The sequence below is a fragment of the Phytophthora infestans genome, genomic scaffold (assembly GCF_000142945.1).
Source record: "Phytophthora infestans T30-4 supercont1.17 genomic scaffold, whole genome shotgun sequence".
Classification (NCBI taxonomy): domain Eukaryota; phylum Oomycota; class Peronosporomycetes; order Peronosporales; family Peronosporaceae; genus Phytophthora; species Phytophthora infestans.
In genome coordinates, this window is record NW_003303742.1 from 1,019,332 (window position 1) to 1,089,790 (window position 70,459).

The following is a 70,459-nucleotide window of genomic DNA, read 5'->3' on the forward strand; positions in this document are numbered from 1 at the left end:
GTCACCTGGGTTTGCCAAGACCAACAACCCTGTTGAGCAATTCAACAAGGTGATTAAGCGCGACTATACTTTGAGGGTCCGGATGAAGTTTTGCGCATTGCTCCAGAAGGTCATCAGCATGGTTCGCCACCGCTCGATTGCAAGCCTCACTTTTTCCCTTGAGCTACGACCAGCTAATTTCTCGAACGAAGCATCTCCTGAATGCAAACAAGCTATTGGTGAAACAGTCTCGCCACCGTGTTCAGTTTATTCTGGGCAGTGGATCTACGGACGCGTACATCGTGAAGAGTTGGGTTGATCCCTTGGACAATGCAAAGAATGCGCAGCTAGGCGAGCGGAACAACCGGCGGATGGAGCGCTTAGGGTAGCCCCATGGAGGATGGACTGTGAGTGTGAATGCCAAGTCGTGTCCTTGCAGATCGTGGCTCAAGTACGGCACCAGTGTTTACCTGTTGGCAGGCCTTCGAGCCGCGAATCAACCTATACACGGCTGGGCAGGGGTCAAACATCGATTTGTTAACCGCCGAGTAAAACGAGGTAATACCGAGCATAACGCTTAATGAGGGCGATCAGCGGTAGTTTCTCATGCTCTTTGCGTAGATTAGTAGAGACCCACGCACGTGCTACAACAGCGGATAAAACTAATGAGATCACAGCTGAATGAAGTAAATATGTTCTGGCTAATGCGTGCACTAGTCCAGCAGCTTACATCCTCGCTCGGTAATTGAACGGATATGATTGAGCTTGACCAGCGGCTGCGTAGTAAGTACAGAGCGTCAAAACGGCAGATCTTCACTAGATTCGACATAGGTCACATCTGACAAAACTTGCTCTTAACAATGTGTCAAGTACATGCCAACCGGATAATCTACTGTCTGACAGGATCATAGCTCGTAAAAATAGAGCGTCTGCTGCGTAGATAATTTTTTGTTTTGAATGCACTTCTGCCGTTTTTTGATACGCAAAAAGCAATGGGAATAACTATGCTTTGATATGAATACCGCCTTATTACGTCTGACAGAACTGAACAACGTGCTGAAATTAACATATCCACAGCTTATACAACGTGTGTAGTACAAATGAAGAGCCGCGGCTGCTTATGATACAAATAAAATTAGAAAGGGATACACAACATATTTCACGCGTCAATAACTTCAACAATAAAAAGGTATTAGCTGGATGTGCTCTGGCAAGCTTGTCGAGCGAGCGGTAAAACACTTAATATGAATTGAATTTGGGCCAACGTGGACGAGTTAGAGGTGCGGCTGCGCCAGAAGCAAAAATTCTATTTTGATAGTTTAGTTTTGCTGCTTCATAACACGTGACACGGTTCTGGCCATATTGGTTGCAAAGGTTTAACAAATACAACACCACCTCAAGAGATTTCATCTACTTATTAGAACGGCAGCTGCATAAAGCTCAAAATGACATTTTTTTTTATTTTTTGGTTACGCTGCCGGATTTAGCTTTCTTCTTCTCCCGTTAAGCGCGCATCTTCTCGTCCATACTGCGCTTTTTGTTCCGCTTCGCGTTGGCTCAAAGTTGAGCCTTGGTTGTTTTGTCCGTCTTGGGTAGCTTCTCCATATAGATCTTCGTTTCTTCTTCGTAGTTTTAGTCTTTCCAAACACACCCTTCCATTACACAAAACGCGCTGAGTAGTGCACGCCAAGCTCGAACCGACTCTCGCTCTGACCCGGATGCCAGTTGTGTCGCGTACTTAAGCAACTCCTCGAGATCTTGGACAAGGAGGATAACGTCTCCAAAAATCCCTCCCCACCTTTTGGAGCGGTGTTTCCGGCAGAAGCCCCAACAGCACGGAATGGTACACCAAGCTGTATAGGTAGACGACATCACCTGGACGTTGGACAGCCACAGCGGATCCACTTGCTTTCAACATTCGGCTGAAGGAGTTGACCTTATTACCCCACTTGAACGGCGGCTGGACGTTAGGTGGAAAGAAGACCCAGACCTTGAAGCACCTTGTTGCGCACGGAAGAATGTAACTGGCGATAAGCGCATGGTCGACGTGGATCGGCGATTCGCGATTGCCCGCTTGGAACCAGTACTCACGGGGAACATGTACGCTTGATCCGTAGAAAACTTAAGCTTGCAATAGTAACCGGGTAGATGGAGGGCAAGCTGGTCCGGTAGGCACTCGCGTTGAGCCTCTGTGCTGGGTTACGTAACGAACGAAGCCAGGAACACGGATCTTGGCGAAACAGAGCACCAGGCACAAGCAGCTATACTTCCCGCCGGCAATCCGGCGACAGGAGACTTGTTACAAAGGAAATTATCCAGAAAAAAAGCTCCATCATTTTCTGGATATTTTTCTCGGCCGTTTCTTCCTTAAAAAGCAAGTTTTTCTTTGAATTCAAGAATTCATTCTTATAAGAAAAGTATGGTCCATATCAGGGATGCCGAAAAATAAATTGGCGCTGCAATTATTGCAATAAGAAAGCACCAATTATTTATTGGAGGCTTTGTAAAGAGGAATTCCAATTATTAATTTTCGCTTCGTTGTAGCACCAATAATCTATTGGGCGGTGTTCAATCAGCCATACATTCTTTAGTACTTATGCCCTCGCTGTGTACCAATATTGCTGCACCAATAATCTACTTTCTGAGTTGAGGAAGCTCAATAATCTATTTCGGTCTTGCCAGCTCTCTTACCCAATTATTTATTTTCTGCTTTGATTAGCAATAGATAAAAATGCAATATTCGGCATCCCTGGTCCATATATATATATGGCACTGGTAGTGGGATAGGTTCTTTACACGGAAGAAAATAGCGACTTGCTGCGCCACGAGTAATGGCGAGAAGATTTGATGAAGCTTATGCCCTAATGTGTCTAGGGCGATCCAAGCCAGATGTAGTAATTTCGTGAGATGAGTTTAAAGGTTTTGGTAAATCAGGTTCTATTCTACAGGGGTTCCTCCTTTCCAATGGCTGCGGAAATCGCTGCATTGTTGCGGATTGACAACGTCAAACCTTTTTGACGAACGCTGTGACTTTCCGGGCTAAGCGCTCCATTCTGTGGTTCTCCCAGTACTCTTCCTCTTCGGCAATGGCCTCCTCCGCTCGTATCTGAGAAATAAACTCGGAAAGCTCCACGCGCTGGTCTTCGGCCGCCATTCTACCAAGACGACCGCGGTATGCGCGCTGTAACATGGCGGCTGCCGCATGATCCAAAGCACGTTGAGCGTCGATCTCTCGTCGACGCAGCATCCACTTTTTGCCTGCAATTTTGCCCAAGTGGCCACGATACACGCGCTGGATGTTGGTGGCAGCCATCCGCTCTCTCGTGGCCTTGCGGTTCTCGTCCACCATACGCTTCCTATAGGCTGCCAGCTTTTGCTCGTGGAATTTCTGCTTGCGTGCTTGACCCACCTGAGCTTTCTCATCGTAGAGTGCTGCCTTACGAGCTCGCAGTGTCACATTCCTCTTCTCTCTGTCCATACGAAGACGCTCTGCACTTTTCGTGTGTTCAGCACTACGCTTTGCAGTCGAGACGGACCAGACAGTCTTCTGCTTTTTGAGCAACGACAAGCCTCGGAAGTACATAAGTGTCATGCAGAAGAGTCCGAACTCTAACGCGTTCTCCGTCTCGGTGAGTGATTTATCCAGTTCCGAGCCCTTCTGCACTGCCTTCTTGGTAAGATTGACTTGGAAAGCTTCCACCTCAATGGGTCTCCACTTATCGGAGGGTACTCCCTGAGCATTCTGTAGCTGTTCGTCACGAATATCCTGACGAACTTGAAGGATGCGACGATCTTGTTCAAAGCGTCGAAGATCCTGCATCGTTAACGGTCCTTCGCGCTTCAAACTGGGGACGTAGCCAAGTACTTGTCGCTCGGACTCGCGCTCGCCGAGGATCCATCCTTCTAGCAAGGATTCAAGCACGTCTTCGACCACTTCGTACGCTGTAAGATGCGCAACCAACACATTGTGCTCGCGTTGAAGAGCTATCTGCACTTTGTTCTTGTGCTGGATCTGTCGAAAGCCGTGCAGTGCTTGCGTCTCGAAGAAGTCGTTTTTGGAGCGGAAAGTCTCGTGGAATTCCTCGTCGACAGCTTTCAAGCGCAAGTTCTTCTCCCAGATCTTCACCTCCGACGTCAGCTCGTCAAACAAGTCGCTCTTACGCAACGTAATGGCTCGGTTCCCGGACTTAACTGCAGTCAGACAGACGTTCGATGTGATCGTGAGATCAGGACAGTGTTTTACACGCTCCAACTCCTCGTGGATGACGTCAATACGCTCCTGGATTGTCACGTACGACTCCTCTAGGAAAGGTTTCCACTGACAAGGATTCGTCCAGCAAGCGGTACATCCGCCAGGACCAAGTTCTTGCTCGCGAAGGACCATACGCTGCTCCTCGAGACTGCGTCCTTGAAGTGCGTTCTTGATCTCCCGACGTTGCCTCTGTAGAGACTTGTGCTTGAGTGCTTTACCTCGAACTTTCGGTCCTTGTTTGGCGTCTTCCGTGGCCTTGCGTCTGGCTTCCATTTCGCGAGCAATCACGGCTTCCTCGTCACTGTCAGAGTCAGACACGGCATCTCCGTTGGTGGCAGTAGTTTCTTTCTTGGAGAGGAAGTTGGCGAGCTCGAAGTCTTCTTTTTCCTTAATCTGCGAGATCAACAGGCGGTCCAAGTCTTTCTCTAGCTCAAGTCGCAGCACTTTTGTGGGGAATCGCTGTAGTGTGGAGTGCAGTACATTCGAGTCCATGAACTCGTTCCTCGTGTTAGCGATTGCACGCTGAAGTTCCTGAAACACAAGACGACACCGTGCATCCACGTCAAGGTTGACGCCATCCGTCCTCGTTTGAGAGTCCTGACTCTGCTGCTGGGTCCGCGCAGCAGTGATGAGGTTCACGCTGAGTTGAGGATCGTACTTGAGCAGCAACGTACGTCCTCGCAGCAAGTCACTAGGCAGTTTATACAGCTCTTCCTCTCGCGTGTTGATAGCGGTGAGGAGATCTTGTCTCGTTATCTTGGTCGAGATCGTCACCTCCTCTAGACCACCTGGTGTAGCAGTAGCTTCTGCGAGTTCCTTCGCCATTCGTTTGAAGTTGACAGGAAAGTACATGGGGTTCAGAAGTTGGTCGTACAAGCGCCACTCACGCTCCTCTCGAGTCAATTCTGTGGGTTTCTGGGCTCGTAACAGCGTCACCATCGTCGAATGATTGGGAGCAGTTCTATGCTTGGCGTTGCTCCCATGATCGTCTCGGAATCGCGTGAGTATCTTACGAATCAAGATCTCTTTCCGCTCTAGCAGATTCCACGGAGCTTTTAGGATACGCTCAACTTCCAGTTGAGAGAAAGCTGCGAGCTGTTCCTCGTCTTTCGACAGCTTCGGGTATGCTCCGTGTAGCCGAAGGTTCACGCCGGGGGCTTTCGTGTATCCTCCGTCTGCTGCACCTCCGTGTTTGTCTTGCTCCCATCGATACATTCTCGGATAAAGGATACGATCCAGGATCACCCACTCGCGCTCTTTCTTGTCTAGCGTGTCTCGCCCTCTCTTGTATTTTCGTCGCAGTCGCTCAGCTGGAGTCATCATGGAGGGAAGCTTGGCTTTCATGGCAGACAGCTCCGCCCAGCGCACTTTGGACGACTTTGTACCGCTCTTATTAACGTACTCGACGTTGAGTTCTCTAGCGAGTTTGGCTGCTACGGCGTCTCCACTGTCGACATCTCGGTCTCCTACTACATGTAGTAGAGCTGCGATCGGAGGCAGATAAGTGCGGTACTCAGCCAGCACCTGCTCCATCTTCTCACAGTCTTCGAGTACATCTACGTGGATCCTGCTGAGTTCTCGCAGACTCTGTTCGATGTCGCGTACTTCTTCCTCACGCTTAGAGAACAAGAAGCAGCAGTTCGTGAACATCTCGTTGGCTCTTCGTATCGCGTTGTGGAGATCTCGACGCCCTTCGTGGCTCAGTAGAGGCTCTGCGTTGTCGCGTTCCAGCTTCAGATTATTCCCCAACAGCTCCAGTTCTGCAGCACGCGCTTGGTCTTTGGCTTCGGTGGCAAGTCGACGTGCTAATCGCTTCTTACGTTCGCTCAGCTGGATAGTTAAGAAGACATTCTGCAGTTCGTCTTGCTTGCGAGGCAACAAGTCTTGCTTCTTTAGGGCATCGACACGTTTCCTTCGTAACACTTCATCAGCGAACAAGGCCGTGCGTGCGTGTACTTGCAGAGAGTACGCTGTGAAGACTGGTGCTCCCACTACAACTTGATACGTGGCTGCAGCACTAAGCGGGATGACTTGAGGCTCGTGTCGGAGAACAAGTCTACCCATGCTATGCGGGAAACACAGTGCAAGATCCTCGACGTAGAAGCATTTGCCAATGGGAATTGGGGCTTGGAACGTTCGCTGCAATGAATCCGGGTCGGTCACTGGTGGCAACATGTACATCATGGCAGCTAGACGTCCATTTTGATAGCCGACCGACTTGAAATGTCCCTGGAAGACGATGGAGACACTGAGTGATAACACAGCCACACCCTCGCCGTCCTTGGGCAGTTGGAAGCTGTGTGTGGTGCTTTTATGCGGGAAAATTTGGCTTTGGGGCACGTGGAGAAGCGTAAGAAGCGGCATCTTGTCATCTAACAACGCAGCTCGAGCTCTTGGACACCGATAGGCACGCTGAGACGAAGCGTCTGCGATCGTCTGAAGAGCAGATAGCATTTCAGCAAGACTAGACGTGAGACTCGCGCGTGCAGCTGCTACACCCCTAGGCGCTTCGAAGTCGTGATCTAGTTGAGCGAAGTACTCTTCGCCATCGCCAACCGTGTACTTGCGCAGCAGATAGTGAGCTTCCATTTCCTCCTGCGACTTGAAGAACGCCAAGGCGAGGCAATTGCGTGCTGGAAGTTGCATCAAACGCTGGAGTTGATCCACAGTCAGCTTAGCTTTGCTCTGTTGCTGATACTCCGCGCTCTTTTGGATGATCTCAACCTCTTCTGCTGTCACGTGCTTGTAGTAGTACGCGAAGTTGAGCAAGAAGTCCAGCGCCACCCACATTTTCTCCTCGGGCGATCGATCGACATGCTTCTTCAGTCGCACACTCTCAGCGACACCCTCCTGTGGCTTAGTCCCGCCGGATGCCTTCGTCTTGCCAGCCAGTGAAGCTCCTTGTTGGTCTGTCCCGAGGTCTTTGGCTTCAGTCGTGGCTGTCAATGTCCGTTGACTTTCTTCCAACATGAAGGTGCAGGTGGCTACTTCTTCTAGCGTGGCTCTACCCTTTTCCAACGCGATATGTGCTGCTTCGTCCTGCTGGTCGAGCGCTTTTATTCGCTCAGACAAAGCGTCATTCTCCACCTCAAGCTCTTTGATAACAACTGTCCGCTGTACGCGTTGGAGAGCGCCTACGACTCTCAACTTGGTATCAAAAAAGGCCGTCGTCGCAGCTCGCGCACGCTCGCATTCACCTCGCACGGCATCTTGCCGCAGCTTCAGCTTATCACGCAGTTCAATGAGTGCGTCACACTTGCATTCCAGCGCATCGTTATCCTCTCGAAGCGATAGCACTCTCTCGTTGCCCATATCAGCGCAAAGCGAGAGCTTCGCTAGCACTTCTTCTCGGAAACGTTCATTGCGCTGGATAATAACGCTCACCCGCTGGAGAAGCTGGTCTTTCCATGCCAGATCCTTACGACGCAGAGCTGCATCGCTCTGTAATCGCTCCAGCTCATCGCGCGCAACGTCAAGATCTCGTCCAAGTGTCTGTATCTCCACTGGAGTGATAGGCACAATGCGAACAGTGCCCATACCTGCTTTGGCGATCGTCCCAGTGCTTTGTGCTTTGGCTTGAACACGCTCCAAGTTCCGGACCTCCAGTTCCTTCGCAGCCAGAGGACCGCGTTGCAGTGTCTCCAACTCGAGGCGTTTGTCGGCTGACTCGCGCATTTGAAGCGCTTTGATCTCGTTAAAGTGCACTAAGTCTGTAGCCAGCACACGTGCGCCACTGGAGATGTCGTCAAAGCGCTCGTAGACCGCTGGAGCGTCCAGCCAATAAGCCTCCACAGGACTGGACACGAGCTGATTCTGCTCGAACTCGCGTTGGATGGTTTTGAGCGCTTCTCGATGCGCTTTCTGCTCCTCAAGTCGACGTGCTTGGAGCTCCACTTGCGCCTCGCGACGGACGTGTTCTTGACGCTCAGCTTCTAGCTCACCCATTTGAATAACCACAGCGCGATTCCGATCACTACGTTCGAGATCACTAGCGATTAGTTGCTCTACTTTCCGCGACCGAGCGTCTTCTAGCGTCGTGTTCTCGTTTTCCTGTAATCTCCTCGCGTTCTCGAGTTTCTTGGCTTCCATTTGCTTAAAAAACGCTTGCTGGGACTCTCGTTCACGTCTCTGGATTGCTCGTCGGGCGTCAAGAGCTCGCTGTTCACGCTCGTTCGCTTCTTCTTGCTTTGCGCGACGTTGAGCTTCGATCTCGTCATGCTTTGCGTGCATATACTGCTTATCGCGTTCCTGTTGACGAGCGCGTTCTTCTTCTTGACTAAGTACACGCTCGTAGCGCTCGAGGATGATTTCAGTCGGACCAGCGCCTTCAATCCCTCGGTCGTACAGCTCTTGCTGAATCCACGCAAGGCCTCGCGTAGATAGCTCCTCACAGACTCGCTGACGGAGTATTGATGGCGGTTCTGAACTCTGCGTCGAGGATAGAGGTGTGCTGGCATCAGCTTGATCAGTTGGCAGAGTCTCGTCTTGAATCGAAATGTTGTCTTGGCAACGCGATGGTTGGTGTGAGATGACGCTACTTTTACGACGTTGACTGGTACTACGACGGCCTTCACTAGTGGGTAATTTGCGTTGGTCGGTTGTGATATCTGGCTGCTGGGGTGACGTTTCTGCGGTGGCAAGCTGACGGAACAACTCGTAAAAGAAGGAGCTTCGTTCTTGCAGCAGTTCGTGACCACCTTTTAGCCATGCCACATGTAAGTGTCGAGTATCATTGTTAGATGTGTCTTCTGCGTCGTTATCGAGAGCTAACGCTTCGGACACGTTGTTCACTTGTGAGAACCCAACCGACGATGTCACGTTGTTTCCTGTCATCAATTCAACTTGATGAGGTGTGAAAAGTGCGTTTTGGGACCCATGAACAACGATCAGTGCGAATGGCGCAGGGACGACAGCTGCCAGATTAGTGATAGCCGCAGTGCCGTCTCGGTTCTTGGCAGCACCACGCAGTAAAACCCTAAGCAGATGACCAGCTTTGGCTTTATCGTCAACTCCACAACTATTCGCTGCCGTCCTCTCGGTCGTTTGGAGAAAGCCACGTCGAGTTCGGAAGAAGTTTTCAAGAGCTGTTGATCGACTTTGCACAACTTGCGAGAGATAGTGATCACTAAATAGCGCAGATGCGAGCGCCTCGTGTAGCTCCACAGCATCTCCCGTGTTTGTGGCTCTTTTGTCCAATAATTTCTGTAGTGAACGTAGTGTTCTCCTTTCAACATCAGTGACGCTTGCAGCTGCATTAACCAGCACAAGGCCACGTAAAGACCGAGCAAACAGTCCAAGAGCTCCACCGCCGTCGCCTTTACTCTGCCGCATAGGCAACTCCATTCCTAGCAGTTGTAGAGCTGTGCTGCCACCAGTACCAAAACCAACGAGATACTGTGGAACAGCCCCAATACCCAGTTTCGGCTGCACAAGCCACTCGCGAGACCGAGTCATGACGTACTCGAGTAATCTAGAGTAGACACTCGCGAAACGAGCGTTGTGCCAAGTAGTGATGCGTTTTGAGCGCGTCGGGAAGCCACAAAGTAGTATTTTTCCTCTTGGAAAGTGAACGAGCAGTGGATGGAAGAAAGCTTCCAGTGTCTCTAACCGCTGGAAAGCGTCGAGGAAGACAGTTAGTCGAAATGCGGTCGTGTTCGGAAGTCCTGACGCTTCCTCTTCAGCTGAACTTTCGGCCGATAGACGCGATCGTGGGGGCCAAGCTGCTGGATTACTATCCGCATCAGATGATGATTCCATAGTGTCATGTGAGAGGATGCCGTAAGAGATCGTAGTATCTGCGTCTACCTGGAATGTCTTCCATCTATCCGATAGCGGGAATACGAGTACATCGTCAGGGCTTTCTCCTGTCTTTGCTGAGTGAGGTTTATTCTTTAAATCAAGCTGTGGAAGAGTAGCTGGGGCTTGTACATCAGACTCGTTATTCTCGTCATCGTTAAACACGTCGCTGTATTGGATGAAGCTGTCTGGGGTTGGTTCGGACAACGAGCTGTCCGAGTTGAAGTTCGGTGTGGAGCTCAAAGTTAATGGTGGCTGAGGTTTCGACTTGGACCGACGTCTTGCTTCCAGCCCCTTTAGTGCACGTTTGCTCCGAGCATGAGCCCACTCCGGTAGCGTCACACGCACCTGTTTCTTCTGTTTAGGAAAGCTGGCCAAGGTATGCGAAGCAGCAGTGGCGTGTTCTTGACAGTGTTGAAGGTGGTCAGGCTTCGTTGGAGATGTCTTATGGAAGCGTACGCGGCGTTTGTGACCGTATATTTCTTTGTCTTGAGAGTCGTCTCGTGCAAAGTAGCGCACAAAATCTTCCTTCGTGAAATAGACTCTCGATTTGCCGCGTGAGATCACAGCCACGCACTCTTCAGCGTCTTGCTCACTCCATAGATCATAGCTTGGGTACAGACGCAGCTCTACAACAGCTTGTATCAAGTCGTCCACACTCACGACCCCTTCATCTCGCTGGTCAAAGTGCGCGTAGGCTTCTGAGAGAGGAAGACCTCGCTTTTTCGCTTCTAACACGACTTCAGAGAGAGCTTGCAATACCTCACGGACCCTCTCTGCTTGCTGGTCAGCAGCTTTGGGGCTAAATTCCGCCGGTGGCAATGGCATAACGAAGACTTGGATGGGGACAAAATGGCTACATGCGTCGCTTTGCTTTGTACCGACTATGTGGTACGTTAAGTTGAAGTCAGCAACCAATCAGCAAATCGTATTTAGAACGTTCACGTCGATCACCGAAAAGCAACAAGTTCTACAATGAGGAAAAAGGGACACCCGCGGACTACACGTCGAGCAGTTAGTCGAAGAGCTACACAACGTACCATATTCCAAATTGCAAGCTTCAGCTCATACCTTTAATAGCTCCGACACGTCCTCAGTCATGGGCAACACCACATCGATCACGCGTTCAGAGAGCTCTCACTGGGATTTCACCGCCTCCGACATGCTACTCGATCAGATGGAGAAGCAGAGCTACGTTGTCGCAGCACCCACTTGGATCGAGGCCATCACAACCTATTTCGCACTTGTGCTATCGACGATGGTGGCTCTGCTCACGGGTAGTTTTTCTAAGCCGAAGAGAGCTTCGATCCTCGTCGACACCGCGTGCCAGACGGAAGATGAATACTTCTTCGCAGAGTTAATTGTCAACCGTGATTGGATGCCCTGTCATGTTGACTGCAAGGAGGTCAATGACGACGATACCCACTCCTGCACTTCAGAGGAGACTGAGCTGTTCACCGATGCGGAGAATGAGGAAGACGAACTGAATTTTAGTGACTCTGAATGGGAAAACGAGGACTCCGCAAGTGAAGACATGCTTCACGCTATCTGTGATGCGTGCGAGAACTGTGCTGATTGCGACTGCGAGACCCAGGCTGAGCAGCTATTGCATTTATCTGCTATCGTGTGTCAAGACAACAACGACTTCAGTCCAATCTATCTCGAAGATTATCTTTGCAAGTGCGGTGAGTGTCCACAGTACAAGGAGATCGCGGATGATGTCGCAGCGGCAGCAAAAACATCACGACTACAAACTCAAAGTATCACACGTCTTTTACAGGCTTTCTCGACCTACAACGAAGCTATCGGCTACCGCGCCGACATGATCCCCGCTGCTTGTGAGTGTTTGCGAGTCTGGAATGGAGATGAAGATAAGGCAGTCAAGTCATTCGTCACGTTGTACGATGAAGTGCCTCGACTGTGTGACCCAACCAACGCTTAAACCAACAACGAACCTTAAGATTCGAGCTTGTGGTGCTTTCCCTCATTACGGAAGGCGCCAAATACCGACATCCTTGCTGACTGCCCCTTTGCTCCTATGTTGCCCTCATGACGGCTTCAGATGGTTCAAATGCAGTTAAAGAATGCTGGTAGCTCGTGCGGGGGTCACGTCTTGGGGATTATTGCCTTCATGTACCTACCCATTTGTGCGCTTCCCTCATTACGGACGCGCATGTGTTGGGGGACAGACTTCGTGCTCCAAGTGATACCTTCATGTCGGTGGACTTGATGCAAACAATGTGCATGTGTAGTGTTGTTAGTATTTATTCAAAGTGATATTGCATAGCTTACGTTGCCTTCGATGAAGGAACAAAATTTACACTACCGGTAGCTTGCGGTCCATCTTTCCACTGGATGGTTGATAGATATCGTCGTGGCTGCTACCGCGCTCTAGACCCACTCAGAGCTCGTTTGGCGTCGCATCGATATCACACGCGAACGAATGGTCTCAACCTCCAGCACTTGCCGATAGACGATACTCTCGGCAAGATATCGTGGCATAAGTCCCTTGAAATCTGCTCTTACGATGCAAGTAAGTCTCGTACCCGGATTTGGACCTTCCTCGTCTCCTACAAATGGCTCAATCAGAAAGCCGCCAGTAGCATAAGCCATCCGCACAATACCCTTGCGCTCAGGTACATCGGGACGTGGAATCGACTCCTGCAGCACCGCATACGTATCCGGTCGCCCTGTCTTCTCAACGAAGCTGTGGAGATCGCAGGAATCACGAGGCTTTACCAGCCACGCAGGCCACAGTGACAGTCTAGAATGCTCACGGTATAGCACTGCCTTCGAGTCATCCAGTGGCTCCACTCTCCTGATCGTCATCTTGTCGTCGTCGGTGCTGCTTCCTAAAGCTGCACTGCGTTCATTCACAAGTGATCGCAGATATTCAAATACGCGCTGGGGTGTTGACTGGATGGTGACATATCCCTTCATCTCCACCAGTCGGTCTTTCTCCGAGGCAAAGCCCCCTGACGGACACACAAAATGTCCTGGCGTTTTGCGGAGCACCTCAACATCTCCTCTACTCTTATAGACAGTCCACTCTGCTCCATCAACGTCGTTCACGTGCAGTAGCCGCTGCAGACCATTCTGCGAGAGCTTCGCGTAGTACACCTTCATCAACTGGCTGTCACGGTGACTTGTGTGGCCCATGATCTTGTCCAGTTCATCCAGTGAAACAGGCATCGCGACATCATGTCGTTGTGACGACTTAGATGAGGTATCATTCGTCTTCTCTTCTTCATCTTCTTCCTGGATTTCTACCGGATATGTCGAGCTCTTGGACGTCTTCAGCTTCCTCTTTGGTCGAGCCTTCAGCGGTGAGTTTGACAGCGCTGACGTGGCCGATGTAGGCGGCGTGGAGCTCCCGCTACTACTGCATCCGTTACTGACGACAATATTTTGTTGGCGACGGAACTTGTTGTTATCTGCGACCTCCATCGCCAAGTAGTCAAGATTCGAGCTCATCCAGTTGCGTAAGACAGCGCACGAAGCCTCCGGCGATTCCATAAAGCGCGCTCCCGTGAGGTTCACAATCGCCGGATCTATCCCCAGACTACTGCTACTCCGACTTGCCCAAAGCTGCGATATCCGCGGGACTGTATTGCTACGTGCCACCAAACTCTCTCGACGCGAGTCATTCTGGGCTTGTTGACACAGTTGGTCGTAAAATCGCGTGAGCTTGGGTCGATTTCGAACAAGGAACGCGTTGAACGGCACCATGAACGATTCAGTCGACGCAGAGTACTCGACGTTGTTGGCCAGAGACTGCATCAGCTTTGCCAGTAGCACAAGTGTACGCTGCATCTGCTTGTTGGGTGCAGCACTCCCTGGCGTCAAATTCATCTTGTGGGGGACCACTAGCGCCGGACACAGGAACCGCAGGAAGACCAGACCTCCCAGATGCATGTAGAACTCCTCCTTCGCTGCAGAGACGGTGGAAGACGTGCCATTTGAGCTGTTTGACTGTGCCAGGACTTCGTCAAGAAGACTCTCTTCAACAGAGCTGAGTCGAGGCAGTGCTCCCAGTCCTACGCTTTCAAAGGAGGTACGCTCCATGAAGCTGTTGTTGTTGTTGTTGCCTGCGTCCGAGAAGATGAGACTGTTGCTGCTGCCTCCCATGGCGCTGAGTCTGGGTAGTGACACGTTGCTGCGTCGATCTCGTTCAACAAGTCGCATCATCTCCAGCTCCAACACGCGATAGATTTTGGCAACTTGGTAGGGAAACAGCGACGCTGCACTGAAGATCCGGTCGAGTGTGCGCTCAGCCAGCGCCTCTAGTCGTCGTTGATTGGCATGGAGATCGTCGTGTGGCTGTAGATAGCGTGGGTTCACCTCGTGGCCGTCCGAACTGACCCAGAGCTCGTTGACGACGTCTGCTAGCGCGTGGCTCAGGAAGTCGCCACCCAGTTCGCATGTGTATTCGCGCAGCAGCTGTATTAAGAAAGGAAAAAGATGTCAATTCTCTGTGTTGCCACGTCAATGACTCCATGCAGTTGAAGACGTACAGCTGTCGTGGCCGAGTTGGCTCGGAAGAGCTCGTTCCAGTTCTGTGTGTGCACCATCTCGCGGAACATGAGCAGCCCCAGCAGTTTACGCAGCTGGTCCTCGTGGTTTTCAAATACAAACAACAGCGCGCGGATCACGTTCACGTCGGCACCTGACGGAGTCTGGTAGAACGAGAATGATGGTCAGTCAGTTATAATTTCATTATCTGAGCTACTGTAGTTGTCGCTATCTTACCGTCGCCAGCGCTGAAGCCAAGCGGAACTCTGGGTCGTGGACGAGCGCGTAGATGAGCGCGCTCTCGCCGTCTTCCTGCGCCAGAAACGCTACTGCATTGCGTACAGTCTCGTCCGGTCCGACAGAAGTCATAAAGGTGGATCTCGCGGCGCGAATGTTTGGATTTGTCTTGTGTTCTGTAGTTGATGAGCGTGGCACTCGCGAGTCGCGATCGCTGCCCTCATGACGGCGGCTGCGTAGCAGCTCCATCACGGCGCGCAGCATACGCATCGAAGTAAGCCCAGGCTCAGCAAGATGGAGACTGAGAGATGCGGAGCTTGCGGCGGTTGTCGGTCGACAGAGTACTGAAAGCATTGGATTAAGCCTCATCTTGAAATTTTTCCAGTCAGCGTGAAAAGCTTTTCGCTTTTCTAAGTACGAAATAAATAACATGAACCAGTGGGTGAGGTGTTGTTTGTAACGGTATTATGCGATGGATTCTCCTTTTTGCATGACTTTCAGCCAGCAGCGCCACCACGCAAGACTTGCAGAGCGCGAAACGCCTTCTGTCAGGAACAAGTTTGTATTACGTGGTCCCACATGAGGAAACGGCTTGTCAATGGTGGTCCTGGACTTCATTCACAGTGTGGGCGATGCTGGTCGACGATCAGAATGAACAGTAGACGGGGGTCTCTCACACGTCGCATGCATCGACAACACTTCCTTTTTTTTTAAAAAAGAGTTAAAGTTGAAGTGCCAAAGTATCAATGACTACGAGGCAATTTTTGCGTTGATTGGGTTCGACATGCGCCATTACAATCCATGCAAGGCGGGATTATTAACCGCTGAAGTTGCCGCACAGCGTACAATACGACACGGACAGTCGAAGCTCAGTAGACCAGAAGCTCCCGGGTGCTTCAAACGGCTCGATCGCCGCTTTGCGTTCGGATGGCGCTGGCGACTCGACGGAGCAGTCACGCAGGAGGCACGCGAGCTCGTGCATTGTAACAATGTGAAAAGCTTCCTGTCTGTACATGTACAAAGCCTTGCCCGGACTAAACTTTAGTCCGGCACAATAATCCACACAAAGCTTTGGTAGTAGCCCTGCTGGGTGCGATAAGCTCATGAATGCAGTGCTGTCGGTGTATCGTACGCTCTGGGAAATGCCTCCTTAAAGGAGGCATTTCAAACGGAGTTCTTTGGCTTACATATCGCCGTTCCGCCATTTAACCTGGCATTTTTACATACCAGAGCTACAGTACCACTCCGCACGAGTACTCATCAACGCAGCGACCTCCTCCGGCCTTCATGCTGGACAGTATTCCTGCTTGTTGAGACCTTCCATACAGGCTAAAGAAGCCTCGATGGACAATGTAACAGGGAGATGTGACTCAATAGAAGACGGCCAGCAAATTTTGCTGCCAATAGCAGTGCACGAAGATGCTGGAGACTTGCTGCAGACCAGCGTTGTGAGTCCGTGTATTATGTACTACAACGTTACTGCTGTTATGCTAATTGCTCCAGGAGTTGCTGCATTCGTCGCAAAAGCAGCTCGTTGGCGCACTCCACTGTGCGAAATGGCGCACGCACCGTCGCGGCGCCTCCGAAAACGCGGACACTGCCATCTGCTGCCTCTTCAAACGAAACAAAGTTCTGCCAATATTCAGTAAACTGTGTGTTAATAACGCTCCATTCCCATGCAGCAAAACCATCGCCTACCTTCGTCAAGATTTTACCAAGCTGCTCTCGTCGGCGTTGGATACTCGCCGTGTCTATCTGTTTGTAGTGTCTATCTTTTTCCAGCTCCTGCTGTAAAAGAATTAATGTGGGTATATCTGTGCTCTCTTGCAGCCCCATTGCGATGTCTCGAACATGATGCGCAAGTACGATCTTCACGTTGTAGCCTGAGCCTCCAGGACACAACAGCGCTACGTGATCCGTTTCAGGGTCGATGCAGTACAACACACCGTTAGTGTGCGTGCCATCTTGCAAATGCACGCGCACGGGTTGCCCGATGAGCGAGGAGAACTGGTCGAATAGAGAGTTCTCGCAGCCCATGCTCTGCGCTCCAGTAGTTCCCAAAATTCTTCTCTAAAATGGCAGAAGAGTTTCCATATACCCATATTTCATTAGCCGAGATATGGCATAAAAAGCAAACTAATGGAAGATGAAAAAGCAGTGACGCCAAGTGTCATCGGCGCTACTATACAGCTGGCTCAACCTAGATACACCTCCTCTAGCCGGACGCGGGCTCCTCGACGTGCACCCAGAGCGCAATGAACATGAGACCCACAGCAATGGAGATAGAGCCCATAAAGTTACCCTGGTCCATCAAACTCTGGTAGCTCCAGCCGAAATACTCCTGAATGCTCATACGCACGCTCGGTCCCAGGTTGTAGGCGATGTAAAAACCCATGAGCATGGCGGCTAACAGCATGGAGTCACCGTGCGAGAACACGCGGTTGTAGTACGCCACAATGTAGCGCACCATAGCCCAGATGATACCGAACACAGCGCCAGAGAACACCAGCACATTCGGCAGCTCCGCTAGCGATCCACGCGTGGCATCGCGCTTGTTGAGCCACCTAGACTTACGGCCAGTGAACTTCCACACGATAGCGCCGAGCATGGCCGTAAAGTTGGTAAAGGCGTACACGAATCTCGTCTCCTGTGAGCGCACCACATCGCTGTTCTCCACACCACGAGTGCTCATAGCCGACAACAGACCCTGCACGATAAGCTTCGGCACGAGTGCAACAAGTACGCGGAGGCCGTTGACGAAGATCGGAGCGTAGCCAGTGTACAGGAAGTACAGCGTGATGTAGTACAGAAGGATCACAGGGATGGAATCGATCGGGTACAGAGTCGAGTTGAGGTAGAACACACGACGCATGAAGTTGTTGGGCTTGCGGTACTTTGGAATATCTACGTGAGGACGCTTCCATTCCGGGTCAGCCACGTTCTTGTTCTTCTTCATCAATGCCGTCTGGAAGTTACCCTTGGCCCAACGTTTTCGCTGTGCCATGGCTCCAGCCACCGAGTCGGGGATCAGTCCTTCAGCCAGACGGATACGCTCCTCAGCCTCACCTTCAAAATCCTTACGGAAGTACAGTGCCTTCCAGCCCATCGACACAAGACGTTCGCCAGTGTAGCAGTCCTCGGTCAAAGTACCGTACTGAATGCCACCAATCGAGTCCAGAGCCTCACGACGAATCAAAGCGTTGGTACCCGCAAACGAGGCGCAGTCGTAGCCATCCTGGCCAGTCTGAATCGCATCGTAGAACGTGGAGTTACGGTGACCAAGTGGGTCACCAATCTGCAGCTGCACGCAGTCACGGAAGTACTGTGGTGTCTGCACAAAGCCGACCGCGTTGTCACGTACGTCGTCCGAGTACGTGTGCAGGATCGACATGTCTGCATCTCCGTTGTTGTTGTTCGTGTTGCACTTGCGACACACTCCACTCTTACCAAGTTTGGAGTCGCAGTTCATGCACCGAAGCTCCTTCTTTGTGGCACGCACGTCGCTCAAGGTTCCATTAACCTGGCGACGGTGCAAGTCGCTCTGCACGTGCATGGCGTTCTCAAAGCACTCCTTCGAGCAGTAGCTGATACGTTCCTCCGGTACACCTGCAATCTTACACGAGGCACAGCACATCTTGGCCACGTTCTGGCAACCCATGCACGAGCACGAGTACTTGTTCTTATACTGACGATCTTCATCGTCGAAAAAGAACGGGAGCGTAGCGAGAACGAACTTCGGGTGCGGCTGCATGTCCGAGTCCAGTAGGAGCATGTAACGTCCATTGGCTCCTTCATTATACAGGCAGTTGTTGATGTTACCAGCCTTTGAGTAGTGCGTCTCGGGCTTCACACGGCCAACATATGTCACGTGCGGCAGACCGGGGTAGCGGTAGTCGTCACGGAACGATCCCACGGCACAATCTGCGCGGTTCACAACCTTCGGGCGGGATGGAGACGGCAGATTGGCAGACGAGTGTAGTTTACGCCACGCGTACACCTCCATGTCCTCGTTGGGGTCACACACACGGTCGTACATGAACTGCGCCACTTCTTGCCGTAGATCACCAGACTTTTCGAGCACCACCTTGTTGAGTTCAATTGCAGGGACAGGGTTACCCTTGGTCCACTTAGAGCCGCAGTAGCCGTCGTCCAGCACGTAAATTTGCACGAGGTGAGGCGGGTACTGAAGGTTCATACAAGCCATCAACGTGTCAATTGTCTCCTCAGCCGGCTCCGAGTAGTGGCACAGAAGAACGTCAATCTTTGGCCACAAGTCATCGGGCACCTTGGGGTCGAACTCATCGAAGTAGTGGGCGCCACGACGCACAGGCTTCCACATGCCGAGGTAGTACAGTGCACCGAGCACAATAGACACCAATTCTGCGGCAATGAGAGCGAAGAACGCCACCCACTGAGCAATGGGCGGGTCGTGGAAACAGACCACGTCGTCGACGCCGGCCAGTGTCAGATACCAGTCGGGTGGCGTGAACCAGCCGCTCATGGGGTCGGCGCGACAGTTGAGATCGTCGGGAGTGTTGTCGTACACGTCTTCACAGGCCAATGTCCGGTTGCCGGAGTCACAGGGTTGAACACCCACGACGAACCAGAAGACGAAGCCAAAGATCTCGACGATGCTGAGGATCAGGAAGAGGAAGTACAGCGTGCGGTACGTGGTGATGCCCTTCATGTAGTACTTGCGGACGTTGGGCAGTTTTCGCTCGATGATGTTACCCGAACCACAAGCCACGATGGCTTCCTCCACGCCTTCGAACCAGAGTCGGTACTCCTCGTCCGTCTCGGGGCACAACACCCACACACGGCGCTTGGTCATGATCTCAAAACCTCGGTGAGGCAAGTCCAGACGTGCACACGGACGCAGCTGCAGCGCATCCTTCAGCTCGATGGCACCTACCACTAGGTCCGTGTTACGTGTAGTGAAGTACTGACGGCACTCCAGATGCGAGTGGAAGTAGTAGATCTTGGCTTTTTCAAGCGCAAAGTAGCGTCGCTTCCAGCTCTTGTGCATGGGTCCCTTCATCATTCGCTTGCCCTGTTTGTGCATGTAGCCGTGCACCGTGATGACGTTGTCCTGGAAGCTCCCGCCTTCGTCCGAGCTAACAGGTGGTCGGACGGGAGGATCCGGGGACCCGCGTCGCACGATCTCGGCCTCGCCGGGCTCGTGCACGTCCATAGCCGAGGGCGTCGCGTACATCTCGTAGTCGTCCGTTGGCGGGACGGCCGTAGCCGTCTGGTCCTTGTTGAACATGTTCGCTTTGGAACTGTCAGGTACGAATGAGGCTGGAGCAAAAAGAGAGAAATTAGCTTATTTCGTCCAGGCGAGGGAGAAGACCGGCGAACGCGGACGTACCGCTCAGAACAGACCGAGGCAGTCGAGTATCCTATCGATCACCCGCTCCGTTTCTCGCTCACTCGTGTTTCTCTCGAATGGCCGTGTGCCTCGCAAGAGTCCGCGTTCGTTACTTCTCTCTCGAAACTCCGAGTGTAATCTCTATCGCAAAAGCAGCCAGTGCGGTCCGGAAACGGAAATCGGACATAAGAGGAAACGTGAAGCCTGCGTCTTGCCAAAGCGGGTAGGGCAAGCGGACGGGGGGCGGACGGAAGAGGATATTTGGGTCCGTTACCCATTCATTTTATTCACTGAAACAACTCGAAAACGCAAACAGCATGAATCTTTTGTACTGTTGCATTAACACTACTGGCTTATTATAATAGCAACCTCCATCTGGACCTTAGCTCACCGGTATCTCAGTTTTGTTTGCAAGAAATCAAGCTCTCAATGTTTTAAGTAAAGACGGACGAGCTTGATTCGAGCTTACAGCTTACACAAGCGCTTTTGTTTTTCAACAACAAAGTTTTAGCCATGACTTTTTTCGTCAGGCAAATAAACTCGCTATTACATGTACGAGGTATGAATGCCATCATCATCTATAAAATCCGTGCATGTCAGCTTTGAAACGAAATAGCGTATATGCACATACAAAGAGTAATGCTGCTTGCGTTTCAAGGGCAATCCCAATGAATACACACAGTCAAGCGTTTATTGCAGCTCGTAATTTATAATGAGATCCATCGCTACATGCCTACAGGATGCTAGATTCTGTGAGAGATGGAAGCCAATATATGTCTTCGCCTGAAGCTGTCGGGCGTGATGTCATAATACCGGTGTCGCTGGCTCGTTTGTGGAGGTCGAGCAGCTCGTCGCGTCCACGGACATACTGATGCCTTAACTCGATGTTTTGATAAATAACGCTAGCTCAGATTGAATACATTCTTGTGCGTTTTTCACAAGTACACACTATCATGGATTCGTCTCAGAAGCCATCCTTTCAGAGGATGGAATACCCATTTCGTCCGCTCTGTCCACTCCTGTCTGCTTAAGTGCGACATCTCGATTAATGTGATATGATGCCGAAATTTTCAGAAAGGATGCATGTAATTAAAATGTTATTACACACTTATGGCCGGTAGCGTGTGCGATATCAGGCAGGAATCAAGGCCCTCATATGCCACACCTCATACACCATGCTTGGTTAAGTAACTATTTGCGCCTAGCTTCGAGGCGCTGGGTGCACATCAGCAACGACAGCATGGAATCTATCAGGACGAGGCTGGTGACTGGCTCACAGACCCGCGACGGGTTGGCCAAACTGTACGCAGCGTACTGGCCAAAGCGTAATACGCTGGCTACGAATGAAACCACCGAGGCTTAACGCATCGGCTCATGGGTGGGCTGTCCCCTCGATCTTCACGAAGAGATAACGCGGGGGTTTTCCTGGTTTTGGAATTGTCACGTAGACACGTAGATCAATTGGTTGCTCTTTTGTAGGCTTTAGGGCTAACCCGTGCGACTCGAGTGTAGGTACATGACATGCACGATGATCTTGCGGATGCATCTTGCACGCGCAAAGCATAGCACAGCAACCAAGCTAGAAGCGAAAAATATATTGAAAATCAAGCACGTAAGCATGAATATCGGCGTAGACTACAGTACTGCCTTCGATGCGACATCCTAGGTCCTGGATGGCCTAAGGCCATGCGCTGCTGCTTCCTCCCTTTTTAGAAGGGGTTCGACGTCGGCTGCTCAATCCAGACCCACAGCGTGATGAAGATGAGTCCAAAGGCAATCGAGATCGAGCCCACAACGTTACCCTGGTCCATCAGACTCTCGTAGCTCCAGCCAAAATATTCCTGGATGCTCATACGCACGCTCGGCGCAAGCTTTACGGCGATGAATAGACCCATCATGAGACTTGCGAAGAGCAGTGACGCGCCGTGCGACGTCTGGATGCTGTTGTACCCAGCCAGGAAGCGCACAACCGACCACAGTACACCCACGACGGTTCCGAAGAAGATGATGACGTTCGGTAGCTCTGCGGTAGAGCCACGGCTGGCACCGCCCGTGTTGAACCACTTGGGCTCCTTGCCCGTGATCTTCCACCAGAACGCCTCCAGCACGGCCGTGCAGTTGGTGAACGCGTAGGCGAACCACACCTCCTGCGATCGAATGACATCGCTGTTGTCCACGGTACGGTTGCTCAGCGCCGACAACACGCCCTGTATGAGCAGCTTTGGCACCAATGCGTACACAAGACGCGCACCAGCCATGTAAATAGGAGCGTAGCCCGAGAATAGGAAGTAAAGCGTGATGTAGTAGAACAGGATAGCCGTGATCGAGCCAAGCGGGTAGAGCGTCGAGTTAAAGTAGAACACGCGACGCATGAACTTGTTCGACTTGTGGTACGACGGGATTTGCGCCTCCGGCATCTTCCACTCCGGGTCAAAGTACTGAGTCTTCTTGTTCATCAATGCGATCTGGAAGTTACCCTTCGCCCAGCGTTTACGTTGAGCCAACGAGCCAGCCACAGAGTCAGGGATCAGTCCTTCAGCCAGACGGATACGCTCTGACGGCTCGCCCTCGAAATCCTTACGGAAGTACTGAGCCTTCCAGCCCATGGAGCACAGCACCTGACCAGTGTAGCAATCTTCCGTCAGACTACCGTACTGGATTCCACCAATCGAGTCCAAAGCTTCACGACGGAACATAGCGTTCGTGCCGGCAAAAGACGCACAGTCGTAGCCATCTTGACCAGTCTGAATAGCATCGTAGAACGTGGCGTTACGGTGACCCATCGGGTCTCCAATCTGCAGCTGAATGCAATCGCGGAAGTACTGAGGCGTTTGAACAAAGGCCACCGCGTTGTCGCGCACGTCATCGGAGTAGTTGTGGAGCGATGAAACATCCTCCCCATCCGCCCCGTGGTTGCCACACTTGCGGCACACACCGTTCTTGGGCAGTTTGGCATCACAGTTCATGCAACGCATGTCGATCTTGCTGGCGCGAGTATCGCTCATAGTGCCGTTCACCTGGCGACGGTGGACGGCGCTCTGCACGTGCATGGCATTCTCGAAGCAGTCCTTGGAGCAGTAGCTGATCTGCTCCTCTGGCACGCCGGCAATCTGGCACGAGGCACAGCAAAGCTTGGCGACAGCGTTGCAGCCGATACCACAGCAAATGTACTTAGCCTTATCCTGGCGATCCTCGTCGTCAAAGAAGAAAGGAAGCGTAGCCAAAATGAACTTCGGGTGAGGCTGCATGTCCGTATCCAGGATGATAAGGTAGCGGCCATTGGCTCCTTCATTGTACAGGCAGTTGTTGATGTTACCGGCCTTCGAGTAATGCGTTTCTGGTTTCACACGACCAATGAAGGTCACGTGTGGCAGACCGGGGTAGCGGTAGTCGTCACGGAACGAGCCCACGGCACAATCAGCACGGTTAACCACCTTCACACGGGATGGAGACGGCAGGTTGGCGGACGAGTGCAGCTTACGCCACGCATACACCTCCATATCCTCGTTGGGGTCGCACACACGGTCGTACATGAACTGAGCCACTTCTTGACGGAGGTCACCCGCAGTTTCCAAGATGCCCTTGTTCAGCTCCACGGTCGGGACCGGGTTGCCCTTGGTCCACTTGGTCTTGCAGTAACCGTCATCACAGACCCAGATCTGCAACAGGTGCGGAGGGTACTGCAGGTTCATACAGGCCATCAACGTGTCGATCGTCTCTTCAGCCGGCTCAGAGTAGTGACACAACAGCACATCGACCTTGGGCCACAGATCATCCGGGACGGGCGGCTCGAACTCGTCGAAGTAGTGGGCGCCACGACGCACGGGCTTCCACATACCAAGATAGTAGAGAACACCCAGAGCGAACGTCAGCACCTCAGCGAACAGCATGGCGAAGTACGAGGCCCATTGAGGAATAGGCGGATCGCGGAAGCAGATCACGTTATCGACGTCAGCCACCTCCAGATACCAATCGGGTGGGGTGAACCAGCCACTAAACGGCTCGTTTGAGCAACGGAGCGTCTCCAATGACGTGCTTGTAATTGTGGCACAGTCAACTTCCAGACGTGAGGCATCGCAAGGCTCCAAGCCGATCACGAACCAAAACACGATAGCAAGAAGCTCTACAATGCCGGCGATCAGGAACAGGAAGTAGAAGAACCGGTATGTCTGGTTGCCCTTCATCAGGTACTTGCGGACATTAGGCAGCTTGCGCTCGATAATGTTGCCGGCACCGTTGGCCACAATGGCGCGTTCGACGCCCTGGAACCACATGCGGTACTCCTCGTCCGTCTCAGGACATAGCACCCACACACGACGCTTAGTGTGCACCTCGAAACCCTTGTGAGGTAGATCGAGACGCGCACACGGACGCAGCTGCAGCGCGTCTTTCAGCTCGATGGCGCCCACAACCAGATCGGCGTTACGCGTGGTGAAATACTGGCGGCACTCCAGGTGCGAGTAGAAGTAGTAGATCTTAGCCTTCTCTAGCGCAAAGTAGCGGCGTTTCCAACTCTTGTGGATCGGTCCCTTGATCGTGCGCTTACCCTGTTTGTGCATGTAGCCGTGCACCGAAATGATGTTGTCACGCTGACCGCCGAGACCCACGGCGTCCGAGACATTCATGGGAGGTAGTGCTGGACCGCGCGGATCCACATAACCCTGCTGGGGGGTCGGACGACCCTCCTGCGCGTAGAAGCCGGCGCCGCCGTCATTAGCTCCCGTGGCTGGCGTGCCGTGCAGCTCGTAGTCTTCGTGCTTCATAAGCGACTGCTTGTCGTTGCCGTACATGGTCGACACGCGTATTAGTACTACACAGCAGCCTCTCGATCTCTCGATCCACCTCGCTTAGAGTCAAGGCAGTGAGAAGGAGTGACTTCGCCTGTGTGTATGTGCTTTGGTCTCTCGTGAAGAAGCGCAACTGGCACTCGGCCCGATTCCAGCCGGACGAAACCCCTACCAGGTCGTTACATAGTGAGCGCAAGTTATTTGCGCCGTCAAGTCCCTCTCTATGCCGACCTGTGAAAACGCATTCGCACGTGTTTGCACAGAGTCACAGGGACAGTACGGTCCACTCATGGGCGGACGCAAAAGTACCCAATTGTGTGGCTCACATAAAATCATGATGACTTTGCTTTTCAGTGATGCAGTGATAAGATGTATTCGCTGTTGCGACTCTATGAAGCAGTGCTCGGCCTTTCCCGGAATAAGATCTATGGATTGTTTGATATCCCAGCAGAAACAAGCCTGTGAACCCATTTGCGAGAGATCCTTGCGCAGGATTCTTGGCACCCGGTTTCACTGGCTTCAGCTTAGCTGAATCAGCTAGCGCATCGTTGGTGCGACTTCTTCTGTCAGCAGCTCAGAGCGAATCTCCGCTGACCGTCGAGCTGCGTGGCGCAATACGATTCGCGATTCACAAAGTATAACTTGTCCGTCCTTCTACCCGTTACGATGCTGTTACACTGCACTTACAGGAGTTGCAAACGCCTTCTTTCGTCAGTAGCGACTCGTTTCGGTTGGCAAGCACTGTCTGCTCTGGGTTCAAGTCGCGGCGTTGAGTTCGAACGTGGCGGACAAATCGTAAGGCTCGAACAGGTCAAACTTTGACCTGTCCGCCTTTGACTCAAAGGCTTCAAGAAGAAGAAGAAGAAGCCCAAATTGATGTTGAAGTCACAATCTAAGCACGAAGCTGACATCATATATGTAGTTAAGTAATGGAGATCGCTCGCAAACTGTATCTTCAGTTAAACAACAACTTGACTCAAGTCTTGAGTGAAGTAGTTTGTCGCAGTGGTGAGCAATCCTGTGGCGAAAGTTACAACTACTATTAGTAGTTGTTACAGCACTCAGCAGCGTGACTAAATGTGTATCGCGTGGATCTCAAGGCTTAGTAGACTACTAAGCCTAAGGCTTAAGTAGGCTACTAAGCCACGCGATACACAGTTACTCACGCCGCTGAGTGCTGTAGCAACGATTGGAGGAGCAGAGCTCACTGTACTTCATTGCATTCGCAGCAGAACGCGGATCCAGACTGAATCATCCAGTTCATGTAATTACGATTAGGAGCGTCAAATTGTTTGTCCATTGGACAAGCCAGCACTTCAACTCCAGGCTAGCGGTCACCAACACGTATTACTGCCTGTTCTTATCGAAGATATCCTAGCGCGTTATCCATTGCAAATCGGTAGATATATCATAAATTCCAAGCCATGACATGCGTCAATCATTCATTTACGTGTGTGTATCTGTTCGCCACCTACCGAATCATGATCCTGGTCTTCTCTACGATTTAACAGCCAGGTTCATCAAGTGTTCCATGAACACCTTCAGACTCACGTCGTCCGTGAAGATGACCTCACCCTGGCCATCCATGCTGTTATGCGTGACGCTCGGGTTGAGTTTCGCCATCAGGAAACGCGACTGCGACTTGTGCTGGTCGCACACCACGTACCGAGGAACCGGGAAGCGAGAATCCATGATAAGCTGTGCGTCAGCCTGCGGAGCCTCCAGCAAGTTCTTAAAATTCTCGTGTGCGGGGTCTTCGTGGAACTTCTGGTCACGCCACGCGGCGATGGTGTCACCGTGGAAGACTACAACGTAGAAGAACGAGTCTAGCAGCAGGATCGTGTCGGACCGAACGCTTGCAGCGTCCAGCAGCGCCGGCACGGGCGGGCCATTGAACGAATACGAGAGCAGCGACGGTTGAATCATCACCAGTGAGTTCGTCGTGCTCTCACGCAGCAGACAGTGACGGTAGTACGCACTCTCATCGGGCGAGTAACCAAACACAGTCAAGAACTGCGAACGACGCAAGTGGAACATGAACTGCGGGAAGATAGCGAACTCAGGCGAAAGACGGAACGAGGAAGGATCATCCTTGCGGTAGTCAGCAAAGCGGGCGGCCAGACGGATGAGTGACCGATCGATCCAGCGCATGATGTCAAGCTGCTCCTCACCCTGATCCGAGCGATGCACGGCAATACGCGCTAGCAACACAGCGGCGGCCTCTTGATCAAAGCCACGGCCCAGTGTAGCGGTGTCGTTCGGGTCTACAGTCCAAGGACCGCAAATTGTGGTCACGCGCGTACGGTAACGCCCGCTAGCGTGCTGATAGCGCGTGATCAGCTGGATGTAGCGCGCCTTGCCCGGCGCCAGCGGAGTCTGGTTGGCAATATCAAAGTAAATGGCTACAGTGGTGTTGGGATCAATGCCGCCCATCGACCAGGCGTTGGTGCCACCGACGCCAATCTCAACCTCGGACACGTTCTTGGGGGCTGCTCCTTGGCGCTTCAGAGGCGCGCAAGGACCAATAGCACCGGCCACCTTGAACTCGCGGCTCGTCAACACTTCCACCGAGGCTGCAAAGGCCATCGTGAGCTGGTCCTTATCACAATCCGCTGCTTCGTCCGAGAACTTGCTGAACATGCGTCGGAATGACTCACGGAAGACAGACTGGCCGAAAGAATCAGCAAGCACGATCACACCGCCAGTCTTCTGCACGCATGCTGCCATCTCCATCACGCCACTCTGATCGAGAGCACATGCAAAGATATCCACCACGTGACTCGAAGCCACACAGCGGGCAGCCAGGTCGTTGTAATGTACCAGAGCTTTCTTGGTCAGAGGAGCTTTGTCCTTCTGCAGATCAGTGTGCGAGCGGATATCCTCCTTGCGGTCGCGGCTGACGATAGCACCCGGGCCTACCGTAGGGGGGCCACCGACAAACATCATGATGCGAGCACCCTGGCCACGGAACGTCGCCTCCAACAGTCCGACACACACCGACATGGCTACACCCGTGCATCGCTGCGGGCGCTGGTCAGCAGCCACAGGCCACGGATCACGCTGGAGATCTTCCAGGATGGACTCGAGCGTGAAGCCACACTCGAACACCGGAAGTAGGAAACGAGCCGAGTTGCTCGTCTGCTGCTGAGGTTGCTGGGGTTGGCCCGGCATCTGCTGTTGCTGTTGCTTGCGTGTCGCAGCCAGACCCAACATGTCGTACACTTGCTGCGCTGTGAAGTCCTTGTTGCCACGGAAGACGTGCGACTTGGGCACCTCCGGGAAGTCTAGCTCGTGCACGTGCACCATGGTGCCGAAGGTAACGAGACCGATGAGCGCGTCAGGCGGAAGTTGATTGAGTGTCTGCTGGATGGAGTCCTTGAGCTCCTCGAGTTCCTCCTCGGGGACGCACGTGTCGATGCAGAAGACGAAGACGGGGGGTCCAGCCTGGCGGTTCTGCAGCTCATACTCGAGCGTCGTGTACTGCGGAATGAGCTCAGCTGGCAGATTCTCCTGCGTGATGTTCTCCGCGTAGTGCGGCGGGAAATGGTTGCGCGTCACGCAGAACGGGCACACCCACAGCTTCGAGACAAAGTCCACCTGGCAGAAGGGGTTGAGCACAGCGGCGCAGGCCTTGCAGTGGATAGGATCGTACTCTACAGCGGGGGGCATGCCGTCAATAGGCTTCAGTGGCTGGTACAGACAGCCTGTGGGCATAACGCATCGCGTCTGCTCCAGCTTGGTGCAGGGCCACGAGTTCCACGAGAAGCGCACGCCGTCCTTGGCCTCCATGGCGTGGAAATCCCATTCCTGGGGCTGCATTCCGGTCTGGTAGCCACCCTGCTGGCCATACTGATCGTATCCTCCTTGTTGCTGCTGGCCAGGCTGGTCGTAGCCGCTCTGTTGACCATACTGCTGCTGATCATACCCTCCTTGTTGCTGGTTATAGCCTTCCTGCTGAGCGTATTGTTGCTGGTCGTACTGTTGCTGGCCGTAGCCGCCTTGCTGTTGGTCGTAGCCGCCGTAGCCTCCCTGCTGCATCGTCACGCCAAGAAATAAGGGAACGTGCTAGATGGGATCTACGAGCCGACGCCACGTTTCAAGCAAAGTGTAGTGTGCACCACACTTTGTAAGTAGTATAATTAATACTTCGAGGTACTCTAGATATTACTTTTTTATGTTTGAAAAGTTAAACGTGCATTAAAGTCTAAAACCAGCTGTAATTGTTATTAAAGAGCTGGAATGTCTCAACCAGCTTTATTCCGCTAAGAAACACAAAAAATGACATCCAGCAGGATAGCTCCAAACGACTGGTTTCAAAATTCAGCTCTGGGTTTAATTTTGAATCGTCCTCCTTTGCCCCTTAAAACAGTGACAGTAGCTCTAAAACCAACGGATGGAGCAGCAGACGAAGAAACAAAGGGCTAAGAGTGTTTGGAAGTTCCGCCTGTGGAGACTCTTCAGGATTTGAAAAAATGGACGCTCGACGAACGCTCTTATCTCTAATCGCTCCGGACCTCCCAGCTATCCGAACGACGTATACGTGTATGCATACGTGTATGCGGACCACTCATTACGCATTCCCGCCCCCCGTTCGACGGAAGCAAATGAACCCGGCGGAGCGAATGCGACGGTCGGCGCGGAAACGTGTGCCCCCTGAATCGGACAGTGACAGCGATTACAACGTAGATGACGAGAACAGCGTTAGTGACAGAAGCGAGCTCGCGCTAGGCACGACGTCGAGTTCGACGAAGCATTCAGGCAAATCAAGCCGCTCGGAAGACCTTCTTCCTCAGCATTCGACTCCTCCCCTTCCTGGCCGCACCGTCTTCGAGTCGTGGGATGCGTTCGACACGTACATCCGCACATACCAAGCAGAAACGTACCAGGTAAGGTGTATTTGGTCTGCTTAGTATATGACCTTCTCTAACAAGCCTATTGATATCCAGGTGCTCAGACTTCGAACAAACAAGAAGGTTGGCGAAAGAAACGCCGTTATCCAGCGTGCAGGCTCCAAATCTACACCTTTTCCGGAGACATGGGTATGGTACGCCAAGACGCTGATGTGCACCCACGCCGGAAAGTCCAAGCCGCGTGGGAAGGGCAAGAGAGCACGTCAAGAGTCTCGCTCGAACGAGTGTCCTACACAGGTAAGCCTTCCACTGGCGGGTGCTGGCGGGTGCTGGCGGGTGCTGGCGGGTGCTGGCGGATACTACTAGCACACTAACGTTGTAATGTCTTTTAGATTAATGCCTGCGTTCGAGAAGTGGATAAATCAGTTCACAAGTTTGTTGTATGTATTACGAAGATGAAAACGACCCATAATCACTTGGTTGATTCGACAACGTATCAAAACTACCCAATTAACCGAACAGCAGTTGAGGAGAGTGTTCTGCAAACCGTGGGGGTTCTACAAAAGGCCGGTGCAGGAAAGAAGAGCATTCACCAGTTTATTACTGAGAATTACGACTGTCCACCGACGATAAGGGATGTACACAATCTGGTACGAAAGCTGAAGAATCAATCAACCCAATCAACAACTAGTGCTCAACGTTTGAAAGCGTGGATGATGGATTTCTGTGGAGAAAACGGCAACGCGGGCAGAATTTTTGTAGAGGCACAACAAAGCAAGGTAAACGATGATCGAGCAGATATTTACTCATAACACCGCTTATTATCCTTTTGTTGTTTCAGAAAATTGCTACGTGCATAACAATGCAGACAAAACACATGCGGTATCTGAACGATCGTTTTCAGGAGGTCTTACTTATCGATGCTACACACGGAACAAACGTACCGAAGTACAAGGATATTTTCCTTCATGATTCATGACACCTTTGGTAAAGGGCAGTACGTGCAGCACGCCTTAGTCCAGAATGAGCGGAAGGAAACCCTGGAAGCAGCCATCGAAGAATTAAAATTAAACAATCCTGCTACGAAGCGGCTGCAGTGTGTCATCATAGACAAGGACTTTACCGAAACGAGTGTGCTGGAGGCGGCTTTCCCTGGGGCTAAGATTCTACTCTGCCAGTTCCACGTAATTAAGTACCTATCCGAGGAGATCGCCAAGGCCGACGAGTACGGGTTTACTCCGTGGCAGAAAGAACAGTTGAGAGGTATCGTCCCCCTGTTGGTGTATGCAAAAGCGAGAGAGAGTACAACAAGCACCGACGTTACATGCACCAATTCATCACTGTGGGAGGCGTTGAGCGAGATACTGCTCCAGTCGGGCACACTACCGACTCAGTCAGGCACACTGCAGACGCAGTCGGGCATCGTGTAGAGCCTGTCGGTTGCGACTCCGGTGTGGTTGAACGCGAAGACGAAGAGGAGGAGGATCACCTAGACGCGAGACTGCATCCCTTCGAATCGTATTTCAAACGAAATTGGGATAATTGCAGAAGCAAATGGTGCTCCTACAAACGCCAAAACGCTGTCACGCTGGGAAACAACACGAACAATCGTCTAGAGGCCTCGTGGAAGCAAATTAAAGACATCGTGAACTCTTTCATACAGCTGAACGAATGTATAGAGTCCTTGATGTACTACCAATCGCTCGCAGAAAAAGATTTCGTAAATCGAATGTTCAAGATTGGCGTTATCCACCACGCCCATACGACAAAGAATTGCAGTACGTATCAAATCTAGTCAGCGAGCACGCTTGCAATTTAATTTTTGAACAGTACGCATATGCAGTTGGGCGTGCTACATACAGTTTCTACGAAGGAATTCCTGGTGTGATGTTTATCAAGAACACGACTCACGACGACGATGCGTTGGACGAACTCAATCAAGAGTACAATGTGGACACGGGGAATTGGCGATGTTCGTGTATGTTCATGAGTACACGGTTACTTCCTTGTAGACACGTGTTATACTTGCGCAAAGCATTGCAAAAGGAGACTATAATCCCGGCTCAGCTACATCCGAGATGGTTGCTGTCAACATTACGAGCATCATTTACAGCTCCCACCATACCCGATAAGTCTTTTCGCATACGACGGATTGTTAGACCCGAGCTAAATACTTGGGATGCTAATCGCAAGTTCCGCGAAGCTAACCAAGTCGCAAACGCTATCACGAGTACAATGAGCAGTCTTGGAATGCGTGAGTACCGAGATGCTCTTCGACTGTTGAATACTGTCGCTGAACTTTTCAAGCACCGACAGTTTCATGAAATTGATCGCCTAGTTTCAGACACTCAATGTGTTCAGACTCAGCTACAATCTGATGCTCCCCCGCCCGAGGCTGAAGAGATTCCGCCGGAGCCCGAGCAGCCCCCGCCTGAGTCTGACGAGCTCTCGACTGAGTCTGACGAGTTCCCGATTGAGTTCGAGCCACCGGAGCTCGAGGAATTCTCAGCTCCGTTGCCAGAGCCGATGACTGTGACAGATGAACCGCCGGGGAATCCAATACTTCCCTCGACTGAGTTAAATCAGCCCCCGACTGTGCCCCACCTATGCCCGACTACGGACGAGCTGCAACCGACTGAGTCTGGAACATCGAGCGCAGTTGTACAGCTGTTAAATACTCACAGCGCTACAGAGCCAGTCGAAACTACGGATGATTTTGAAATTGCAAGTCCAGTCCGACCGCGTGGTAGGCCAAAGCAGAAAGCATCCGCAAAGAAAGCCAAGAAGAATCGCGAAATCTCCAAAGTTCACCACGATTCAAACATGCATCACATGAAGCTGGATTTGTCGGTGCTCTCCGCTCTATTACATGAAGACCACACATTCAATTCTGCAGAGACAACATCGCTGTTTTATTTTGGAGAAAGAGAAAAAAACCAAGCAGCCTATTGTCCACCAAAAAAGCAAACTATCACGGAAGAAGACGGTACTAAGAGACGAAGATATATCGCGAATTCTTACTAAAGATGCTGCGTAAGTGCAGCAAGAAGTTATCGGCCTTCCAAGGGAAGAATTACGGTCTCCGAGAGGTGGATATACTTCTTGAAGTGCCAAGTATTGGTGTGTTTACAGCTGGAGCACTGACTACAATGAGGAACTATCACAGAGCGATGGATGCTATTGCTCAGATTGACAAAACTACTGTCTGGGCTACGACTTTTGATTTTGGGACTGAGATCGACCCGTGCTTCATCGTGGAAGAAGATAAACGACTGCTGGCAGGCCTAAAAAACACGCGTATATACGCTGTCACGTAAAAAGGGTGGACAAACTGGCTTTTGACTACCTAGTCGGGTACCCGTCGGTGCAGTCGGGCGTTGGTCGGGTACTTTTGTCCCGTCTTACGGCTTCCAGGCGGTTGCAGCAACACGTGCCCTAAAGTAAAGGGTTAGTATTTCTGTTTTCTTTAAAGTTTAATTTTATAATTTCTATTTGAAGCATATTTTAAAATAATTTAAGAAAAACCCTTTAGTTCCCAGGCTTTATTACGAGGGTATATTTTTACTCCGTCCCATAAACAGTAATATGAGAATTTGTAAGAGTTCCCTTCTAATTTCGAATTTTGACGTGCGGGTTGGGGCGGTGTATAAAATATACATGAGGGTATAGTGCCGGCATCTCCAACTTAAAGGGAGCTTATGTAAGCGATTGAGATCTGCTTACCAGCTTATGCTTGACAAAAAAACATAAGCAGTGACCTTTTTATCTATATCCCGTTTTTTGTGGCATTGCACACGGCCAGCAGCAGTGATTTCATTTATTATAGCCAATGAAACAAATATAAAAATGTGGTATCAATTGATTGCATTGGACATAGCCACCCTCCTGGCCACAACCCATTGCTTACACCTCCATGCACCTCTGATCACCTGGACACGCTGCCAGCCTCGATTTCGGCGACGTCGCCTTCACTCCCAGCAGTACTCTCGCCAACACCGCTGCCGCCGCCATCTCCCCCGCTGTCGTCGTCGTCACCACCAGCGTTGGCAGTAGTAGAGCCTTGCGCTCGTCGCCTAGGCTTCTTTCCCGGTCGTGTTGCCGGCGGGCGCTCTCGTGTTTTGTGTCCCTCGAGCAGTGTCCTCGGGATGTTGCTCCCATTATTCCACTCTAGGTGCCATATACGAAAGCAGGTATCTCTGCCCTCGCGGCCCACATTGCACAGATATTTACTACAGCCACCACAAGTTGCATTAGCGTAGCAATCCATACCACAAGCAATATCACCCACCTTTTGTTCCCGTTTGAACATTCCGGGCAGAAATACTTGGTGAATTTGCGCGGCTTGACCTTGTACACAGCGCACACCTTACAGGAGCGCTGGCGGCGTTTCACCCCCTGTTCACACTGAACTGTATCCGGATTCTCTTCCAGCCTGTGGTCGCCTTCCACTGAATCCGTAGTATTCTCAGTGCGCGGACGCGACCCCTGTTCCCCTCTGGCTGGAGACGCTGCTGTGCGTTCCTGAGCGGTTGCTGCTCTCTAAAGTTGCGGCATCATAAAATAAGTTAGCTTTATGCTGGATAACCAGAACCTTGCTCACCCTTGTGTTGGATGCGATTCGACATAAACTTACCTCGATCACCTCGAACGTTTCGGTCGAGTCGATAGCGAGCAGCTGCTCCATCAACGTTTCCATAAACGCAAAGTGTCGTGGAGGACGTTGGTCGTTTATCTTCCGGAAGTGTCGATACAAGATGAAGGCGTTTACGACCGCCATGTCGAACAGCCCGAGAAAGAGTGTTTTATAGTACTTTCGCGTCTTGTAGGAGAGCTGGACGCTATATCGCTGCATCAGCTGGTCATGGACGTCTACACCGCCCATCCAGCGGTGATAGTCCCGCACCAATTCTGGAGCTGGGACGGGCTTGATTTCACCGTTGACACGACGCACTACAGTACATAAGCATTAGTATGGATGTTAGAGCCTTCAAAATACTTAGAAACATACTCACTACCCCAGGCCGTCGGCTGCCACCAGAGGACAGCATGTGCACTGGGGTTCGGTCCATCCACATGACGGCTGTCAGCTGCGGAAAGCGCTTGTTTTCGGCCAACTTGGTGGTACCCTGTGCTGGGATGGTAACCTTTTTCTTATTGACGGTCTTCGTTTTCATCTTCGTGACCACGTCTTTCGCAAATCCAGAGCGATCCACAGAGATCGTTCCGGTCAGGTACATTCGCCGGTGTAGGAGCTCCAGTGCCAGCTTTACAGAGGTATAGAAGCGGTCGGTAATGACCAGTCTCCAAGGCGAAGTAGTGGACGGATGATAGAGGGCGTTCATGTTTCGGAGCACCGCCGCTTCGCCTGTGTTGTTGTCCTTAGGCACTGGGGTTTGTAGATGTGCCTTGGCACCGCAATATACTTCAATTCTAGTGAAAACCAGGAAAAAAACGGTATGCTAGCTAAATGATGGATGGCCAGCGAGATTTGATGCCTTATGTTTGACATCAGACAACATAAGGACTTAAACCAAAAAAAAATGATGGCGAGTTCAAACTCGCCATCATTTTTTGACGCACCTCATGCAGTACGCGGTTTTGGCACAGGCTGCAACGAACACCTTCGTCCCCCATTTGTGGGGTTTATCCTTGTTGAACTGGCGAGTTGGATTGTACCGGGAACGGGACGGCAACGTAGCTTCGTCGAAGCTTATAACAGGGGGCGCTTGGTATCCTCGGGCGAAAGTTCGTTGTAGCACGTCAACAACAGGCCGTATTTTCCATGCTCGGTCGAGCCGTGCCTGGGGTGACTTGTTATTCGAGAAGTGAAGGTAGCACATTATGTGAAAGAATCGGTTCTTGGTCATGAACTGTCCAAATCGATTCGCTGGCAGTGCGCCAACCCTTTTTAGAGACCAATGAGCCGCAATGCCCTTCCGGATAGGTGCCAGCATCCGTGCAATCAACAGGGCCATCACTCGTAGCACCTCCCAGGCTTCAATGTCCGCTACGCCAGCTATACGCCGCTTGATATCACCAAGCTCTTCTATTTCTCCTCCAGCCCGCCGTTGTTGGGACCGAATCGCCCGTGCACGTTGTGGAATGGATTGGGAATGATATTGATTGCTTTCAATCGCAATCTGACGCCAGAGCTTGGGCGGCATAAAGTAAAACAGCAAAGCCAACGGGTCTTCTGCAACTGCAAGAACACTCGTTGATGGTCCATACGGTCCATCGTACAGGTCCTTGTACGTGGATTCTGCACCAAACTTAGCAGGATCTGACATCAACAGAGCCATCGTTATGTTAGTCCTTCTGTTGGATGTCCCGGTCCGCACACACATTTATGTTGGATATGTTTGGCCACCATAGCGTACCGTACTCCCACCCGGTACTTTTCATTGCCTTGATAGCTTCACTGTCCTTTGCTACTGACGACCACGCAGACGCAGGAAGCTCATCTTGTTCTTCATCGGTATCCTCGTCGGTCAGCTCTCCAATTTCCCAGTCCGCAACCCAGGTGCAGTCATCATCTTCCGCATCGTCTTCATCTTCACCTCTTCATGCAGATCTTCATCCTCATCTGAGTTGAGGCCGGTGCACGTTTGAGCTCCCGAGTCCATCATGTTGGGGTCTCCGTCGACAAAGCACGTTGGTATCGCCGTTGTCGCCTCTGGGTTATCGTCTTCGGGACCACTGGATTGAGCCTGCATTTAAAACCAGTGACGTCTTATGTTAGTCTTGTGTTGAATACCCTTCGTCAGCACAATCGTTATGATGGATACATAAACATAACGTACCGAATCGTCTTCTCCTTCCTCGCTCTCATCGGGAAGGATACGTCGGCGGCGCTTCCTTGATGATCTGGTACTAGCGCGCTTTCTCTTCGCGATGGTGGACGATTGGAGTTCTGGGCTTGTCCGGATAGAAGGGGCTGCCTCACTGGTCTCCTCAACCTCGACTTGGGATATAATCCCGGCAACTGCTGCTTCTACGTCCGCAGCTACATGGTCTTGGGACTGTGGGCTGGAAGCTGATGCAGCATGTGTCGGTGTATCTCCCCCGGGTGTCGGAAGGGCACTATTCCACATGGCCGGAACCTGCACCGGGGCTCTCTTCTTACCTGATGGCGCCTTCTTCTTGCCCACAACCTTCTCGTCCGCTCGCGGCGCTAAGTTTGTCGATGGTGTCTCCTCTCCGTCCGCAGGCACGGGTATGGCTTCAACTGGGACTTCGATATCTTCTGCCGATGCTTCGGCTCTTTTGGCCTCATCATCCTTCTCCTCCGCCGCATCAACTCCGCTGCCGTAATCGACGCAGGCTTTCGGTTTCGGGGCGTTTAGTGATTTCGCTGCGGCCTTCTTTTGGGGAGCGTGCTGATTGTCAGCTGCTCGTCGAACGCGTCGCTCCCGCCGGAAAGCGTATGCGGATTGCATGCTCCTCGCTTCATCCGTTTGCTACGGGGTTTCTTGCCAGTGGAAGCCGCCATTGTTCGTGCCAGCTCCTTTTCTCGAATGAGCGAATTCAGTGGCTGTCGGCCAACAATATTTGGTGGGTGACGACACCCTTTTTCTGGTGCTCTGCAGGAATTCCAAACCCTACACCTGTGCATTCGTTCGTTTTACACACACGAAATAAACTTAATCTTTGTATTCAGACAGGCCGATACAAACTATAAGTAAAAAACCTCCTTATGTTGTACGGTCCAACATAACATAGATGCTGCGACAAAAGTGAATTAGGGTATACACCCCTTATGTTGTAGGGTCCAACATAATGGGAACTAAGGGGTTAAGAAACAACTACTTCTTTTATTTTAAGAAGTAGTTGTTTTTAAAATAATTTAAGAAACAACTACATCTTTTTTTTAAGAAGTGGTTGTTTTTTAAATTATTTTAAAATATGCTACTTCTTTTATTTTTAAGAAGTAGTTGTTTTTTAAATGGCACTCGTTATTCAGCCAGACTGGGTAACAAGAGACAGTACAATTACACCAGAATACACCCGATTAGCATGCCCGAATATGCCAGACTCGTGAAGAGCCGGACACGTCATCAGTTGATGTGTCTTCGGGAGTATACGTATAACCGGAAGCTCGATGTCGGTCGGTTTCGAAACTTATATCTGCAAGACATTCAGCAGACTGCGCTGGGGATATCTAACTCTCAAGACAAAGTGCAGGGTGAATAACCCGGAGGTAGTCATGCAATCGACACACACAAACAAAAGACCAAATCATTTAAAACTTGTTCAGCTAAATGCACATGCAGAGATACCGATAGCGTAGATACTGCAACTCCTTCCTACTTAGCGCACGCATAGTAGTAGCACCGGCAAATATCTCGAATGCCAACAGCATGTACATGCCACAATTGTAGCTATCGACCTGCACTCCAAGATCACTTTCGTACATTCGGACTCGGTACTTTCTTGGGGCGAAGTCTGGTAGCATCGTCACCAATTCGTCAGCAAGGGGGCGAACCTTCACTCCGTAGCTGGAATTCATCGGTTCGTAGACTGTTACGTCTTTACATGTCAGGTCAATCATGACAGAGCATCAGTGATTCTTGCCGCAGATGATCGGAATCAAAATCTTCTCACCCGTAACACCTACAAACACGCCCTTCATCGTATAGATCGATAAATAACCATTCATAACGCTTCCCGCGATGGACGTGTCGACTCCAATCGTGTCTACTCTTTCTGCGAACAGCTTCAGCACTAAAGTGTTGACGGCGCAATCACCCAAGGGCGACTTGCCAACGAGCTCCAGCGCTTCCACCTATATTCAAGAAGATGTTATCAACGCTAGTAAGTCCATTGTATCAATAAATGTACGTTAGCTGTACCTGCACGGACAGAAGTGGGATGGCCTTCAGCTTAGCAAGTATATCTGGGTCTGGATCAACTTGGAAATGCTCGGGCATCTGTAGAGTGAAATCAATAGTCTCGATCCAGTTTATAGCTTTGTCCACGTGTTGTATGCTTTTCATCGCCCTGTGCCACTTTATCATTACACCCAACGTCTCGGTAGTGTATGTTCCAACACCGATTACTTCCACCGCAATTTCTTGCTCGCCTAGATTTACACCCGATGAATCTTTATGTTTCTTCTGCAGGGCTGAGACTTTGGCGCTACACTTCTCAATGAAGTCTTTGCGAAATACACGGGTTATGGATTCCACAGGATATATTTTCTTCGCCGGTGGTAAGCTCGCTCTCTCGTGGGCTACATGAGCCCTGGGAGTTTTACTGAACTCATACTGCAGTCAACAATGTTCTCCACTGCTCGTTGTGGAGTAGGGCATGCTGCACAAACTGGCCTTTTCTAAAAGTGTCGTGTGCCATGAAAGAGAAGCCTTGTACCTCGATCGATTGGTTCCATGCGTTGCGTCAATTAGAAGTACATCCGGGGAGTGAAGATCGATCGCATGTGTTTGGTTTGAAGCGTAATACAGGTTGCCAATTTCTAACATTATGAAACGGTTAGATAGGCAATAATGAAATTAAATTTAAAACATAAACGTCGTATATCATACCTTTTCTCCCACATCGTCCACGAAGATGCGCCCCACGTTGCCAGGAGCATCATTAAATTCGGACATCCACTTCTTTAACCGCTTTGAACTAGACGTTGGGGTCGATCCTTGCTCGCGAGCCTTCAATTTGCGAACCAAATTATGAACATCCTGCGGCTTCGGATTGCTATCGGAATTGTCCTTGATAAACTTGAGAATGCTTGTCTTTTTTGCGCCAGCCTTGCGGAGCTCGTCCACTGTCTCTAAAGCCCTCTCATCGAGGGACACACGGTTGGACGAGTGGCTTTTGAAAGCGTACTCGTTCAATGTGTGGTTGTGCTCAAGGTGGCACTTCGTAATCGTTAGAGTAAATGTATGGGTAGCTTTGTTGATCTATTGAGCGCACACATTGATCTGAAATCAACAAAATATTGCAAGCAGATATTAGCAAATTTGTCCGATCAAACCAGTCAATACTCAATCATACCAGACCATGCCAGATTGAACCATACCATGTCCGATTGAATCTGACTTCGCCTAGTTGATCATGTATCTTGCACAGCACACCCGACATTCTAATTTGCAGCAGCAACATACCTGGGCAGAGCATCCAGAAGCTCGACTCTCCTGACAAGGCCTCTTACTTGTGGCTTGCGATCGGAATTCGCCGTAATGCGTACACACGTATGTTTTTGCGTACTGGTCCCACTCGTCGGGAATCTTACACGCCTTAGATCCCTGGGCATCTATCCGAGCATTCCGTACTGGAACTGAGGTGTTCGTTCTGGTACGGTAGATCTAATATTGTATCGATAACATACCAACCAATTAGCTTAGATAACACTGAATATAATTAAAAAAAAACTTATCAACTGTACCTGGAACGACCGAGCTTGATACTGTGCAAAGTATGCCTCGAATTCTTCCCACGACCTGAACTGCGTCTCCCCCGGAGGCGGAGCGATGACACCGACTGGTCCGGCTTCCTCGCTAGCGCTGCTCGTCCCCGTCGTTTCCACACGAGGTGGTCTTAGTGACGGCTCCCACTCACTCAAAGAGCCGCCGGATGCGGCGCCGTCACTGGTATCGTCGCTGTCGTCTGCCAGCAGGGGGCGCTTTGGAGCGCTGCGTGGGCGCGGCGGCATTTGGGTCCGTTGGCGCCACGAATTTGCTTGAGGGGGAGGATTTTTTGTGTGGGAGGGGTATACGCAGAGTATACGCTGTACCGAGTTCGGATATGGACGATATCAGCAAATCCTAGCAAATCCGAAGATAACACAAGATTTGCTACGAGTGGGATGCTCCCAGTCTGGCAAATACTCACTCTCTTTTTAAATTATTGAACACTCTTAAAATAAAAGTGTAGCCGTCGCTCTTCTTCTCAGAAACAGGATACGAAGTATCCTGTCCTGTCCCGGTGGAGAAGTCTGATCATGGCTCAAGGGGGGAAAATGATCTTAGTCAACAGTTTTTATTTTATGTGTTGGCGGCGACTTGGCGCTCGATTCCCTTATATATACTGCTCAATTAAGCCGCTTTACTACTGCTACAAATAGATCGCTTTCTACTTCACGACGGTTGATCTGCTCAATTCACGGGCATGTACTGCTTGCTCTCGATGCGGCGCTCCTCCCGCCGCCGGCGCAGGAACGTCGCCACCCGAGTGATGCTCACGTACATTCCGACGGCAAAGAATGGTAGCACGAAAGCCCATGTGACCGGGTGCGCAAGCACCCCGGCAAGGTTAAACGAGGGTCCTCCTGTCTGGATGTGGTTGGCAGCTAGAGCACCACCAGAGCGTAGCGCGTGCCCTGCGCCGTTGTGGTGCCTTGAGTAGTAGATATTAATTTCCATGGACGAGTCGTCGTCCACGCCCTCGTTTTCCAGCGCCGCAACGCTTTTTGCCGGCACGGATGTGGCCATCGTTTTGGACGCGCCCACAACATCGGCCGACAGCGTGTTCACACAGTCGGTGGAGAGCACCTCGGCGTGCGTGATCATGCACAAGCGCACCTTGCGTACGGCTTCGACAATCTTGCGAGGCTCCACCAAATTTGGCGCCTCGTGTAGCAGCGCCACTATGTTGGCCTCCTTCTGACAGTACGCAGCCACGTCCTGAGCGCAAGCGGGGCCCGTCGCGACGTCGCTCGAGATCGCCTGTTGTTCGGCCGCCTCTGGAATTCGGCTCAGCTCCTGCGGCGCATCGTCCGCCGGCAGCGGGAGCTGGTCGGGTGGCTCTTCCTTCTGCCTTAGCTTCATCTTATTCTCCTGCGCGCTCAAACCCTGCTGCATCCTGCTAATAGTATATCTGTTGCCAGTGTCGCTCTGCAAACAGTCTCTAAGAGTGGAAATAAGGCGAATGACCGAAGCGGGGAATGACGCTTCGAAATGTCCTCATGATGCACATCGTCTGTCTTTCCCACCCTTACATTCTAGGGCTAGCGCAATAGCACAGAAAATGGTACAAGCGTAAAGCCGATATTATTCTCTTTATCAAATAAAAAGGGTCCCTGTTAGAATTTACCAGTCTCACCAATTGAAGCACCGTGTAATATTATGCATACGAAAATTGCATTGATTTTTTCAAACAAACGATGGCAGTATAAACTGAAATCATGCTGTCGAATTCAATTTGCTTGTCGGATCGCACTCGGATAGCCTACAGACGGCTGTGCCATTTTCGTGAGAAGCCTGTTTCCAAGCCTGCTGCTGAGCAGTTTTCTTCTTCAGACACTAAATGTGAACCTGTGTCAGGTATTGATATAAAACGGCAACTTCAGCCTGCCTGCTGTTCTTGTACATATCTCACAATATTTCCGGACTCCACTCATACGTACTTGTCCGAATACATGTGCAAAAGCTTTAAAATAGAGCAGTGCGATGCTGCCTACCTCAGCACCTCTGAACTGAGGTCAAGCTGGGCCTTCTTCAACTCCGATGGCACGATCGCATTGCCGCACCGACATGTGTGACGTGTGTAAAACGTGTGTAACACATAATACATGTTGAAAAGGATTTTTTTCCTGAATTAAGCGTTTTCATTGAAAACGCTTAATTCAGAAAAAAAAATCCTTTCATTGAAAACGCTTAATTCAGAAAAAAAATCCTGGATCGCTTCAATCAGCGGAATTATGGTCTCCTTATTGACAGCGACGGAGGTAGAGGGTCTGCTTCGCTTGCTGTGGCCGGCGGTGTCGACAGGCGATGACACTTCCGACGATTCCCAGCGCTGGTACCAACAAGGATTTGAATTCCAGACGCTGCAGGGCTTCCCGATCGGGCTCGTGCAGGGTCACGGTGGCCCGTGTGGTGTACTGGCAGCAGTGCAAGCTGAAATGCTTCGACTCTTCCTGTTCGTGCGCCACCGTGATACGTTGATCAACAGTGGCACCAATCTACAGCAGCTAATGGAGCGCGAGAGTCTAGTGGGGGATGAGGCGGCAAAACGTCATCTCCTGGCTGAGGCCATGGCCTCGCTATTAATGCAGTGCCTCGGTGACGACCGAACAGTGCATGTGGTGGTACAGGAAGATGCAGACAACGGGACACCAGTGAAGTACAGAGAGAGCACCGTGTTGGTGCCTCCAGTACAGACAGATAGGCCTCCCCATGACTTGGTGACGCTCTTGCACCACGAAATGTCAGCGTTCTGCAGCCCACATGGAGTCATCAACTTCACGTTCAGCGTGCTACGCACTAAGAGCGTTGCTGCTGTGCGTGAGGAGATGGACGACCCTTCTAACACTCTTACGGGGGCGTTTGGGCACTGTACACAAGAGCTGGTGAACTTGCTTCTCACTGGTAAGGCCGTGTCCAACGTATTTGATGGGAGCGTCCCAATGGGCGACACAGGGCTGTACTTGCACGGCGTTCCATATCGAGCGCGAATCGGCTACTTGACACAATTGGAGGCGTTGCGATACTGCCAAGTGGGTAGCTACTACAAATCGCCCCAGTTTCCCGTGTGGGTGCTCGGCAGCTCGTCACACTTTAGCGTTGGGTTTGCTTTGGATGCCCGTGTTTGCGAGGAATCGGCATCCGCACAGCTTTTTCAACGAGTGCAGCGAGTCTTCAAGACCTTTGACCCAATGGAGACCGGCTTCATGGAGATGGCATCCCTTGCGGACTCGCTGAAGCAGCTTGGGGTGTCCTCCGAGATTCTCTCAAACGAGTATGTTATGGCTCGACTATTAGCCAGGCTGGAAATCTCAAGCGGTGCTGGCATCGTACTCTGGGACGAGTACTGGAAAGCTATCTCAGTGTTGCTACACACCAACGACTTTGAGTTGGCGCTGTCTGGGGAGTACGATCCGAATTCCGCGGCGCAGTCTCGACCTCTCCTCCAGCGCTCCGATTCTGATCTCGCTCGGGAGCTGCAAGCACAGTTTGACGCGGAGGAGAGAGGCGGCTCTACTGACCCTGCTCCAGGGACCTCGCAAACAAGTCGATCTCCTCCCAGTGAGCCAACGCGGGATCCACTGCTTTCATTCGATTGGTTTTACTATAATGGACTGGGAAGAAACAGTAATTCTAGCAATGGGCAGCGGTGTCCTCAACTTACAAAATGCCGCGTGACACTCGAGAAATCGACGGAGTTCATTGGCCAATCTGTTCCTATCGAAAACGCTGGTGTGAGTGGTGGCCATGGGTCGCCTCCTCTTGAAGAAATTATGAAAACAAAGTGGGCTGGTGCGCGAATCGACTGGTTAGGCTCGCCTGCTCCAAGTATCGACTAGGTGTCACTGTTGGGTGCCGCTCACCCTAGGCAAGTAGCATGCAATAGGAAAATCTTGAGTTCTGGGTATAGTTCAGCAAGTGCACGAGCGAAGTGACAACTGAAAAGTGACTGTGTTATCCATTGGTGATCGCAGTATCTGGAGTTTCGTTTGCTGTGACTCGGCTGTGGTTGATTATCATTTTTTGAAGCAAAGTAAAGTTTACCGAATGCTGGAAAGGACAATTCTACTAGTAGTATTGTTTACTGTCCGTTTCACCAATTGATGGCACCATTTTGGTGCACAAAGGAGCCGCCGACGCATGAGAGCTTTACAGTTAATCTACCTGCAAAAAGGTCAGCAGAGACGTCGGCAGACCTACACGCGAATACTTCGGTGGATGCTGGCACACCAGTGGATGTAGCCGATCTTGTGCTCAGAACGGAAAGGTTACTGTAATTGAAAATGCGCATCCTGATGTGAGTGTGCACTCGCCAAGGAAATCTGTGCTTCCATCTTTGCCAAGAAGGTCTGCTACGGGGGCGTTGATTGAGCCCCAATCTTCCGTGACTGAGCTTGTCTTCGCCGAGGTGGCAGCGTTCCATGCAGTTTTGGGGTCCTGGGTGGCCTCTTGGAGACTGGCCTTGATGTATTCAAAGGCATCCTGGTGCTTTTGCTCCCAGCGTTAGTCGACGTCCGTCTGAACGAGGTCCGACAAGGGCTTAGCGAAGCCCGCGTACTGACTGTACTTGTGAAGGTAGATGGCCGAGCCCAACCACTTTCGCATATCCTACTGGGATCGGGGCGTTGACCATGCTGTTATGGCCTTGACCTTGTCTGAGCCAGCCCGAACACTCACGTTGCTTTCGAAGAAACCGATAACTTTAATCTCTGGTGACGCGAAGGCGCACTTGTCGATGTTGGCGTAGAGCTTGTTCGCTCGCATCACACTCAACACTCGACGGAGGTCACCTCCATGGCCGTCTTGCCTCCCTCGTCACGGCTATGGACGAAGATGTCGTCGAAGTACGTCTGTACGAAGGCGCACAGTGGTCTAAATAATTGCGCCACCAGGTGGCTGAATGTCGCCGGGGCGTTAGACAAGCTCTGCGGCATGACGAGCCACTCCCGAAGCATGCCGCTTGGAGTGCTCACCGCGGTGAGCGGGATGTCGCTCTCGCGCATCCGGATCTGGTAGTATCCGTCTATCAAATCTAGCACACTGTACAGTACGCTTCCGGCCATGTTGTTCAACAACACATACTTTCGTGGGATTGGTGTTTGGGCCGGCACCGTCGCGTTGTTCAGCTTGTTATGAGCATGAACTAGACGCCACTTTCCGTTCGGCTTCCGAACGCAGAAAGTCGGCGTCGAGTGCGGGGATTTCGACTCCCGCACCAAGCCTTCTTTCGCTTTCGCAGCGAAGAAGGCATCGATGACCTTGCACTGTTCGCGCGGAAGAAGCCATTTTCTCGTGGCACAAAAATTGATGCCAGGCACGAGATCGATCTCATGCCGTACGCCTCGATCTGGTTGGAGTTGGGTCGGTGGGTTTTGCTCACCACGTCCGCATACTCCATCACTAAAGGATACACCGGATCCTTGGGGTTCTTAAGGATCTTAGAACCCAAGCGCGTCTTACGCTGCTTGTTCATCTCTTCCAAGACGTCTTCGTCCAAGACAGAGGAAAGTTCAGCTCCTCCCGTGTGGTCTTAGGTTTAATGAGTACCATCTCGGCAACCTTTCCAGACGTGAGGTTAACCAGGAATCACTCGACCGTCATTTCCTCGAGGTTCAGTATCTCTGCAACCTCTGGCAACGGTTCCAAGTGGACACCAGATGCCTTGACGGGTAAACCGGTCTCACCATCGAAGATGTGATAACACTCTTCCACCGGCCGTGTCGGAGGATCCCGGGCTCTGGACTTCGAATCGCTTGAAGTGACGTCGATCTGAACGAGGTTCAGATCCGACTCTCGGCGGCGGCGGCGTCATCGTCGACGGCGACCGTGACGGGGAGCTTTGTTACCCACGTCGAGGGATGTCGGAACGCCGACATCCGAGGCACTCGAGGCCTCGTGTGGTACTGTGTTACCCACACAGGAAACGTGTCCGACGTCTTCCTCTTCAGTTATGGCCTAAGCGACCGCGTGTGGCACTGTGTTACCCACCCAAAAAGTGTATCCGACGTCTTCCTCTTCAGTTAAGGTCTGACGACCGTGTGTGGGACTCTGTTATCCACCTTGAACACGCTAATACCAGCGTTCGTGACAGCTACAGCTGTCTGCGGAACTATGTTACCCGCTTGTGGACCTAAGTTACCCACTTGGACGGCGCCTCCTCTGGACACCGCCACCATCGAAGCGTCCTTGGAATCGTCATATACGTCGACGACTCCCAAGTATCTGCTGGATGCTTAGGTACCCTGGCAGCCCTTGCAGGCGCCCCGCGTCCTGACAGAGGTGGGAACACGACTCACCAATGCTCTGTGGGACTTTGCATGGCGGCGAGCACCGATTGCCTTGCCTCGCCAGTCGATCCAGAGCTCGTGCTTCTCGAGCCAGGACATGCCCAGGATCATATCGTAGGGATCCATGTCGAGAACAGTAAACTGTTCGAGGCTGTCAAAGTCTTCAAACTTGACGGCCAGATCCACTTGGACGTTGGGGACAGTGACAAAATTCCCGTCGGCTAGTCGCTCTGACACCCTCCTATTGCCTTTGCTTTCTCTCAAAGCATCGGACAACTTGTTGCTACTACGAGCAACCGTCTGGCAGCGTGCGAAATTCTTCGACGCCCCAGAATCGATCAAGATTCTAAAGGGGTGATCGTATCCCCGTACACATCCGTGTACTACGAGCAGCCCGTCACTGCTCTTCGCCGATTCGATAGAAGTCCCCATGGTACGCGTCACCCGCGCATCCCTCACGACGACTTAGCTCTTCTCCAGTAGGGCGTCCTGCCCCTACTGGTCTCCGGCGCTCCCCTGTCCCCAAAATCCTGTCTTCTGCCAGCGAGCCTTCAGGACGGGCTTGGGGATCGTCCACCCGCGAAGTCTCTCCGCGGGGCAGTCGCGCTTGATGTGGTCCAGCTTCCCGCAGCCGAAGCAGCGAATGTTGCGCTGCTCGGCGGACCCGAGTTCCATGGGAGCTAGTCCGTTAGGGTTTGCTTGACCGGGATTCGACAAAGAATTCCCAGGTTATGCTGAGGCCGGCGTGCGCGCCTGGCGATGACTGTATTCTTTCTGAAGAGCCACTTGAATCGCCTCTTCGAGGATGCTTAGCTGCACCCGGAACAGCTGAGTACGCGCTGGGCTTACTCGAAGGCCGTCCATGAACACAGTCATCTTGACGTGTTCGTTGAGTGGGTTTCCCACTAGGGACGCCGTAAGCTTCCGTATGTCTTGGACGTAATCATGCAGCTCGCGTCTCCCTTGCTTGCATGATAGGAAGCGCGAACGCTGGCGGCACTCGTAGCTCGCCGGGAGGATCGCCTCTCGGAAATGTTCGCACAGCTGAGCCCAACTCTTGGCACGCGTGCTAAGGTTGGAGAGCGCAAAAGCAACACAAAGCTGCTCGATCGAGACCAGAGCCACGTCCACCGCGAGCTCTACCTCTCGGACCCAGAAGTGAAGGTTCTCACCTTCCTTCTCTTCATACGACTTAACCTTCAGCCATATTGGCTTCAGGTGTGGCGGATTTGTCTCCGCCGCCGGAGCCTGTAGATTCTCTCGCACATGCGCGATGAACCCTTGCTCGTAAGCGTCAAACGCATAGACACGCTCGAGCTGCTCGGCCGGTGTTGATGCCACCAGGCTCTGCTGGACATCCACCAGCCATCTTCCGAATCGACTTGAGCTGTGAGTCGTTCAGATGGGAGACGTCGTTCCTATCCATGGCAACGAGCTTCAGAGAGGTTCTGGTAGACTACTCGCGTTGGCGTGGATTGACTACAAGTGCTAGCAGGTGTGACGGGGTCACACAGCACCTTGCGCTAGAGGATGTTGGCTTCCGAGGGTATGCAAACTCTCAGTGAACGGCGGTTCACAGGTGTGACGGGGTCACACAGCACCTTGCGCTAGACGAAGTTATCTTCCGAGAGTATACAAACTCTCAGTGAACGGCAGTTCACAGGTCCCCTCTTATTTAAAAGAGAGCGAAGTGACCTAAATAAGGTAGATTGTAAACTGAGTATATTTATAGGTAGATTAAGCTTGGGTTTAATACAAACTATAAGTCACCTATAGAAATGCAATCTCGTTGACCAATGGTTGGCTTTGAACGACCTTGGTACTTTGTACCAAATATCCCGGAGTATGACGTGTCATACTCCTGAAGTGTGAAGTGTCACACTTCATATAACCAGGGTACACTTAGGGCTACGTACCCCGTTACATCCTCCCCCACTTAGGTTCGGTTTACCGACCAATCAGAATGAAGAGGTGTTCGTCACAAACTCTCATTCTCAAAGTTGAAAACCATCGACTTGGCCGCGCGAGCGCGGCGGAGGCTCACTTTACAGTTAGAGCCTCGAGCAGCAGTCTGTGCGCTCTTCTTCTGGGTCTCCACTTCGACCGTTAATCATGCCTCGTGGCACTGCTAAGATCGGTGCTAAGACACGCTCCAAGGCTGCTGCCGGTAAGGCGCAAGTCAAGAGCACTAAGCCTCACGGCAAAGGCTCGGCACTCAAGGAGGCTACTCAGGTGGCCTCCGAGGCGATCAGTTCCTCGGGTGACGCGGCTGTGGGCAAGCGAGCAAATAAGTGCCGCAGTCCGTCGCCCTCGGCCTCAGACAATCGTCCGAGCCCTCGGTTCGTGGAACCTGAGCTCATCTCTGGCAGTGAGGACGAAGCCGAGTCCGAGAGCACGCACGATGCTCCTGCGGACTCTGTGGGAGGGCACAGCCCAGTGCCCAGTGAGCACAAGGATGACAGCGTGCAGTCGCTCGCTAGTGATCAAGGTGATCACAGCCCTAGGACGTCTGTACGCTCTGAGAGTCCGGCCGTTAAGGCTAAGGGCACTCTCAAAGCCGGTGGCGATGAGGAAGAGAATCCTCGCAAACGTCTCTCGCTTGCCGAGGGTCTTGCGCGTGCTAAGGCCTAAAAGCCGAAGGCGCCAAGCCCTCAAAGAAGCGTACAGCCTCTAAGTCTCTCCACTCCGCGAGGAGAAGGAGACTCAACACTTCTATCAGAGTATCTTCGACTCCTCGGATGAAGAGGAGGAGAAGGAGGAAGAAAAGGAGGAGGAGGGTGCTATCGCTGAGCCCCGGGAGGTCTCGAATGACCTCGACAAGCAGCAGGAGAAATATCAAGCTGCCCAGCGTGTGCGTGGGGGTTCGGTGGTGGCACCCGTCAGCCAGGGAGCTGCCATCAACTCAAGAGGGTATTGACCTCCCAAAGAGAACTCTAGGGCTGACCTCTTCCTAGAGCTTCTCGTCGCTCCTCGTGGCCTTGTGGGTGGCCACACGTCTAGGGGCATCTATGAACGAGCCTTTGTTCAGAAAGAGCAGTTGTTCGTTGACAACTTGGAGCCTGCTAGGTGTGTGCTTCTCGCGCCACACCGCATTCCCCTTAAGGACTTCACGACTTGTCGTAAGAAGCCCGAGGCCCGGGGTGGTCTCTATCCTACCCCTGGGTTATGCCCGAGAACTGTCCCACGTGGAGTTCTTGTGAGGACATGTTCTGGGCATGGGTGGGGACACTTAAGTACTCACTCACGAAGTTACGGGAACTCCATGAAGATCAGCTGCTGTCCCGCATCCTGGACCAGCGTGATCTTCGTGTGAGGTTTGCCCACTTGATCAGCAAGCGCATGCTGCCAAGGGACATCCTGAAGCGCGCGGCTTCTAGCGCTCACGATGAGCGCGGGTACGGAATGTATTCATCGTCCGTACCCCGTTCGGGCAAGAAGCCCCGGACTACTTATGGAGCTGCCGCCGCTTCTGTTCCCAGATTGCGACAGCCTTCATACAGTCAATCAGGAGCCGTTCAATCGGCTCCCACGAGTTCTCGGAGTGGGCATAACCCCTCCACTTCACGAGGAGCTGTCGCTTACCGCGACGCCGTTGCTCCTGGAGGATCCGCTCCACGTGGAAGTGGACTTCTCCTTTCCGGTCAAGCAGGGGCGGAGGTGCCCTCGTACTAGTACGAGTACTCGGCGCCTACTCTCGTCCGAGTGCTCCGACTGCGGGTCCGACACAGGGCCCTGAGGTTGACCGCCTCCGTCAACGCGTCCTCGTGCTTGAGATTGCACTTGGCCTTGGTAATGGCGGTGATGCTGCCGCCCAGGCCGGGAATCAGGGCGAGCTCGCTCGTCTTGCGGGTCGCCTGGACCTGGTGGAGCGAGAGGTCGCGAGCGTGCACCTGCGGGTGGATCGCCGGGCCTCTTCGTCCGATCTGGACGAGGCCTTTCGCATGATCCGACGGATCGAGGCTTTGTTGCCACGTCCGGAGCCGCCTGCGGCACACTCCCAGACGTACGCGTATGGTGCGTACCCGGCGTACTCAGCGTACTCGGTGTATGGCGCCGAAGTCCGTTCGTACGGAGCCCCCCCCGGCGTACGGTCTTGACCGCAGCCTTGCCGTTCCGACCGAGGCTTGGGTGCCTACTTCGACGTCTGTGGCCCGCCCTCGCTTTGAAGAGCTGGGCCAAGGTGGGTCTGCGAGTCAGCAGCCCCCTGCGGATCAAAGTACCGCTTAAGACGTCCAACATAGAACGTTGGGTGCGTCGGCATTGACTTTGACAGGTCGATGGTGTACGACGCACCATGTCTGGCCAGGACTGCAAATGGTCCGATGAAGCGGTGCTTCATCTTGTTGCTGCCGACAGAGCTGACAGTGTCAAGAGGTAGGTTCCTCGTGTCTAGCAACACTAAGTCACCAATCTCAAATATACTTAAGTTTCCTCTTCCTTATTTGTCCGAGTACTCCTTTTGTTTATCTCAGGCCGCTGCCATGGCATCGCGGACCCTGCTGACAATGTTCAGCTTGGTATCCATAAAGGATTCCACCTGTTTCCGCAGCGAAACTGGCCTCACATCCGAGACCTGGGAGGAAAGGGCTTTCCGAGCCTCTCCCCCACTTAGAATAGAGGAGTCAGTGTCTCCTCGAAGAGTGAGAGGCACTCTGGGGTGGCGGAAGCCGTTCAAGTAGAACGGCGTGAACCCCGTGGACGCGTGCACCGCGTTGTTGAGCGCAAACTCAACAACTGGAAGCTGCGTCGACCACGTACGTGGCGCTGCCGCGCACACACTGCGCAGAGTGTCCTCGGGCACTCGATTGACGCGCTCTGTTTGGCCGTCTGTCTGCGGATGATCCGCAGTGGACATCTGCAGACGAGTTCCCAGTAAAGGGAACAGCGTTTTCCAAAACGCAGCAGTGAACCGCGGGTCTCGGTCCGAGACAATCGTCTCCGGGAGACCGTGATAGCGGAACACGCCATCGACGAACAGCCTTGCGGTTTGTTCGCCCGTCACAGTGACGGGAACTGGAGCAAGATGTACCATCTTGCTCAGCCGACACACGAACACCAAAATTCCGGTGTTGCCGTGTCCGTCGACGGGAAGCCCAAAGGTGAAGTCAAGACTCATCGACTTCCAACAGTCAGCCGGTACGGGCAGGCTCTGTAGTGGAGCCGAAGAGTGCCCTGCGGGTTTGACCCGCTGACATGTTTCGCATGTCTTAACGTACCGGGTGACCCACTTGTACATGTGGGTCCACCAGAAGGACTGAGAGACCGACAGAAAGGTCTTCTCGCGGCCCAAGTGGCCGCTGGAGGGCGCGTCGTGCGCCTCCGCGAGGATATCGATCTTCAGATCCTCGTCGTTGGGTACGACCACCCGTGGAGGATCAGTGGGCTCTACCCGGTAATAGAGGAGTCCATCCTTCAACTCATATCGGTGGAGCCGTGAGCGCTGTCGCGACGAGAGCCAGTCGGACTTCACGCTCGCTCCTGCCATAAGGAACTTGACGATAGGCGCGACAACCTCATCGTCCCGATACGCCATGCGTATCCGATCATATAGATCCGCTGTCACCTGCGTGATGTGGGCCAACTCATAGTCAGGACGCCGAGAGAGGGCGTCCGCAAGCACGTTGAGCTTGCCCGGCTTGTATTCGACGCGGAAGTTGTATTCTGCGAAGAAGGACAGCCACCTCGCCATCCTTTGGAAGAGGTGGGGCGAGTTAGTCGCCTTCCTCAAGGACGCGTGGTCTGTGTAAATCACAAAGGGCCTAGAGCACAGAAGGTGAACACGAAACTTCACAAGGGCATATTTCATTGCCAGGAGCTCCTTGTCGTGGACAGGGTAGTTCCGCTCGGCGGCTTTGAGCTGCCTGGACTGGAACGAGATGACTCGTTCGTGTCCAGCCGTGTCGGCCTGCAGCAATGCACACCCGACGGCGTAATCGGAGGCATCGCAGACGACACTAAACGGCTTCGTCTCGTCCGGCAGGGCCAGGACAGGGGCCTCTTAAAGGCTGACCTTGATGCTGTCAAAAGCATCCTGATGATCTTGCTCCCAGCGCCAGTCGACGTACTTCTGAAGGAGGCTCGACAAGGGCTTAGCGAAACCCGCGTACTGCACTGTACTTGTGAAGGTAGTTGGCCAAGCCCAACCACTTTCGAAGATCCTTCTGGGATCGGGGCGTCGGCCATGCTGCTGTGGCCTTGACCTTGTCTGGGTCAGTCCGAACGCCTACGTTGCTTACGAAGCAACCGAGAACTTAAATCTCTGGTGACGCGACAACGCACTTGTCGATGTTGGCGTAGAGCTTGTTCGCTCGCATTACGTCCAACACTCGACGGAGGTGTCCTAGATGCACCTCCATGGCCGTCTTGCCTCCCTCGGCACGGCTAAGGACGAAGATGTCGGTGAAGTACGTCTGTACGAAGGTACGCAGTGGTCTGAATAATTGCGTCACCAGGCGATTGAACGTCGCCGGGGCGTTAGACAAGCCCTGCGGCATGACGAGCCACTCCCGAAGCATGCCGCTTGGAGTGCTTACCGCGGTGAGGGGGATGTCGCTCTCTCGCATCCGGATCTGGTAGTCTCCGTCTACCAAATCCAGCGCACTGTACAATACGCTCCCGGCCATGTTGTTCAACAACACATCCTTTCGTGGGATTGGTGTTTGGGCCGGCACCGTTGCGTTGTTCAGCTTGTTATAAGCGTGAACCAGACGCCACTTTCCGTTCGGCTTCCGAGCGCAGAAAGTCGGCGTCGAGTGCGGGGATTTCGACTCCCGCACCATGCCTGCCTTCGCTTTCGCGGCGAAGAAAGCATCAATGACCTCGCACTGTTCGCGCGGGAGAGGCCATTGCCTCGTGACACAATACTTTGTGCCGTACGCCTCGATCCGGTGGGAGTTGGGTCAGTGGGTGTTTGCTCACCACGTCCGCATACTCCGTCACCAAAGGATACACCGGATCCTTGGGGTTCTTAAGGATCTCAGAACCCAAGCGCGTCTGACGCTGCTTGTTTAGGTCTTCCAGGAAGTTCTCATCCAAGACAGAGGAAAGTTCAGCTCCTCCCGTGTGGTCTTAGGTTTAATGAGTACCATCTCGGCAACCTTTCCAGACGTGAGGCTGGCCAGGAATCACTCGACCGTCATTTCCTCGAGGTTCAGTATCTCTGCACCTCTGGCAACGGTTCCAAGTGGACACCAGATGCCTTGACGGGTAAACCGGTCTCACCATCGAAGATGTGATAACACTCTTCCACCGGCCGTGTCGGAGGAGCCCGGGCCCTGGACTCCGAGTCGCTTGAAGCGACGTCGATCGGAACGAAGTTCGGATCCGACTTGAGGCGGCGGCGGCGTCGTTGACGACGGCGACCGTGACATGGAGCTTTGCTGCCTACGTCTAGAGATGTCGTTGCTACGACATCCGAGGTACTCGTGGCCTCGTGTGGTACTGTGGTACCCACACAGGAAGCGTGTTCAACGCCTTCTTCTTCAGTTAAGGTCTGGGCGACCGCGTGTTATCCACACAGGAAGCGTGTTCAACGCCTTCCTCTTCAGTTAAGGTCCGGGCGACCGCGCGTGGTACTGTGTTACCCACACAGGAAGCGTATCCGACGTCTTCCTCTTCAGTTAAGGTCTGGGCGACCGTGAGTGGAACTTTGTTACCCACTCTGAACACGCTGTTCTCAGTGTTCGTGACAGCTGCAGCTGTCTGCGGAACTATGTTAACCGCCTGTGGACCTAAGTTACCCACTTGGCCAGCGCCACTTCTGGCGCTGCCACCATAAAAACATCCTCGGAGTCGTCATATACGTCGACGACTCCCAAGCATCTGCTGGATGCTTTGGTACCCTGGCAGCCCTTGCGGGCGCCCCGGGTCCTGACAGAGGTGGGAACATGACTCACCAATGCTCTGTCGGACTTTGCAGGGCGGCGAGCACCGATTGCCTTGCGTCGCCAGTTGATCCAGGCCTCGTGCTTCTCAAGCCAGGGCATGCCCAGGATCATATCATAATGAGAACAGTGAACTGTTCGAGGCTGTCAAAGTCTTCAAACTTGACGGCCAGATCCACTTGGACGTTGGGGACAGTGACGACCTTCCCGTCGGCCAGTCGCACTGACACCGTCCCGTTGCCCTTGCTTTCTCTCAAAGCATCGGACAGCTTGTTGCTGTTGCGAGCAACCGTCTGGCGGCGTGCAAAATTCTTCGACGCCCCAGAATCGATCAAGATTCTAAAGGGATGATCGTATCCCCGTACACATCCGTGTACTACAAGCAACCCACCGCTGCTCTTCGCCGATTCGAGAGTGCAAAGACTCTCAGGGGCTAAGTCCCCGTGGTGCGCGCCACCCGCGCACCCATCACGAAGACTTAGTTCTTCCCCAGTAGGGCGCCCCGCCCCTACTGGCTCCCGGCGTTCCCCTGTCCCCGGGATCCTGGCTTCTACCAGCGACCCTTGAGGACGGGCTTGGGGGAGGACCGTCTGCAGAGTCTTTCCGCGGAACAGTCGCGCTTGAAGTGGCCCATCTTCTTGCAGCCGAAGCAGCGGATGTCACGCTGTTCGGCGGACCCGAGTTCCATGGGAACTGGTCCGTTGGAGCTTGTTGGACCGGGAGCCGACAAGGAGCTCCCAGGCCATGCTGAGGCCGGCGTACGCGCATGGCAATGGCTGTACTCTTCTTGAAGAGCCACTTGAATCGCCCCTGCAAGGGTGCTTGACTGCACCCGGAACAGCTGAGTGCGTGCGGGGCCCACTCGAAGGCCGTCCATGAACACAGTCATCTTGATGTGTTCGTTGAGTGGGCTTCACACTAGGAACGCCGTGAGCTCCCGTATTTCTTGCGCATACTCGTGCAGTTCGCGCCTCCCTTGTTTACACGAGAGGAAGCGCGAACGCTGGCGGCACTCGTAGCTCGCCGGGAGTAACGCGGCTCGGAGCTGTTCACACAGCTGAGCCCATCCAGGGTATGTTGCTTCCCGTGTGTACACCCAACTCTTAGCACGGCCGCTAAGATTGGAAAGTACAAAAGCAACACGAAGTTGCTCGGGCGAGATGAGAGCCGCGTCCATCGCGAGCGCTACTTCTCGGACCCAGAAGTGAAATTTTCGCCTTCCTTCCCTTCATACGGCTTAACCTTCAGCCGTATTGGCTTCGGGCGAGGCGGATTGGCTTCGGCCGCCGGAGCCTGCAGGTTCTCCCACACATGCGCGATGAGGCCTTGCTCGTACGCGTCAAAAGCATTGACGCGCTCGAGCTGCTCGGCCGGTGTTGACACCACCAGGCTCTGCAGGGCCTCCATCCCGAAGATGCCTGCCATCTTTCGAACCGACTCGAACTGAGAGTCGTTCATATGGGAGAAGTCGTTCCTGTCCATGGCAACGAACGTCGGAGAGGTTCAGGTAGTCTACCCGCGTTGGCGTGGATTGACTACAAGTGCTAGCAGGTGTGACGGGGTCACACAGCACCTTGCGCTAGAGGATGTTGGCTTCCGAGGGTATGCAAACTCTCAGTGAACGGCGGTTCACAGGTGTGACGGGGTCACACAGCACCTTGCGCTAGACGAAGTTATCTTCCGAGAGTATACAAACTCTCAGTGAACGGCAGTTCACAGGTCCCCTCTTATTTAAAAGAGAGCGAAGTGACCTAAATAAGGTAGATTGTAAACTGAGTATATTTATAGGTAGATTAAGTTTGGGTTTAATACAAACTATGGGTCACCTTTAGAAATGCAATCTCGTTGACCAATGGTTGGCTTTGAACGACCTTGGTACTTTGTACCAAATATCCCGGAGTATGACGTGTCATACTCCTGAAGTATGAAGTGTCACACTTCATGTAACCAGGGTACACTTAGGGCTACGTACCCCGTTACAACAGGTCCCCGGGAGCAAAGTGACCAATTTAAGGTAGATTGTAAACTGAGTATATTTATAGGTAGGCTAAGCATGAGTTGAATACACAGACTATAAGTCACCTAAATATAAGCAATGTCATCAGCCAATGGTTGGCCCTGGTACCGTGTACCCAATATCCTGAAAAATGACGTGTCACACTTCATGTAACTAGGGGTACACTTGGGGCTACGTACCCCGTTACATAGCTGCTGATACTATAAAAAGCGCTCCTGCTGAGAGAGGCTTTCCAGGTAGGTTTTAGCTAAGATGGCTATTCCAGGAAAGCAGTCTGCCACAAGTTCGCCAATACACTTCTGAAAATATAATTGAGTTATCAACAAGTCGTGGAAATGCTCACGCACGATCACAGAGAAAGGCAGAGAGTGGAGCGGCAGCCTGCGTTTTTAGTTTCTAATTGAAATGGCTTCTGCTCAAAGCTTTTTTTGTCGTATGGGCCATATCGGTACACTTTGGAAAAAGATACTGCGTCTGTTACGCTGAATGTATCGTTTGTCGCTGGCATTTGAGAGTAAATGATAAATTGCAATTTTAGCAACAAAGTTCTGTCGTACACTACCTCCAGGGTCGGGTAGTCCGCGGCTGTTCAGGGAGTACGGTCTCGAGTAGTGGCAGGAGCGGTAGCACAAGATAACTTAATATACCAAAAAGCTTCTTGTTTCTTTCTCTCACTCAGCTTAGGCAAGAGGTAGTAAATGTAAGACTGAGACTAATGAACGAGGGCCTACCGCCAGCTCGCTTTCCTATACACGACACCGCTTCAGTTTATCTTGATCAAAAGAGTCCTTCTCCATGACATCCGTCCTCGAGCGGCGACAGGAAGGTCCGAGACGCGGTCCACCTTGCGCATACGGCCTTGTCCCCAGCCACGTAAGACGATAGGAGGGAACTCACACACCGCTCCTTTACTCCATCGTAGCGCTCCAGTACAATCACATCATAACTTCACCGGTCTCATGTGCGAAGTGAGTGGGAGCTTGCGGGGTCAACGGGAACCAGCCGCCCGCCGTCGCAGCTCGTTGACCTTCGCCGCGATTCCTTGGCACAAAAGCCTGCCCGCCAGCGCCTGGCACGACACCTACATTCCCGGGTACGGGACATACTCCCCGACTTGGAGTTTGCCGTCTTCGGCGAACGGATGGCCAATGCTGGCGGCGCAGGCGAGCCATTGTTTCGGGCGCACCCGAAAGGTCGATAGGATGGTCCGGCGGTTGCTCGGTTCCATAGGAGTTACCCAGGAACGCTTCCGTAGCAGGGGCACCTTCTTCCGCCGCTTGAAAGTCGTGTAACACTTCGATACCGTCCTTGTACCGCAAGCGTTCCAAGCAGAGAACCTCGGCACGCCTACGCTTTGAAGCGTTCAGTTGGGTGTTAGCCAAAGCTTGACCGACCACACTCTGGGGAGCCATCGAAAGCAGCGGGTTATCCTCTTCGCACAGACGCAGTGCGTGCGAAATCACACCGGTCACTACGACGATAAGAGGTCCTAGCAGGTCCCAGCGAGTCCATTCGTAACAGTAGTCGTACGTCACTAGCAGCATAAGTCCGATGGCGACACCGATAGGTCCTTGTAGAACGAGCTCCACTAGGTCGTAGAGGTTAATAGGTACGAACAGCAGCAACGACAGGCACAGCAATGCGACCCAGCAGACGAACTTGCCAACGCCATAACAACGAAGTAGAGTAGCCCGGCTGGCTTCCCATGAAGCGTTCCAGTAACGCTTCGCGGAGTCCTTAGTGTCCACGAGCACGTTAGGTAGGTACTCGGCGAAGGTGACCCTGCAAGCTATCCACCAACTGCGGAGCATCCTCCCATAAGCACCGTATCTCGCATCACCGCCCTGAAGGACTAAGGTAGGTGCATTAAAGAAAACGCTCCATGCCGCGAAAGCGTACACCGAACCGCGTAGCTGGCGGAATTCACGGTCTTGCAGAGTGTGTCGGTAAGAAGAGGCACACTCTCCACAGATTTCGAGGTTCATGGATAGAACGCGCCAAACCTGCGTCAGGAACACCCACCCGACGCTCCTAATGGGAGTCGTCAGTACCCAGACGACGATCACGCTGGTGTATACCGGCCATAGCTCCCACCGCGCGTATTCCAGGACGAGGCTTGCTTGAGCCCCCATTCTTTGTGACGAACTTTCACAAATAAGAAGAAGACACGTCCGACTCCGTCTTTCTCGTAGCTACCGTGGGGCGTACCGTTCCTCCAACTTCGTGGTCACTGCCCATCAATCGGTCACAGTCGACATCTGGGAGAGGACAGTCGACACCCAACGGCGGGGTTCTCGAGAAACGCCAGAGAGACGGAGGCGGCAACCAGCCTGCCAATTTTCCGTCTCATTCGGCAATTTGCCTCCACGCGACGCAGACGCCAGCACCCGACGACGCTTCTCCCAGCACCAGCGGCATGGGCGGCTCCGGCGATAAGGGTCGCTACAAGAAACTCCGTGAGGTCGTCGAGGAGGATTCCTCCGACTCGTCTGAAGGAACGCCTCGACCGCAGGACTCCGCCGCCGATGTCTGTTTCTGGCTGGCGATGCGCGACGTGCTCGCCATCAACGAAGGAACGGTGGGGATGGGGATACTGGACGAGATAGCGGCGGCCATCCTCCAGGGCAGCGGTAGGGCCAGCGATGCCTTGACTGGTCCCGTTATGATCCTGCCTTCGCCCTCGCGACAGCACGCCCGCGGAAAACCACCACAGGATCGCCGCTTCGCTAGAGTCTCGCTCCATGCGCAACAGAACGCTAGCCCGGGTTCGGGAAAGAAGAAGACGCAAAGCTCTCATGGCACGTCTTCGCAGGGGCACAAGGACCGGTCCCCTCCTTCATTCGACTTATTATTCGAGCTCGCCGACGGGACTCCCCCGCGGGTGCGCCACGATCTCGAGAAGATCTATCAAGAGGCCGTTTTGCTCGGGCTGGAGCCGTTCCAGTTGGCTTTCCCGTGGAGAGGGTCCGTCCTCTGGTACAGTCCCTTCGATTTTCTCCTAGTTCACGTAGCGCATTGGCGCTTCTGGGACAGGAACCGCGCCCGCTTCTGGGACTGGCAGCTCAATGCGCCTCTCAAGAACTCCAGCGCGCGCCGTAAGGCTAAGATGTCGGCTCTCGTGGCCCGCGTGCGCTTCCTTAGTGTCTGCATTGAAACGTGGGGTTACTACGGCTTTCTCGAACTGTTCGAGGGGTGCACGAACCGGCGCCGTTTAATGTAGATGGGCGGGTAACCAGGCCGGAACACTCCTGATGCCAAGTCGTACCGGGGCCCCGTGATCGACAGTTTGACCCACCTATATCAGCACGACCAAGAAGGTTACGTTCGACGCATCCGGGGCGCTCTGAAGCCTTTCAGCATCGACGAGGGCGGCTTTGCTATTATGACGGAGCTCTTATTCCACACTGGCGCCCTGGATCCGAACAGCGCGAAGGCAGACAGTCAGCTCTCGGATCGCGCCTTGGCTTGGGTACTTCACGACGTCAAGTCCAAGACCAAGCACGCTTCTCATTGGGTTGGAGAATTCTCAGACGGCGTGTGGCACGCTCTTAATCACTGCCCACGCCTCAAGAAGCTGGAGGTCAAGATATCCCGCGAACTCCGCGATGGGACGCTCAAGGCACCTAGGATCGCTCCCTTCGATTCCTCCGAAGCCGATCAGGACGGGTACGCGTCGTTTGAGCGTACCAACGGAGCCCTCACCGCGTCTTGGGCAGGGGTCGAGGAAGAAGACGCGGAATCGGAGGAAGAAGAGTTCGAGAACGAGGACGACGGACCCTGACGGCAAAAACGCACGGGGCTACGAATCCAGCTCGGACGAGAGTGGGGTCGGTAGCAAACCTCCCGTCAAGCGTCTGCACTTGTCACGTTCTCCTCCTCCTAAGTCGAAGAAGTCGTCCAAGCGTTCCATGTCACGCTCTCGTTCACCCCGGCGTTCGTACAAGCGGAAGAGTCGCTCGCGACCGCGCGAGCGTTCATCTACGCCCGAGCGACCTCCCTTCCCCAAGCGCACAAGCTGTAAGCGCAAGGCTAGCACCTCATAATCGGAGCGATCGCGTTCGCCTACTCCAGTAAAGAAGAAGTTCCGACGCACACTGTCGCCCAAGCGTTCTCGCCATCCGTCACAGTCTCGGTCACGATCGGCGTCTCCGGAGAAGAAAAAGTCGAGACGTACGCTTTCTCCTAAGCGTCCGGCGTCGCAGTCCAAGTCGTCGACCAAGCGGGATTCGGATCAGGCCACTCGACAGCGTTCGGCGTCTAAGTCTCCTCCTTCTAAGGAAAAGGGGGCGGCGGAGACTGCTTCTTCAAAGCACTCCAAGTCACGGTCGCGTTCGGCCTCGCCCGCCAAGAAGACTCGACGCACGCATTCGCCCAAGCGTTCGGCATCGCCGGCGGGGTCGTCGTCCAAGAGGTGAGCTTCGCGAGGCTCGCGTCGGCGTCCAGCTTCGCGTTCGTCATTTGCGAAAGAGACAAAGAAGGTTTCGTCTCCGAAGCGTTCCCCACATCGTTCGCTCTCTCCGCCTCCTGAGACGAAGAAGCCCGAAGAGTCGCCAGACAAGCAAGCAGCGGAAGCTCCGTCGGCCACCAAGAAGACTTCCGAGAGACCGAGGAGCGAGCCGAGTCACATTCACCTTCGCCTAAGAAGGCTACGGTGTCTCCGGACCGTTCGTCGTCCAAGTCGCCACCGTCGAAGAAGTCAGCGTAGTCACGCTGTCCAGCGTTCCTTTTCCACGCCCGCAGTGATCCAGACCGTCCCAATAAGAAGCGTGTAGGAGAAGTAGTGTCGTTTCCTAACTAATTTTTTGTTTTGTTTTTCTTTCAACAAGCCCCTTGTAGAATTCATCTCGCTTCCGATGACTTGTTGGTCTCCCTTCGTAATGCATGTGGCTTGAAACCGTTTCGTAATATCCAAAAATAAGCAAAGAAAAAATAGGAAGTGTTTCACAGCACACTCCCCATCAAGACTGACTTTAGAGTCCACCGTGACTCGAAAGACCAATCTCACTCCACTACTCTTTAGAAGAGTAGTTCATCTTCGTCCACAGCGGCGTTAGCTTCTTCCAGGCGCGCGCTGCGGCGAAGTTCCGGAAGCCCAGCCTCCTTCCTTCTCGTGTCTTCGAACGCTTTAATCAGAGCGGCGTAAGTAGGCAGTAGAGTATTTCTTGGTCTCCATAAAGTCTCGTAAGTCGCCAATAACACTTGAAACTGTTCCTCTCGATTCTTCTTGCGTCTCGCAATGATGTCTATCACTGGGCATGGTACACCTGTCAAAGCCGTCTCCTCACCACCAATGAGCAGTCTTTTCACGTAACTAGTGGAAGGGAGATCATATTCGGTCAAAGGACCGTCGTCATCCAAGCTGGGGTTGGTCAGTACTCCCTCCGGCACTTCAGACGGGAACGGTCTACTCCAGCGTCCACGGAAATGCTTCAAGCGGTTGACATTGATGGTCACCACTCGGCTCGGATAGGTAGGAATGGCTATACGATAAGCGTTTTCACCCACTGTTCCCACCACACGAAAGGGACCATGCCACGAGAAGGCTAGCTTCTTGGTCGTCCGTTCGCCACGCCGAGCCCTGAAATACTGGTACACCCACACCGGGTCGCCTTCTGCGAACTTCACCGTCACTTGACTGCCCAACCGTAGTTCGTGCCGACCTTGAGCCTTCAGAAGTTGGCGTTCTACCATGCGTCTAGTGTCACGGAAAGACAAGAACAGTTTCCGACGATAGCTAGCGACCTCATTGCTCTTCCACTCGTTGCTCGTATTGAGGAACGCTAGGTCCAGAGGCAATACTAAGTCTCTACCATAGAGACTGAAGAAGGGTGAATCACTCAACGCCTCATGATAGGAAGTACGGTAAGCAAACAGTACCCGCGGCAAGTACAAATCCCAGTCGGTCTGCGACTCGTTGACGTACATTCGAAGCATTCCCAAGAGCGTACCATTGAAACGCTCTACCAGTCCTTGCGTCTGAGGATGATAGGCAGCGCCGAACAACTTCTTGATTCCGAGAGTCTCGTAGAAGGAGCGAGCCAATCCCGAGATGAAGTTGGAACCTTGGTCACTGAGCAGCCGCTCAGGAACACCATGGCGGGAGATCACTTCGTTCACCATCACTTCCACGAACGTTACCGTATCAAGCCGAGCCACCGGGAACGCCTCCACCCACCTAGTGAAGTAGTCCGCGAAGACCAGAATGAACTTGTTACCTCTGGGGGTAGCCATCAAGGGGCCTACAGCATCGACGACCAACAAGGAGAACGGTCCGGATAACTCTTGCACAGGCATCTTCTGCATGAGACCATTCTTCCACGGTCGATAACCTTTACCACTTCTACAGACAGTACACTCCCGAACGTACTCAGCTACATCCTTCTTCCAACCGTGCCAATAGGCATGCTAACGGACTCGCATATCCATCGTCTTGGTAACTCCCGCGTGTGCCGATAACACATCCTTATGACAGTGGTGAAGAGCGGTTGAGGAGCGCCAGCGGGATCACGGGCACTTCAAGGTTGGGCGCGGGTCCAGCTCGAGCCTTCAGGTGTACTCGACGCATCAAAACACCGTTCTTCACAGTGTAGTTAGGAGCCATCAGTAAGACCTTCGTCCGTAGCTGGGGGTCCAAGGCGAGAGCTTTGTCGTTCAGGAACGCGATCATCGCCTGGATCCAAGGCGTTCTCTTCTGTTTCTCTAAGAATCGAGTCTGCTGTAGTCCGAAAACATCGACCGGGGACACCAAGAGCTGTTCCTCGGGGTCGTCTTCCTCCGCCCATCGACAGTCTGCATCAAGCACGCTCCAACTGCTAGCTTCGAGGAGTCCACATACAGCTGGAAGCGTTTCGAGAAGTCAGGATACACTAGGATAGGAGGTTCCACCAGTTTGCGTTTCAGTTGTAGGAATGCTGATTCACAGTCTTCGGTCCAGACGAATTGAGCTCCCTTCATCTTCAAGCGTTCGATCGGAGCCGAAATCGCAGCGTACTCAGCAATGTAGCGTCTGAAGTAGCTCGTCAGGCCCAGGAACGCTCAAACCGTATGCAGATCGTGAGGTCTCTGGACGTTCATCACTGATTTCACCTTTTCAAGGTTGGGCAGGATGCCCGAAGGAGTGACGATGTGTCCCAGGAACGCCACTTGGTCCCGGGCCCACTTGCACTTCTTCATCTTGAGCTTGAAACCAGCTGATCGGAAACGTTCCAGTACTTGCTTTAGCCGTACTAAGTGAGAAGAAAGACTTCGCTGAAGACCACACAGTCATCGAGGTACACCAGACATGTTCTCCACTTGAGATCCACCAGAACCGTCTCCATCAGGCGCTCGAAGGCCGGAGCAGCATTGCACACAGTCCGAGGGGCATCACCAGTTATTTGAACAGACCGTACTTACAAGTAAAAGCTGTTTTCTCCACACTATCAGCAGCCATAGGGACGTTCCAATATCCAGAGGCAATATCCATAGTTGAGAACAGTTTGGCGTTCCCTAAAACGTCCAGGATATCGTCTATAAGGGCATGGGGTAACAGTCCTTGATGGTGAAAGCGTTCAACCTTTGGTAGTCAATACAGAACCGTATCCCTCCGTCAGGCTTGCGGATCATCAGAACAGGGCTGACCCACGGACTGGTAGGAGGTTCTGACTCAAGTATTTTAGGATCTCGGATTCTATGACGTCGCCCTCGGCATTGGACACTCGGTAAGGAGGTTGTTTAATCGGCGCGTGGTCGCCCGTGTCGATCGAGAATTCCAGCAGATCAGTACGGCCAGGACGCATAGAGGTCTCAACGAACATGCCCTTGAACGGTTGCAAAACATCGCGGAACAGTTCTCTCTGTTCGTCTCCGAGCTTAGAGCTCTCCAAGTCGACTTCCAACTCTTCCTCGGGGTCACGGTCCGGGTCAGGCGGAGGCGTTTCAGTGTTCTCAGGCCTCGCGTCCGTGGCACCTTTGACAGAGTGGATCCAGTCAGCAGGCTCTCTGGGGATAACGTACTTGGGTGGCTGCGGTAGCGGAGGGATCGACTTTGCCAGACTCTTCGAACCGCGCTTGATAGTCGAAGTTCCCATCGAGAAGGCCGACTCCGGGACTACCGTTAAATAGGCTAACAGCGTTCCCCTTTTAATAATCACGTCTTCCCCAGTAGGGTTGCACACTTCTACAATCACTTGACCCTTACAGACTGTACACAGTGAGCGAGCGATCTTGACAGTATCATCCAGAGTCGCGAGACCCTCGACAAGAACGGTCGTACCGTCTTCGACCTCACCCTGGACGTCAGCGACCACAAGAGCTTGCGCTCCACGGTAGACACGAACATTAGACGTGATTTGAGACATGTAGCACTCTTCGACGCGAGAAGAACCGATCGGGAACACCTCTCCAGTGTCCTTCAGCGGCACAGTGTTAGCGTCCAGATCTACCACGGCCCTGAATTCTCGTAGAGCGTTAGTCCCTAGGATAGCATCCACGTGTAGAGTATCGACGACTGCGAACGGAATTCTTCTCTCGACGGATCCTAGCGTCACCGGCAGGTCAATGACACCTCTGATGGAAATAACGGATCCGGACACTCCCTTCAGGCTTCCAACATAGGGCATCCTTGGAGCGTGACTTAGGCCTAGGCGAGCTAATTCGCGGCTGTGCACCAGACACGCTACTGCCTCAGAGTCGATTAGCAGTTCAGCAGGAGTGTCCTCTATGATACCCCACGATAACGCTTCTACTCCGCCAACAGATCCAATCACACGCTTGCCGTTCGGGACCACTAAGTCGTCATCTTCGGCCGAGGTATCCTCCATAGAGTCAAGCACTTCTAGGAGTCCAGGATTTCGCTTCGGAGCGGGTCGGTCGGCCGCAACGTTCACGTAACCATACAAACCATTTTCCGAGTCTCCCGACGAGCAGCGTAACCCAATAGCTTCAGAGCGTCGGCTGAAAAGAGAAGAACAGTCAAAACTAACCCGTTTCGCGAGGGGTGTCTTCTCAGGGTCAGGTTCTTTCGGACGACATTTGCGGCAAGGGGACTTCCGCTCTATGATCTTCACGCGCTGTTTGTCTCCTTCCTTACGATAAAGCTCCAGGATTCTCCGCACCAGCAGATTTTCAAGCTCGACTGCAGACGGATCAAGGGAACGCTTGAGAGTGTCCCGAGTCCTGGTCTCAAGGTCCTGCTTACATATAGGAACGCTTCCCTCTTCCATCAGTCTCTCGGTCCTCAACTTTTCAGCATGGCAACCGGGGCACAGCGATCCTTTCTGAATTTCTTCGGTCTTCACGAAATAATAAACAGTCTGCCAGATTAGAGCACGCCACCGCTCAGGCACTATTCCGTCAGCGATGAGAGCATCGTGGTCCTCCGCGGAAGCACTAGAGAGGTTACACGGCTGTCGGCTGAAGTCTAAGGCGATATTGGCCTCGATCACGGTAAGGTCCACGACTTCCGGTTTCTCTGCAGGGGTTGACCCACTCGATTCAGGAAAGTGAACGGTTTCCACCTTAATCTCCTTGAGGGGAAACACTTTGGGATCGGTTCCTCCCCCCTCGTCTCGGCCATCCGAGTCGGTCGCCACTACTGAGCCGACACGATCCGAAGGCTCTTCCTTGAAATTACGGTTGGCACGCTTGGCCGCGCCCGTCGAGGCCAGCGTCTTGCGATACCACTCCAATCAGTATTCAGGGGTAGACAACCGTCCGGGTGAAGACTCACGAGTCCGCTGTAGTTTCTCCTCAGGAACGCCAAGAAGTGTACTGAGCTCGGCTAGGGACAGTTCCCTAGACCGTTCAGCGTTCTCATCTTGTCTACGTTTCAGCTCGACCTCGTCCAGGGGAAACAGTCTATCTTCGAGCTCTTCGTCGTATTCCTCCTTCTCGTCAGCTTCTCCAATGTCCTTTCCTTCTTGTAGGGCATCCAGTTCCTCCTGCGAGAGCACTCGCGCGTACGAAGGCGTTATCTCGGGTTCTTCGGCAGGGGTTGCGATCTCTTTAGCGTCCCTCTCCGGGCTAGTGTATTCATCCAGGCTAGTCTCCGAGTCCGTTCTTTCCAGTTCAACGCCATCGGGAATGCCTTCCTCAGCGACTATAGGCTCTTCCAGTTGGGTTTGAACGAACACTTCTCTCTCTTCTTGACTGTGTCCGCTCCGACCCCGGTGACTGCTCGGGTCGTTAACGATGTTAGCGAGCTTACTCACACTCGACACCACACTCTCGCAGCTATCCTTCACTATTGGGACTCCTCGTTTCACTACGTTCTCAGGTTGTAGTTTTATCTCTCTCAGGTAACACGGCTCCTCTGTTACTGTTCTCTCGTTGCGTCGGCCACTCACCTCGTTACTGTTACTGTCTTCTTCTTCTGCACTCTCTTGTACTGCACTCTCTCGTTCCACACTCCACTCTTAGCTTGCTCCGGGGACCATCGACACACCGTCTCGTACGGGCTCGAGGGCTCCAAAGGTCATAGGTATTCCTTGCCTATTTATTGTAGTTACACACTCTCTTTCTTCAGGCGATTCACACTTATTCAACACGGTGGGTTTTACTCCACCCAGCATAGGACGCACTTCATACCTCACGGTCGACTCCTCCAAGGCGTTCAAAGTGTTCCTACTTGTGTCGTTCTATTGGGAAGGAGCGACACTCCCTTCCCCTCCCTCTCGCCCCCATCACTGCTGTCGGGGCGCTTGTCCTTGGACTGGTGTAGACGCTTGAGGAGCAGTCGTTCCAAGAGTCTTCCGAAACGCCTTCAAAGGACAGTCCGAAAGCAAGTGACCAGGTTTGTCACACAAGAAGCACTTACGACCGTTCCTCGGCGGGTTGTTCCGATAACCGTTCGTAGGAGGATGCTCACACTCGACGCTGATATGACCCACAGCCTTACAGCTGGTGCAAGTCGTCTTACTTCGGCGACAGTTGAGCCGCTTACATCCAAGAACATGACACCTACCACACACAATCTGACCGTATTGGGTGTACAAGTCCGGGCCTTGACGAATGCCACGGAACGGGGTAGTAGGAGTGGTCGCGGCAGGTTGAGCCTGAGGTATCGGAACACTCTGAGCAGGAGGAGAGTAAGCAGCTGCTACATTCATGGCAGGAGCCGGGTAAGCAGCAGCCAGAGGACGTTCCAGCAACTGTTGCTGTTGTTGCTGTTGCTGCACTAGCAAATTCTGGGTCTGTTGCATCATGTTCATCATCCGTTCCAAAGCAGCGTTCTCGGTGCGAATCGTCGAAGTGTTCTCGAACTCCTCGTCGTTGTCGGAAGGGAGATGCATGTTCTTGAACAGTAACTGTGTTACATGTGGTGTAGGGATTTCCAGATTCGACCATACGCCGACCTACTTTAGGTCAAGAATCGGCTCGGTCTGATAACCCAGAGCTTAGGAGCCAAGGATCACGGTAAGTACTCGGCGATCTGTCCGGATATGCTATCCGGACAGCCGCTGAGCTCAACGGTCGCCGGAACTCAGCTGAAGGGTCGGTAGAGATCCGAAACGACTACATTTCATTAGATATTTGTATGAGAAGCATAGGATTAAATAGGGGGAGCCGAAAGGGCTCCCAGAAGATAATAGAGCAGAATTTTACTAGTCCAAGACACGTGTACACTTTTCCGGTAAGTCCCTGCATAGGGCTGGATTATGCCTGCCGTCAATACTCGAGAGGCATAGCTTGTAGGGTATTGACTGGTAGCGCCAAGAGATTAGGTCGGTCCGGGTAGGACAAAGTATCGCTACGCGCGAAAGAAAGTCCCGCATACTCAGCGGGCCGGTACGTCGGATAGCCCGGGTGCCGTAACACTTCTAGCTGAGCTGCCTCTGCGCTCGGTGACCTGTAAAAGCGCTCCCGCGCCGTCGTCCATCCTTTGGTGGAGGGCACAGGGTTGTGAACGAGCTCAGCCGAACCAAACTCGGCGGAGCCTCGGAAGTGATCTGACTTGGTTAGTCGGAACCGGGTGGAAGCGAGCCACTCGTCTGTCCCGGAAGGGCCGGACCGCGAGGGGGCCACCCTCTGCGCAGGCCATACAAACCGCCGACCTAACTCGGCGATTCGTTGTGGTTTGTGTAAGGAATCCACATCTGACGATACTTGTGTGTTCTACTACACCACAACTGGTGCCGCGACCCGGGAACAGGAGTGGGTGCTTGTTTTTATAGGTGCCAGCTAACGAAGTTAAGAGGAAGAGAAGAGAAAGAGAAGAGTGAAGATGGTCAAGGGATCAGCAACTCCGAGCGACGGAAGCCCAGCGACGGCTGGAGGATCGCCTCTCGCGGGGTCGGACCCGGCGGATCAACGACTCATCGCCATGACGATGGAGGTGGGACGAACCGTCCAGTTCGACGAAGATGGCCAAGACCAGGAGAGCGAGAACGGAGATGCAAGTGAAGGAGAGTATGAAGAGAAGGCCGAGACCGCTGAGCTCGGAGAAACGAAGACTACCGCCGAGCTACTTGGCGAGGTGGAAGAGTTGACGCTGCAGGTGGGACGCATGGGAGCCCTTACGTCCTGTCGAGCGCAACTTATCCGCCGAGCTCGACGAAGGTGCGGACGATGAAGAAGATGAAGAAGAACATGGCGTTGCTCAAGGGGACCGTCCGCCCCTTATTCCGAAAGCGACGAGAAACGCCGATACGCCGAGCGCCAATAAAGTGTTGGCTCGACTCGGCGAGGAGATGAGAACGAGATCGGAATGGATGATGATGTTCGCGCCTGTAGCGATGGCGCAGGCGAAGTGGCCGATGTTGGGTCCCGAGTTAACTCAGCCGGTGCGTGCAGCCAACATCAACCAGTTGGTGGAAGAAACTGTGTTGCTGTTGAAGGCGATGGGCTATCGGTGCAACAGCCGACCAAACAGCCTCATCCTGTCCGACTGGAGTCTGACCCGTGGCGGAGCCGAACTCTGGCAATGGAAGAAGAAGCTGAGAGTGGCGTTTAGATTGGAGAAAGCCCCTGGTGGAACGAAGAAGGTGTACAGCCGAGTAGCCGAGCTCAAACCACTCGGCGAGGACCCGAGCAAGATTCCTTTGCCGAAGACCCCGGAGACGAAGAGACGTGAAGTGTTCCGCGCTACGCAAGGAACTCCGTACTTCGAAGACTCTCACATGCTGACTCCACTGAAGCTAAACCCGACTCAGCCAGCGCCGAGTCGTGGGCAGCGAAATGTAGGTCGTTACCGTGAATTGTATGACGCTGCAGATGGGGCTGAGGCTTACGAGGAGGATGAAGAAGACGACGACGCCTTCAACGTGAGAGGTAACCGTGAGGAAACCGTAAAGGACTACATCCGAAACTTGAGCTTTGACGCGACTGAAGAGGACTCGACGCAGTACCTCGAAGTCCGAACCCACGCCTCGCTCGACAAAATCGCCGAGTTCGAAGGAAAGCGCTACCGCTCTGACGCGTCGCTCCAGTGGCTCAAGCGTTTCATCTACGAGATGAAGAGCACCAGGATGCCCCAAAGTGCATGGTGCGAGCCTTTCTCGCTATGCTTGGGACGCCCGGCGAAGAGTTGGTACAGGCAGCTGCCGAAGAAGACTCAGCGACGTTGGAAACTACTCAGCGAGGCGTTCCTGGATTATTATTGCTCACAGTTCGACCAATCCGCCCGCACTCGTTACTACTCGGCGAGACGTAACGTCAACGAACCGATCTGCGACTTCCTGATCCGACTCAACGGGTATGCTCGGACGGCCAAGATCCAGTACGAGAAGGGTGGCGCCGTAGCAGCTGACCATGTCGAACACTTCTTGCTGCATTGTGGTGATGACGATGTGATGGATTTGATGTACCCCTTGCAGTTGGAAGACATCAGTAAGGTGGAACAGATAATCAATCGTCGGATCCTCGGCGAGAAGCGAAAGAAGCAACGCGACCGACTCGTGATCGCACGAGGTCGAGATGACAAGCGGAAGGATCAGAGCCGCCGAGATGAGAAGCGAAGTCGCAAGGAAGAAAACCGCGACCGCCGAGTCACTGTCGTTGACGCTGACTCCGACGGAGAGGGACTCATCGATCAGAATCCGCCGAGCCCGTACAACTCCGAAGATGAATGGGATGATGAGGACCAGTCCGGAGGATACG

General features: G+C 52.8%; 8 protein-coding genes across 8 annotated transcripts; 2 read left to right on the top strand and 6 right to left on the bottom strand.

Moving 5' to 3' along the window:
* Window positions 1-2,983: 2,983 nt before the first annotated feature.
* On the bottom strand, window positions 2,984-10,855 carry PITG_09960 (uncharacterized protein; the record flags this gene model as incomplete). Its single annotated transcript, XM_002902457.1, has 5 exons — window positions 2,984-7,081; window positions 7,220-8,657; window positions 8,856-9,228; window positions 9,289-10,456; window positions 10,547-10,855. 5 exons carry the CDS (start codon window positions 10,853-10,855, stop codon window positions 2,984-2,986), a joined length of 7,386 nt encoding a protein of 2,461 aa, XP_002902503.1.
* Window positions 10,856-11,116: 261 nt separating this feature from the next.
* PITG_09961 (uncharacterized protein) lies at window positions 11,117-11,969 on the top strand (the record flags this gene model as incomplete). Its single annotated transcript, XM_002902458.1, has 1 exon — window positions 11,117-11,969. The coding sequence occupies one exon, from the start codon at window positions 11,127-11,129 to the stop codon at window positions 11,967-11,969; it is 843 nt and encodes a 280-aa protein (XP_002902504.1).
* A 449-nt stretch (window positions 11,970-12,418) lies between these two features.
* Window positions 12,419-15,217, bottom strand: PITG_09962 (uncharacterized protein; the record flags this gene model as incomplete). Its single annotated transcript, XM_002902459.1, has 3 exons — window positions 12,419-14,467; window positions 14,542-14,703; window positions 14,777-15,217. The coding sequence occupies 3 exons, from the start codon at window positions 15,044-15,046 to the stop codon at window positions 12,419-12,421; spliced, it is 2,481 nt and encodes an 826-aa protein (XP_002902505.1).
* Window positions 15,218-16,863: 1,646 nt separating this feature from the next.
* PITG_09963 (cellulose synthase catalytic subunit, putative) lies at window positions 16,864-21,011 on the bottom strand (the record flags this gene model as incomplete). Its single annotated transcript, XM_002902460.1, has 3 exons — window positions 16,864-20,074; window positions 20,614-20,722; window positions 20,958-21,011. The coding sequence occupies 3 exons, from the start codon at window positions 21,009-21,011 to the stop codon at window positions 16,992-16,994; spliced, it is 3,246 nt and encodes a 1,081-aa protein (XP_002902506.1).
* A 706-nt stretch (window positions 21,012-21,717) lies between these two features.
* PITG_09964 (cellulose synthase 2) lies at window positions 21,718-25,053 on the bottom strand (the record flags this gene model as incomplete). Its single annotated transcript, XM_002902461.1, has 1 exon — window positions 21,718-25,053. The coding sequence occupies one exon, from the start codon at window positions 24,932-24,934 to the stop codon at window positions 21,854-21,856; it is 3,081 nt and encodes a 1,026-aa protein (XP_002902507.1).
* A 1,375-nt stretch (window positions 25,054-26,428) lies between these two features.
* PITG_09965 (protein transport Sec23/Sec24-like protein) lies at window positions 26,429-28,969 on the bottom strand (the record flags this gene model as incomplete). The annotated part of the gene is made up of 1 exon (XM_002902462.1): window positions 26,429-28,969. The coding sequence occupies one exon, from the start codon at window positions 28,967-28,969 to the stop codon at window positions 26,429-26,431; it is 2,541 nt and encodes an 846-aa protein (XP_002902508.1).
* An 11,853-nt stretch (window positions 28,970-40,822) lies between these two features.
* On the bottom strand, window positions 40,823-41,629 carry PITG_09967 (uncharacterized protein; the record flags this gene model as incomplete). Its single annotated transcript, XM_002902463.1, has 1 exon — window positions 40,823-41,629. The coding sequence occupies one exon, from the start codon at window positions 41,589-41,591 to the stop codon at window positions 40,887-40,889; it is 705 nt and encodes a 234-aa protein (XP_002902509.1).
* An 801-nt stretch (window positions 41,630-42,430) lies between these two features.
* Window positions 42,431-44,035, top strand: PITG_09968 (uncharacterized protein; the record flags this gene model as incomplete). The annotated part of the gene is made up of 1 exon (XM_002902464.1): window positions 42,431-44,035. One exon carries the CDS (start codon window positions 42,431-42,433, stop codon window positions 44,033-44,035), a length of 1,605 nt encoding a protein of 534 aa, XP_002902510.1.
* Window positions 44,036-70,459: the final 26,424 nt, after the last annotated feature.